At 34.6% G+C, this 72089-nt stretch overlaps 1 protein-coding gene across 1 annotated transcript; it reads left to right on the forward strand.

Moving 5' to 3' along the window:
* The first annotated feature begins 7790 nt into the window (after positions 1–7790).
* LOC149569969 (phytochrome-associated serine/threonine-protein phosphatase-like) lies at positions 7791–41414 on the forward strand. The gene is made up of 10 exons (XM_089822628.1): positions 7791–8074; positions 9001–9147; positions 9282–9349; positions 9894–9951; positions 39772–39882; positions 40142–40192; positions 40297–40440; positions 40563–40658; positions 40825–40896; positions 40987–41414. Exons 1-10 carry the CDS (start codon positions 7994–7996, stop codon positions 41068–41070), a joined length of 912 nt encoding a protein of 303 aa, XP_089678754.1. The 5' UTR covers positions 7791–7993; the 3' UTR covers positions 41071–41414.
* Positions 41415–72089: the final 30675 nt, after the last annotated feature.

Consider the following 72089-nt stretch of genomic DNA (forward strand, 5'->3'; position numbering starts at 1 on the left):
TTCGCTCTCTCCAACTTTATTTTCTTATTTCTACTTCTCTTTATTTTTCTCTCTTTGTCAATCTACACACATCTGCCTATACCTCCTAAAATATTTATTTCTATCACTATATATCACTACACATATGTGTCTTTATCTCTCCTTTTTTATATATATGCATCTCTCGCTATCATTGTTTCTCTCTCTATCCCTCTCCATCTATATATCCATTTCTTTTCCTTTCCTTATCCTCATCTATCTTCATTTTCCCTCTTTTATCTCTAGACATGTCCCCCTCTCTCTACCTATTTACCTCTCTCTTCCAAAACCTATACAGTTATATATATATATATATATATATATATATATATATATATATATCTATTTGCCTCTCTTCTTCCATCTATCTAGATTTCTTCTTCCATTTCTCTCTCTTTCTCCATCTCATTACCATCCCATATCTCCATCGTTACCTCTCTCCATTTCACTTCACATTTTATTTGAGTGTTTTTATCTCTCATCTCCCACCCTCTCCTATCTATATTTATCTCTTCCATAACTATCTAGCTCACTCCTCTCCTCCTTTTACTTGTGACACATGTCTAGGATGAAGAATCCCCATAGGAGATATCCAACCAAACAACAAGAGTAACACGTGGAAGCAATAACACAAAGGAAAATGAACCAACACAATTAAATTTATCTACTTTTAGATTTAATGACAACTAGCTTGTAATATATCGAGAAACAAGGCCTGTCTGGTTGCATCCTTACAACAAATACAAATCCACTAAGCAAACACTATATACATGTGAGCTTGACCTCAAGTTCATTCCACTAAGTTCCTCCACTATTCCTCCCTTTAGATACATCAAATGTATTACATATTTATTCACTTCAGCATACATGTTGACCTAGAAGATTCATACTTCCCTATGGTTAGGAAATGTGTTATAGCTTACAAGCCATTAAACCTCAAAGATAGGATTAGTGGCCAGGGCCATGAACAAATAGGAAGTTGATATCATAGTTATAGGGCTTTAGATATCCCAAGAATACTCACAAAGAGTCTTGAATGATCACATACAAGAATCATAAATCGCTTAATGGGAATTGATGATAGGTTAAAGTAGTGAAAACCTAATTATTGACGAATCCATCAATTGATGAATATCATGATTAGTGTATACACTACCTAAGAGAAAACAAATATTTTTTATTGATAGGGAAACGAAATGACACCTAGTCACATGATAAAAATATAGAATAAGTCCTTGTTGAGCTAGCATAATCGCACAAGCTATAATGCAAGATCAAAAGACTATAGATCATTGATATTGGTAAACAAGAACAAAGAACAAAACAAGAACACATGATTCGAGATTACCAATAACCTTATATTCTCCTACACCAAATACCTAGGTTACATAGTAGTGATTTCCACACCAAGGTTCATATCCAGCTAGAGTGAAACTAGAATGATCCAACTCAGATTGGGAAATCCAAGAACTATCTTCAAGTTTTCTATTCTTCCACTAAACTAAGTACTTTAGATAACTCTTTCCTCCAGTGCTCTTCCCAATCTTGCTATCCAAAATCCTTTCAATCTCATCCATCTACTTCTAAGGATAATCAAATTCTATGAATGAATCATCAACAAGCTCATGATATTCATACAAATTAGAAATATTGAGTATTGTTGAGATTCCCATATCAATGGGTAACTCAAATTTGAAAGTATTACCACCGTTAAATTTCCTTAGAATATTACATGGTCCAAATTTCTTTGTCTTCAACTCACCATATGTTCCAACATAGAATCTTCTTTTCTTTGGATGAACCATAACCTCGTCACCTATTGTAAACTCCTTATGTCTCCTAGTTTTATTAGAAAAATCCTTATACCTTTAATTACTATGCTAGAAGTCAAATTTCACCTCATTGTGCAAACTCTTCATGAGATCTATATAACCTTCTAACTCAACACTTCTCTTATCGTCTTGACAAATATCTTGTAAATTTACTATCCCTCTGGGATGCATGCCAATAACAATCTTTAAAGGTGTTTTACCAGTACTCTTGTTCACTAAATTGTTATAAGAAAAATTAACTTGAACCAAAACTAAATCTTAATTACCTGGTTTATCTCCAACTAGACATTTGAACAAATTGCCCAAGCTTTTGTTCACAACCTTTGTTTGTCCATCAATTTGTGGATGAAATATAGAACTAAACTTTAAATTAGTATTCAACCTCTTCTAAAGTGTTTTCTACAAATAGCCAAAAAACTTAATGTCTTTATATGAAATAATACTCTTTGGTAACCCATGAAACCTTGTAATTTACTTGAAGAATAAGTTAGATATATGCACTACATTTGATGTCTTCCTACAAGGTATGTAGTTTGCCATCTTGGAAAATATGTCCACATCAAAAAAAATAGAATCATTACCCCTTTGAGTTTAGATAACCCAAGGTCAAGGTATACACTAATATCTTCCCAAAGTTTGCAAGGTACAAGTAATGGCATATACAAACCCACATTACAAGTATCTCATTTACCACCTAACAAACTTTAAAACTCTTGACAAATTTTTGAACATCAACTTATATATTCAAGGCCAAAAGTACTTCTCACTAACCAAACTCACATTCTTATCAAAACCAAAGCATCCAACAAGTCCACCACTATGTTCTTTCCTTGATTATGTTCTCTCTCATCAAACATCTTGGTATACACAACTAAAAACCATTAAAAAACATACCTTCCTGAATGAGATAATCAACCCACTTCCCTTTATTACCTATCATTGTTGTTTTACAAGATTTCCAAGGTTCTCCAAAGTTTGTATTGGTTTCATAAAAGGTCTTCAAATTATCAAATCCAAGCACTTCCACTCTCATTTCCATCGACAAATTTATTCTTTAAATCAATGCATCAACAACTCTATTAGACTTTCCACTCCTGCACTTCAACACAAAAGTGAAATTTCACAAATACTCAGCCTACCTCACGTGTATCTAGCTCAACTTACTCTAACTACCTAAATACTATAAATATTTATGATTAGTTTGCAACAAAAATTACTTAGGATTCAATTAATATCTCAATTTCTTCAAAGTCTGGACAATAGCATAAAATTCTTGTTCATAGATTGAATACCTTTTCATAGCATCATTCAACTTTTCACTATAGTGAGCAACAAGTCTACCCTCTTGACTCAATATTTCTCCACCTGCATTCCCACTTACATCACAATCAACTTGAAATACCTTAGTAAATTTAGGTCAAGCCAACACAAGTAATTCATCTACCTTTTGCTTTGAAGTCTCAAAATTCATGTCAACTTCATGTGTCCACTTGAATTAGTTTTTATCACCCCCTATTGTCTCTTCCATAGAATTATAAACTGAATTGAAATTCTCGATAAACTTCCTATAATAACTAGCAAATCCATGGAAAGATCTAACTTCACCAACATTATCAGGTGTAAGTTGCTCTATAATACCCTTAACCTTCCTAGGTTCCATCTTCAAACTATCAACTAAAATAACAAAAATCATATACACAATCTCCTCTTTCATGAAAGAACACTTCTTCAAGTTAATCAACAACTTTTCCTCTTTTAACTTCTGCAATAACATACTTGTCTTGAATCTAACAAATGATTTTCCTTTCTCTTACTGAATATTAAAATATCATCTAGATAAACAATCGCAAACTTATCCAAGAATTTCCTTAAAAATCTATTCATTAACCTCATGAAAGTAATAGGTGCATTAGTCAAACCAAAATGCATAATCAACCATTCATACAAACCTTCACCTTCACCTGTCTTGAAAGAAAACTCCAATCTGCTTCTCTAATTTGAATATGATGATAACCTTTCTTCAGGATAATCTTGATAGAATATCTCACTCCATTGAAACAATCCATAATGTCATCCATTATTATTAAAGGAACCAAGAATTTACTATGATCTTATTTACAGCTCTGGAATTAATACACACATTTCATTCTTCATTCTTCTTAGGTGTCAACATAGCTAGTACCACACAAGGACATAAACTTTCTCTAACCATACCCTTTGGTAGTAGTTCTCAAACTTGCTGAGTCAATTCTTCATTATCTACATGTGTCAATTGGTGTGGTGATTTATTAGGCAAAGTGGCTCCTGGTATTAGGTTCATTCAATGATTCATAATTCTAATCAAAGGTAATCTATTAGGCACAATATCTGCGATACAATCCTTAAACTCTAACAATAACTCTTGAACTTCCTGTGATTGTTTATTCTCAATTCCTCCTTTAGTTTTGCTTGGGATTAAAGCATAACACATATCTCCCTTCCTCAAATCCTTTACAGACTGATTTCCTTCAATCAAGTAGACTCTAACAGTAGTGCAATTCTCACCCTTAGACTCATCTATCAAATGTAACAAAACTTGTCTTTTCCCATTAGCTCAAATAGTATACTAGTCTTATCTACTATCATGAAAGGCTTGTCTATCATACTATCAAGATCTACCTAATAAGATGTGACAACAATACATAAGCATAATATCACGCAAGACTTCATCACAATATGACCCAATATTAAATTTCACAAGGCATTGTTCACTTATTGATAATTGATAGGGCTTATGATGCTTCATTCTAGGCAACTACAATCTAGTAACCAACTCCTTTGATGCCATATTACAAAAAAATCCATTGTCAATGACCACTTTGCAACATTTATCTACAACTTTATATCTAGTCTTAAATAAGCTCTTCCTCAGCACAAGATCCTCAAAAAACTCTTCATTACACAAGGCTCTCCTAAACATCAAGTTTGCTCCCTCTTGTGGACCATTTAAGTATCCTCGCACAAGTGCAATCCTGCTACTGTAACCAACTTTCCTATTCGAATCAATTACCTCAATTATTCTACGATCACCTTCTCCACACTTGAAATGAATCCCCTTAAACCAAGTTATGTCTCCCCTTTTATGGCCATTTCCTCTTGAATAATTTCCTCTACCTCTATAGGAACCTTCTTATTTCCATTCAAGTTTTCCTTTGTTTTGATTAGTCTTTCCTTGATCTGAATAAGTTTTACTACGTTCATCATACAATTTTCTTCTTCCTCTAGGGAATCTACGACCTCTACCTCTCTACCTTTATCCATTCCTCGCATTCAACTTCTCTTCTACCTTTAATGCAAATTGATATGCCTCCTCAATTCTATCCATTTTGACCAAGGTAATTCCATCCTATATAAAAGTCCTTAGTCCATTCACATATCTAGAAATTCTTTTCACTTCATCATCAATGTGTCCAAATTTGATATCTAACCAATAGAATTCCTCCATGTAGTCCTTTATTCTCATATCCTTCTATCTAAGGTTCTACAATTTCTTTACTCGGTTAACTTGATAGTCACTTGGATGGAATTTAGCCTTCAACTCGCTATTCATCTCTACCCAATTCTTAATCTTTTCCTTTCCTCTTCTCTGTCTACCAGTTTGCAAATGTTCCCACGAGAGAGATGCATCTCCTTTCAATTTAGTACTCACAATCTTTACCTTCTTGTCAACATGTGTTTTCTCACATGCAAAGTACTTCTTCATTTTAGAGATCCAATCTAACAATTCTTCGACATCAAGCTTACCACCATACGTAGGAGACTAAAATGTGGCTTTGCATTCACTCTTGTCAAGGCTCTTAAGAATCTTTCATCACCTTTCTCAAGATTGGGAACTCATTCTTCTACTTCCCCAACCTCATTGTCACTAACATCCTCGATAGGCCTTCCTCTTCTTCGGGCTGTCTCAACAACTTCACGTCTCATTGTAATCTACCTCAACCTATCCATGACCACAAGATCTGCATTACCTCATCCATGAGCCATCCCTACAACCATCAACAAGTTATTGGTTAAACATAAGTTTACACCCCTGCAATTAATCAATTGATCTCTACAAGATTACAACCTCTACAAGTTATAGGTTAGATAGAGATCCACTACGCTACAACCAAGTTACTAGGTTTTCACACAATCCCAATTAAATCAACTTCTAAAAGAAACATAAACTAGGCTTTGATACCACCCAACACAAGTGTAGGATGAAGAATCCCCCAATGAGATATCCAACCAAGCACTAAGAGTAACAAATGGAAGCAATACCACAAAGGAATAATGAAATGACATAATTCAACTAATTAATTTCATATTCAATGATAGGTAGCTTGCAATATGTCGGGCAACAACACCTATCGATTACATCCTTAGAACAGATACAAATCCAATAAGCGATCATGATACACACACAAGCTTGATCTCAAGTTCTCCCCACTAACTTTATCCACTTTTCCCCCTTTACATACATCAAACATATTACATATTTATCCACTTCAATGCACAAAATGACCTAGAAGACACACACTTACCTATGGTTAGGAAACACATTACAACTCATAGGTTGAACCCCAAGGATAGGATCAATGGTCAAGACCATGAACACATAAGAAGCTTCTATCATAGATATATATCTTCCCATAACCCAAGAATCACCACAAAGAATCTCTAATGACCACATGCAAGATCACACATCTCTTTACGTGAATCAATGATTGGTCAAAGTAGTGAAAACTTAATGATCGATGAACACATTAATCAATGAACATAGCAATCAATGTACACAATACTTGAGAGAAAACAAAGAATGCTTGTTGATAGGGAAACCACATGACACATGATCATATGAGAACAATCCATAATAAGTCCTCATTAAGCTAGCGTGACTGAACATAGCAATCAATGTACACAATACTCGAGAGAAAACAAAGAATGCTTGTTGATAGGGAAACCAAATGACACATGATCATACGAGAACAATCCATAATAAGTCCTCATTAAGCTAGCATGACTACACAAGATAGAATGTACTATCAAACGACCATACACACAATCATTGATGCAAGTAAACACAAACTTGAAGAATGAAACAAGAGCAAATGATGTAAGATTGCCAAGAACCTTAGATGATCTTGCATCAATCTCCTTCTTTTCTGCACGTCCTTTTCACTCTTCGCCTCGAGATGCATCACCATCACCATCTCCATCCCCTATCTATTTCTTTTATCCTCCCACTCTCACTCTTCCCTCCTCTATCTATACCTCTATCTCTCCCTTTATCCCTACCCCCTCTTGATTTGAAATATAACACAAGCCTATTGATGATGGAGCTTAATTATCTTCCCACTTTAGAGACTTCATTTGTGTCATGTTTGGATCCCTCTAAGTGAATGGATAGTTTGATTCAAAGTGACCAACTTCTCCATTGAGATATTTGTTGCAGGAACACCATTATTTGTTGTGACCTACCAATCAACCTTGTTAGCTACATAATTGTACGAAAGAATAAACTTGAGTCGACTATAATTGATCTTTGACATACATAAATAGATATTACATAAACACATAAAATAAATAAACCACAACTTCTCATAATTGACCTTATCATTAATGAATATTTAAATAATTTACTTTTTAAATAACATATATAAAACCAAATGATCATAAACATAGACTCGCCACAACATAACAAAATTGCATATCAAATCACATTATATATAGAGAACCAAATAATCTAGATAGTAATTTTTTAAATTCGTACCATCGACTATACATTTGATCTGTTCTCTTCTTTGAGAGAAGGGTCCCAACAGCAAATGAGAAAAATAGGAAAAAATCAACAAATACAAAAAAATTCAAATTACCGTGAGCAATTTTAATATATATTATGATCGTCGGAGAAAGAAAAATGTTAAGAGGCAAGAAAATCGGCCCTAGCCCATTTTCACATCCCTTTTGCTTCTACCCACGGGAAGAGCAGTATCAACGCTTCACGGACTGTTCGCAAGTAAATCGAGAAGCCAGGATTCGGATCCTGGCTGGTGTAAAAGTTGTATTTACTTATCTTTACTTCTGTGATCCTCTGGGGCGAGTACATCTGGAAATCCTTAGTAATGGATTTGGATTTATGGATCGAGAAGGTAAAAGGTGGAGATCATCTCTCAGAGGATGAGCTCAAGCTTCTCTGCGAATACGTGAGTTTTAAATATATTCTTTTTTTAGTACAATTCTCAAATGTTCTGTATTTTCGAGGATAAACCCTATTGAGAAAATTTCTGTTTTTATGTAAGCTCGCGAAGTTTCCCTTTGTCAGATAAATATTGCAGTCCGATGGGCATTTTAGCTTTTAAGAGTTGAGATACTGAGGGCGTTTGTTAAGTAGCGCAGGACATCAATTGTCACGAGGGCTTGGACCAGTGCGTCTTTTTTCTTTGTATGATTTCATTGAATATTGAATGCAGAGAGTTTCAGCCCTAGTTTTCTTTGTCTAGTTGGTTGGACTAAATTAACATATGCTTCTCTCTTAGTACTCATCGAGTTAGATGTGGGCTGGGAAGATAATTTTGGGATTGTGAAAGGACTTCGGTCGATGCATTCTTTAGATTGATTTGCTCCGGTCTTATCATTCGTCAAGAGTATTGTGTAATAAACTAAAATAGTTCAGACGAGTATATGTTATCAGAATGTGAAAACTTTATCATCGTAGGACATTGTAGACCGTTTGTTTTCTCTTTATGTCGATAAGATAGATAAGCACAGTCAATTGTTGAAAACATCTCATCTGGGTTGATATGTAAGAAATCATACCGCACAGGAAACTATGCTGGAGACCACAATGCAAAGACACCAAATCCTTTGGGCATTCGAGCCTTAGGGGTGGGATCCTCACTTAATAGATGCATTGCAAATATGGATTTCCTCCGCTGATTTTGTTGGTACCTTAAGCTCCATCTGATACTGAACCCATACATTAGCGGTTGCTTTCAAATAATTGCGTGTGGACCTCTGGAGAAGGCTTACTTCCTCTTTTACTCTACTTCTAAGACTAAACAGAACTAAATCTGGCAAGTGTTATATTTTCTTTTTCTTTTTAAAATTATAGTTTGTTTTCATGTTACAGGTCAAAGAAATATTGGTGGAAGAATCAAATGTACAACCTGTCAATAGTCCAGTGACCGTTTGTGGTGATATACATGGTCAATTCCACGATCTGATGAAACTTTTCCATACGGGAGGCCATGTGCCAGAGACAAATTATATTTTTATGGTGGGTTAGGTTATTAATTTTGATGTATCTATGAACTACTTAAATAGTGTAATAGTTGGCAGACTTTTTCTATATTGTTTTTGGTTTGTCATTTTATCTAGTCTACAAGATTAGTTTGTGTGGAATCTTTGCAGGGAGATTTTGTTGATAGAGGATACAACAGCCTTGAAGTATTTACGATTCTTTTATTATTGAAAGCAAGGTATATATCGATTGTCAAATTATAATTACAAAAATGTGTTGTCTTTTAGTTTTTCTCATTAGATATATGTGAAACTATTCTTTTAAAATATGAAAAATTAGATTTAGCATATGTGTTTTGCTTGGAGCAGGTTGTAAATATCATATCATATCAGATGGGTGAACTTTGAAAATTATCGTAATTGCCCTTTCCATTACACTTCTTCTCCAAGCATTGGACATTGCATAAGTTTGCATGTGCTGAAGTCTTTTGATAATACTTTTGAGACAACAACATGGAGCTGCCAACAAAACAAGTAGAACAAAGTTTTCTTCTTTTATGTTTAGTTCATGATTGTATGGAACCCCTTTGCGGGTGGCCTAGTAGTGTTTCTAAAATTTAAATATTAATTATTGAGGAACCTGCACAGTCAGTTCTAGAAGCAATGTTTTTGCAGGCAATGTACCAGAGGCCTTATATTGTCTTCTTGCCTCTCATTGTATCTGAACAAGATCTTCTTTTTCAGAAGGTTTTGAATTCTCATGATTTTGTTTTATGTTAACAGATACCCAGCCCATATAACACTTTTGCGAGGGAACCACGAAAGTAGGCAGATAACTCAGGTATGCTATTTGCTAACGATTTGTTATCAAATGAAGCTAGGAGTTGCAAGATTTAAGAGTCAGATATGTACCACAAAATGAAACATGCATCTCTAATTTAGATCCAATCAATAAGATTAACTTAAAGATTATGTTGTCACATTTGTATTAGTTCAAAACTAATTTAAAAATAATTAGTTATTTGAGTTTTTCCTGTGTGGAAATTTTGAGGTGCAGCTTTGCAGTTGTATATATGTGGTTCAAAAAGATATTTATTTAGTGTTGGGAGGTTGGTGCCTCCGTCCCCTCTAGGTGAAGGTACTGTTCAGCATAGACTGATGGATTTGTGACATGTCCTTAACCGCCTCCCGTGGATCCTCGTTTTTGGTTGTTGTGACATTTATTGACAACTCGAGCTTTTGGTGCAATGGTAACGCTGATTCCAACAAGTGGTATTAGAGCGTTGGGTTACGGGTTCAAATCCCTCGGGTCATGTTGAGGGGGGGATTGTTGGTAGGTTGGTGGCTCCATCCCCTCCAGGTGAAGGTGCCTTTCAGCATAGACTGATGGATTTGTGACATGTGCTTAACTGCCTCCTGTGGATCCTTGTCTCTAGTTGTTGTGCTGTTCATTGACAGCTCAAGCTTTGGTGCAACAACAATGGTGATTCCAATAGATAGACATTAATTCGAGCTTTTCTAATGCAAGCCAGATGATTTATATTCCGTTTTTCTCAATTAGTGAAGTTTGGAATTCCTAGTTTCTTCTATGCTCTTGCTTCTTGCATTAGTATTTGTTCTTTTATCCTAGTGTTTTCAAGTGGCATTACTAACTAGGATATGGTTATGCAATGATTTGCAAGGTTGATACCCTACAGCTTTAAGAAGAGAATTCTTAGAATCAGAAACCTCTGATGGTTTCATATTAAATGGCATAACTACATGATTTATTAAAGCTACATATCGAGTTGTAGATTGCATCAATCTTGTGTGATGCATGGCCAATTTAAATGCCAGCAGTCTTTGTTAGTCCCTGACCATACGGATTTGAAATAACCTGACCCATTTGCAAGTGTCACACACATTCAACAATTCATACCTCCCTATCATTTATACATGATGGTAGGTCAGACATTTAACCATGGATATTTGTATGTAAAAAATTAAACATGCAAATTCATATTTAATATTTATTAATGAAAATCAGTCATGTCATCTTGATAGCTAAACCGATTTAATATTTGGAGTGGCCATAGTACATTCCAGGTGAATGTCTTCTTGTCAAATGATCCATCCCTCCCTATAAAAAGAGTGTCTTATTTTGCTATCTTAGCACCTCAATAGCTTATTGCCATAACACTTCATTTGATAGTTTATTGTCATCCTTGAAATTGATGAATTGTATAATACGGATGAGGACTGGGGGCCTCAAGTTAGGCAACTGGTCCAGGCAGCGTAACACAAAATATGGACAACAACAGCAATTAAATTACAGTTGCTCAGAGTTTATGACATCAAAATAACATCAATACAAATTCAGACCCAAGCTTACTGTGTCCTAAAACAATTGCTCAGCCCAAGAAGCAACTACAACAAAGTACTTAGAATATTCAAGTCTCAGAATTTCAACTATAACTTTACTTGCAGACACTATTGAAGAGCACACAGGAATACAAAGAGGTGGGGGTGGGGAGGAGGGTAATCAGTATTACAGAACTTTAAATTTCTTGCATAATCCACATAAAAACTTAACAAGAGCAACTGCCAAGACATTAAATTTCTTGCAGAAAGATTAATCAGTATTTCAGAACTTTAAATTTTTTGCATAATCCACATAAAAACTTAACAAGAGCAACCACCAAGACATTAAATTTCTTGCAGAAAGCCCTCTCCGTTAAAACACCAGGGCATACACAACTTATATTAACAAAATGGGCACCAACCCAGATTACAAATGTGGGCACCAAGCCATGGTGCATACTTGTTTTGCAAGAAGGTTATGTGGGCTGCAGCGGTACTCTGTATGTAAATGCTTAACATTAAGATAATTTTCTCAGTTGAAAGGAGACAAGGCAATACGTAGGCTTAATTCACAGGTATGGAAACTGCCTGCCATTCAGGATAAAATGCCTTAGATTTAATTTTAGATGTTCTTTATGAAGTGCTCGTGTATGTGGGTTTCTGCTGGAAGGAGTGAAAATACATGGGCTCCATTAGCAGGTAGGGAAACTGCCTGTCACAAGGGACAAAATGCCATAGGTTAATTTAAAATATTTCTTATGAGGTGCTTGAGGAGTATTTTTTCAATTAATAATGGGGGTGCACTGTAATATCATATTTCAATTAACAGAAGAGAACCGGAGTCTCAATGGGACTCGGTAACAGTTAGGATGGACTCCAGTAGACAAGGGAAACTGAGGATCTTCTACAGGTCAAGTGGATCCCACAATTACAACAAGATAAAGAATACAAGTGTATGCCCTGCATCAGGGTAAGACCATAAACAGGAAAGAGGCAATACACTGAGGAAAAATTTGAAAACCAAACAAGATCTGCAACACGGACAAAATCAGGAAAAAACTAAAATTGTTTGAAATTTTTTTGTCAGTTTTTCATAGATCCTGTTTGACAGTGGGACACAGGACAGGAAAGAGTTTCGGGCATTTTTTTGTTATCAAAAGGTGGCACGGACAGGGATATGGATACAAAAATGGCCATTTTCAAGATCCCTAATATGGATATGATTGGATATGGCCTTCATAAAAAATGCATACACATATACATAACACAATTTTCAAAGCTATTAGTGGAGATATAAATACTTTAGAAGAACACACACATAATTGCTCTGAATTCCAAAATGTTTAAAATTAAATATAGTCCCATCGTCAAAATAAAACTCAAATATAGTGATAGATTCACATTCGATTAAAAGGATCATCACCGTTCTCTTGAAATGGAGTCTGGGATCATCAAAATTCTTCGAGGAGCCAAGATAGTTGGATTAAGTATCAACACCAACTAGGCTCATTAAAAGCAAATGAAGATGAGTTGGAGGATTTTGTCACTAGACATGTCCATTTCTAACCTTCGCTGTCTTGAATTATCAAGAATGGTGACATTTTTGCAACGGAGATCTATGGTCCAATTTGATCCACTTTTTGTTGTTTTGATTCTTGATCAAACAAATGACAATGCCCTGAATAGTATCCTATAAATATCAAAATTTTAATTAAATATAAATAAATTCTAAATCGAGTTAACAATCTAATATTAATAATTTTAAATTTATACTATATATTTTATATTTGTTGTTTTAATTTCTTGAAAAATACAAACTTCTAGAGTGAAATTAAAATTAATATTAAAATAAATAAAGTAATAATAATAATAATTTTTTAAAGTGGTAAACGGCTGAAGCCTTTGATTATATTAAATAAAAATGTTACAGCTTGGGTTTCTCTGTTCAAACGAGCACTGGTAGGAAAGAACGGAGAAGAAAACCTCTAGTCTCGCTCGGGACCTTAGTCCTTTATTATTACATTATAAAAGGGGCATACCCCAGTTTCACAAATGAATAGTTATTACAAACAGAGCAGACAAGAGTCCTAATCTGAATATGACCGCTCTAGAAAACTCTAGATCAGCCAAATGTAATTTGCTCCAAACGAACCATCTGACCAGAGCTTTAGATTCTTAGTGGGCATCCCTTCTTTGCTGTTTTGTAGGAGCTCACGAAACTATTAAATAGAAGACCACTTAAGAAGAAGTCATTAGTATTGTTAGAAATTAATACAAATGACTTACCTGATTAGGTATTAACACTCTATGTTAGCCTCAGTCAGTTCACGCAATGCTAAAAGATAATGAATTTTAATATAAGACCTGCTTGATCTTACTTATCCTAAGAATACAGATATTGAAGCCAAATCCATCTATTAAAAGCAAGTTGTAATATACCATTCTTGGACCAATCTAATTATTAATAACGGATTTAAATCATAAAAGGAGGCTACAATCTAACCCTAACACCAGTAAATACCCGCCTGTCATTAAACTAAGCTCTATAAATTATGATCGGAAAAAATGAGGAAAACATATAAGATTATTTTAAGTCTGTTTAATTTAATTAACTTAATTAACTTTTTGGGCTGGAGATACCACACAGGACACTGTCATATTATGTAAGTTAAATAATACGAAGCATCAGAATGTAATTCTATAGATAAGAAAGAAATACTGGATCCAAACAACATCAATGGAGGGAGAAGGAACAAATTGACAAGCTCTGCATAATGCTTTAATAATTTAACTCGATTCCTTACCCTTAGATAATTTGGATTCTAGATATATACAAACTTGAAATAGTCCAAAGGATCTTAAGAATGAGCGTTGCCTTATAAGGAGATCTTAGCACTCAATATAGAAAGCATTAGGAACAAGTACTATAACAATAGCCTATTGAAGAGCCTACCTTAGAGGATTAATTGTAATAAGATATTATCCAGAGTACTTATTAACCTATTGTTCTGCCCATTAAAAGCTATTGAAAGCTGCTACCTTATATACCATATAATTTGGTCTTAAGATCTGTATCCTTCCGGTCTATGCTCTGAGCCAAACAGAGACCCATTTGATAATTGTTTGCAAAAATAGCTTAAAATGGCACTAAGAGCCAGAGCAGACCTTACTCTGAGAAATCATTCCAAAAATGAAAAGAACTAGTCTAAAAGTTCAAAACCCTAGCATTAATAAGTTTAAATATAGATGGGAACCTGCTTAAGACTAGGTTGAAATGATCAACTGGGAAACCATTGAGCCGAAAAAGCAGAGAAAAATTTAAGCTTTAGCCAAATTCTCATATTAAAACTGATCTCACAAGGAACGAAACAGAGCACCATAAAAATAAGATACAGATCTAGTCCAATTGGGAGGAACAAAGATAAGAGAAGATCTTGGAATAATTGAGGGCCTGACTGCTATTTTAAGCAAAGAGTTTCCCTGCTTAGTAACCAAAGCTACAGCCTACAGGGTATCACTTATGATAATAAATAAAGTAAGTATTAGTAAAATTTTAGAACTAAATTGAATAATAAAATTTACTTCCACATTTAGGTTTTATGCCATTAATTAAACAATGGAATTAACAATAAGAAAAATAAATATTAAATAAAAATAAAAATAATAAATTTGGTCACATATTTGATTTTATAAAATTCAATATAGATATAAATATTTAAATATAGAAAGCTACAATCATGCTTGAAGTTTTTAGAAATCTCCCAACTAGTAGACTACACCTAATTGTTCTAAAAGACAATAGAGTTATATGACACAAACATGACTTCCAGAGGCCCTCACAACCCATGTTCAAAATACCATGTAGTTTGCATGAAAAGAACACAGATCATTCGAAACATGATCAAAGTTGTCTTCATACATTTGGAGATGAACTATCCAAGATATCTTTGTTTGCTCTGCACCTCATCTGATCCATCCACATTTAATCTTTGATACATGGTTCCAACCTGCCATGTTTTGTTTGGAATGTAGGGAGCTTTGCCAGGGGTAAGTGAAATGACAGGACTGCATCACTTAGGGTGTTGGCCTGAATTTTCACTTGCTTGAAATCTTGTTAAAATCTGTGAAAATCAAGAAAAAGTTTTGTTTATCCTTGCTTAGGGTTTTTGAAGTTTGTGTAACCCTCATAGAAGAACCCTAAGGGCGAAATCTTGTTTTGTGTTTCGATGGAGTTCATTCAAAAATTGATTTGAAATCATTAAGTTAGGGATGTGGGAAATTTTCTAGCTTTTATTTTATATCCTTAAGTTTCAAGCTGATATCGTTTCATATTTCATTGACCTTTATATCCTTTAAGTTGTGACATTGCGAAATATCTTCAATCGCAACATTGCGCTGTTTTGCTCACTAACTGTCTTGAAGGTTGCGAGGAAGCAAAATGGCTTATGTTCAGCTTAGCGCGGCTTCGCAGTGGTTACTATCAACATCCATGTTAGAGTTGTGAACAAGTGAAACAAGGAAAAGTGCAAGATCGCAGGCCAATGAAGACTTAAACACTTTTAAGTGGTGATGTTGCGATGAAGGAAACAAGTAGCATTAAAAGGTCATTGCAAGGTCGTAGGTCGGAAAGCAGTGAATACATTTTAAGTTGCGATTTTAAGTTGCGAGTTAAGTGAAAACCCGGGTTAATGCAGTGAGACTGCGAAAGCCTAGGATCGCACCTTCGTAGGGTTAATGGTTGAGTTAAAAGTTTGAGCCGCGAAGCAGCGATAAAGAACAAATAGTCAAGCTGAAAGGTTATCGCATGATTGCACAATTGAGAAAGAATTAGGGGTTATAAGCCGTGAAGCAGCGAAAGACATCAAATAGTCAGAAGAAATGTTCATCGTTGTTTTGCAAATATTTTGAAGCAAAGTGAAATATTAAGTTGTGATGGAGCAATCAAAGAACTCAGAACAGTTAAAATTTTAGACTATCGCAACATTGCTTGAGTTAAAGGTTATCTCGGAACCAAAGCTGCGAGACTATGAAAGCCCATGATCGCATCTTTGTAGGTTAAGACCTGTGGTTAAGAAGTTAGGTTGCAACCTTGTGAATAAAGGAGAATATCACACTTGAAACAAGAAATCACATCTTTGCATGGTTCCATTTCTTGTTAACATCTTAAGCCGCAAAGTAGCGAAAAGACTGTTGATCGCACTTCCACAAGCTGTCAAAGACAATTAGAATATTGAGTTGCAGTGCTGCGAAGGATGAAGTAGAAGACAAAAGAAATGCTTAGCGCAACATCGCACAATTAAAATGTTTGTCATGATTGGCAGTTGCAAGGGAGTGATAAGGGAAAAATATAAAGCATCGTAACGTTGCGAGGATCAAAGGTGTTAGGATCTAAATTGCGGCAAGGATTTGAAATGGTAAATAAGCAGTCATCGTCAAATCACATCGGTCAAAAGGGTAAAGTGAAAACAAGTTGTGAAGCATCAAATAAAGGGAAATCACACCATCGCAAGTGAAACTTAACAGTTAGAGAAATAAGATGCGAAGTTGTGAGATAGTTAAAAATGATCTCGTTCGCACGGTCGTAGCCAAAAACGAGAAAAGAGAAGAAGACATGGTGAAGCAGCGACAAGGTGGTCTTTGCAACATCGCAAATGTCAGTTTTAAGGCATAAAAGCAGTTTTAACGGCCATGTTTGAGCTGGACAAAAGGAACATAAGTTGGAAGTACAAAATGTGAAAAAGCATAGATTTTGCCAACTTTTCAAGAATTGATAGGTTTTCAAGTGTGCTGATCTTAAATGCCAAAAAATAGATAAATTTTGAGGGGCACAAAGATTTCCTTGACTAGTTTCATAATTGTTCGAGTTTTTTGAGCAAATTTGAGTTGCAAAGTGATTTTCAGTAAATTTTCAGCATTCAATATACAAAGTTGATTGAATTGTTTGTAGAAATGGCTTAGAAAGAGGGTGAGTTGATTGCACAAGCAGTAATTGAAGAACCAACATCACCAGCAAAAAGCCCTAGCTCGTTTGTAGAGGAATGGATACACATTCTTCCTGGTTCTAGCAATGCACAAGCTGCAAATGATCACGCTTTTAGGGATTCATATGTCTTTTGTAGAGATGCAGAAGTTCTTGACAGAAATGGATATTAATTGTTCTGGTATTTTTACAAAAATAGAACAAAGAAGGTACCAGTTTGCAATCCTTGGGTGAGAAATTTGGGCAAGTTAATCATGCCAGAGGTTTTTGTTAATGTAGACCTAGTGAAGGCCTTAATTAAATGCTACAATTTGGTCAGCAAATCATTTCATAGGAGAGACAGAAGCATCTTCTTGGTCTTAGACAAAGAGACGTTTATCGAGGCATTTGACCTAGGAGGCCCAATGGCATTGCCTATTAAGGTGGATGAGCTAACTGATAATTTTGAGAAGCATAAGAATTTCTACATGGGTAGAGCACTGACAAGACACATCCCTTCGTGTCATAAAAACAAGGGAGAGATTCCAAAGAAGAAAGAAGTGGAGAGGATCATGCCTCTTGAATTCTTCTAGAGGTATTTTCAGAGTACTGTCTATGGCTTGAACAAGGTCCTAGGTTCAGATGGAACCATGAATGCCTTGGGTGGACATTATGTCATGGCTCTGAATATTCAAGATCCCGACACAAATGTTGGATATGATTATGTAGCATACATAATTGATAGGATACATGAAGAGATCATTGTTGCTTAGCAAGGTCAACTGGAGAATTTTAGATTCCCACATTACTCAACGATCATGAATTTGATCCTATTCAAGAATGTTGATTTGTTTGATCAAAGCTTCTTCGAGTCCACACAGGAATGGGGAGAAAGGTTACCAATGCGAAGGTGGACAAGAGAATAGCAAAGGTTTTATCCATACTCCAATATTATTTCCTTTTATAATGATTTTGTTTATCTTGTCTTAAAAATGATAGGATTAACTAATGAAAGAATCCCTAGGAGTATTAGAAAGGTTGTTAAACCTAAAATGTGTTTTGATGTTGGTAAACAATTAACACATGATTGGGGAAGTGTATTTTTGTTTGAAGAGTATACTGTCATTAGAATCTATGGATGTCCTTAGCCAGCTGCATTTTGCCTAAATTTGTCCCTGAGAGGCTAGGAATTGTAGAAGTTTTCTGGCAGTTAAGTTCATTGAATAGGGAGTATTTAGGGAAATTGGTCAAGAAAGGGACTTTCCTGTGTAGATGCACCAAGGTGGGAGATTTTGAAATAGGTAAGAATGCCATACAGGAAATTGACGCCTATCTGAGAACATACAAATTGCCAATTGGACCAGCTAGAACCTATGACCCTTGCGATGTAAAATTAGACATGCATTAAAAAATATGAGAGGATATCATTTGCCCCCTACAAAACCTATGTGGGAAGAGGATGTCATTGTTGATAGGTTGAATGAAGATGTCTGCAGGGAAAGGTTGATAAAGTATAGAGACATTGTTAGTTTTGAATAGGAGATGAGAAAAGCAGATCCATCCTTCAAGGTATTCTATCCTGAGGAAGATTATTGGTCTAAATTGGACAAGTGTGTAGAGAATTTAGATGAGTTAGCATCACAACTACCTGAAGCAATCAGAAAGAAGATTGACCTTGAGTATTCAGATGATGACATTGTTGTTGAAGTCACTGATGATGAGGATCGGCCTAGAGAAGATCAAAATGAAGACGACATTCCTGAGAGCTCTGAATGGGTTGAGCAAAGAAATAAAAGACAAAAGATGGTGGAAGTGCTACAGAAAGCTCAACAAAAGGCCCTCCAAGTTCTGCCAAGAGGTAGTAAATATTTTGATGATATTAGAAGAAGATTTTTGGTATCTCAAGCATCGAAGGATGAACAAAGGTCCAGGAATTTGTAGTTGCAAGCTCAGATGATTGATGATAGATTCAAAGAAGCAACTGAATTCATGAGTGATGACAACTTCATCAAGATAGAGGAGTTTAAAAGCTTTCTCTTAAAATTGTGGCAAAATGAGCTGTCTTTGCAGATGAAGCCAGGGGACTCTAATGAGGTAGTTGCTGAACTTATTTAGAAATTACAAGAGTATGACCCAGCCTTTGAAACCCTTATTGTAGAAGAAGCAAGGGACTTGGTAAGAAGAAGTGGAATAATTGTTTTCCCTAGATGGGATATAAGCTCTTCTTTCCTATTGGACCAAATGAGAAGACAAGATAAGTCTATCTCATTTGAGGATGAAAACCAATTAGGTGAGCTTAAGAGGCTCTAGATATAATATAGATGCCTAGAAAATGGCAATATGGAGTCTAGCTCCAGAAGACCAGAAGCTACCTCTGATGGAAATCAAGGAATCCCCAAGAGGGGATGTTATTTTCTGGAATGTACACTCTACTTCTAGTGATCAGATCTATGGAATGCATACTTCAGTGGCCCTATTGGTTAAAAACAAAATGGATACTCTAAAAGCACAGCTAGAAGGAACTTATGAAAGATACATAAAAACCAGGAGGAACTATGAAGAGGAAATGAAAAAGACATTTGTCTTGGAACGAAAGACTATCAAGCTGGAAATGGAGGTATCAACATTGAAGAATACTATTAAGACAGCTATAGAGATCCATGACAGGGGTGTCAGACAGAAGACCACACACCTGAAACAGGGGAGGCATCAAGCCATGCTGAAGGAGATTTGGAGGCAAGCAAGGAGACAAAAATCAGAACAATAATAAACCTGCTGGTTCACAAAATAAATGTACTAAAACTAGTCTCTCAGAATGTGCATAGTAGTTATCTTGCATTGTAGGGAGCAAAATATAGATGTTTAGAGGCTATTGCTCTATTATCTTCACTTTTCACTACATGGGGGCCATATGCTCCATTCTTTGATAACTTGGTGCATGGATTGGCACAAAAGAAAGAGTTGCCAAAGATAACCATTGTAAACACTAGAAAAATGATCAATAAAGTGAAGGATCTAAATGGTTTCTTTTGGGGTAAAATGCAGCTGATCCAGAACAATATGAAGACAATTGCTGCAGGTACACCCAATTTTGTGCCCACAATCTTGGATAGTGATGGCAAGATTAAAGATTGGGTAGAATGGTCATCTTCTTTTGATAATATTCTTGATCATCCCAGGTTTTTAGCTTATTGTAATGAAGAAGCAAGTATGACAACAATATATGATATGATTGATATATTCTACAAAATAGAGGTAGATATGTTTAAAATAACTGCTGAGGTGACATAACATATGCTAAATGGAGCAAATGCCTTGATGAGCTAGATACAATTAGAAATGCCACTTGGCCGGATGTTGATACATATATTGCTATCTGGGAGGCCATAGCAAATATAAAGGCCTTACCCTCCAGTGATAGTGATTAAGCAATGCAAACATTGCAGTTAAAGGTAAAAAGGAAAAAGAAAAGGCAAGGACAGCGACAGAAGCTTGAGGACAAAAGGATTTTGTTAAAGACACCTGCTGAGAATGCCACCTGCTAGTTTTGCAACTGCAATCAAGAATTTTGATCAAGTACAGAGAATGTTTTGTATTGTAAACAAATATAAATATCTTTGTATTTACTTTCTTTTAGGATTTTGATATGTGTCCTCCCATCTGAAGCTTGTTGCAATCCTTCCTATAAAAGGACTTCCAAGATGTGGAGTTGAGGTTCGAAATCCATGTAATTTTTAGTGTTATGCTATTTTGCATTCGGTCTGGTCAGTCTTTGTGTTAATTTTTGTGATGTATTCATCTGCAAATCTGAGAATACAAGTGAACATTGAATGGTAAGTTGCCCTGTTTTGAAGTATTTCTGAGTTTATACCAGTATTGTATGATTGTCAAAGAGAATTAATGCAAAAGGAATGTTCTGCCATATTCGATTTCTCTAGATTTTGTCACCATTTTTGTGTGCTTGTTATCTTGGGATTGGATGAGCAAGGTTCATACAATTTAATGCAACTAGGATAGGTTATATATCAAGTTGCTGATGCTGTTAATTCAAGGAATTAAATAAGAGCCTCAACAAATTGATAGGATTTCTAGTCATATAAGAGGGATATTCATAAGAATGAGGTTTAGGGTTTACTGCTGATAATTTGATTGTAAGGCAATTAAATAGGTCAAATTTTGCTGGGTAGACTTTGAATGCCAATGGATAGGGCATTGATCATCAATTCAGCTGCAAACTGTTAGAAATCATATGGTTGCACAAAGCATAAATATAAACCAAAACAACTTTTACTTTTGTGTAAGAAAAAATAATTGTTGGTCAACACTTATTTGCAATAATTTTCTATGTGTGATAGATAGCTGCTGTAATCAAGAGTTATTTGTAAAGTTAAGAAGAATTGTGACCATTTCTGCTTTAGGGGATAGATTTCGAAGAAAAGAATATTAGTGAGTGAATTGTGAAGAGAATATCAAGCATATAGTCATCTCAATCCCTAAGGTGCACCCGCCTAAGCTCTGCAGAGCTTGAAGTGTAGAGAATCTCTGTGATTCTATTAATGTTGGGTCCAGATCTGAAGAATTCTCAGTTTAAGATAGGAGGTAGCTAGCCCTTAGACTGAGATTTGTCTCAACACCTTGGTATCAGGGGTTTTGTTGCCAGGTAGTTTTAAAACACTAACATAGGGCATCTCTAAAATTCTGAAATTGCCGAACTAGCAAAAAATTGTTACACATCACCAGATCAGAATGCTACTTCATCTATCCAGAAAAGAAAGGCATCGATCAACACCTAACACAAATTTATAATCCTTAGCTTTAGAAAAATCTTTTGTCGCTGATAACTAATTTTGTTGCTAATTCCAGCTCTCTTTTAAATTGGTAGTCTTCTATATGATCCATAGAATTCGACTAGATATCAATTACCTGCTCAGGCCTAATTTTTTTGGTGTTTTCTTCTAAGTCTAAGCCCCAGGTTAATCTTAATTTCAAGAATTTTGTTCTATTATATGTTACTATAAAAGTACCAAGTGGTTTTTCAATTAGTCAAAGCAGCTTCAGGGAACCATACTGATAAAGTGAAAATTCATAACAAGCGTAGCATAGTTTTGTAAAGGTTGCTCTATAGGAGGGCCATTTCACGGTTGACATAATTTTTTCAAAATGCTAAAATTCTCTTTGTAATTGTGTTGCAATAGAATAAGAAATGTGCGAACCTTTTACTAAACAATGACAATAAAACTTCATCCACCAATTGGTATGCTATTTATAGCTACTAGTTGCCACATACTATAGAGCAGGCATTGATCTCACAAGAGAGGCCATGCTAGGGTAGCCATGGGATCACAATCCATGCTATAACCTTCATCTTGCTATCATCTATTTTCAAACATGAAGCTACTATGCAAATGGATGGTCAACCTTTATAACAAAATAAACACCAAAATTCCTCTTGTTGCCTTCCATTATTGCTAATTATTATCTTCTCCAATTGATCCACTCACTAAAGAAACTCTTGTTCCATTGGATCCTGGATCCATGCACAACCATTTGTCATGGTTTGGATGAAGCCCAGACCTAAAACATCTTCCACACTTTTCTTCAAGGCACATCTCCACTAAGGTCTTAACAATTGCCTTGGTCATGGAGCAGATTTCATTCTGATCTTCTCTTTGATTGAATAGAATTGTTTGAATCATAAAGGATATATTTGTGTTTACTTGGTGCCTATGCAAGGAAGAGATGAATTAGAATGTGTCACAAATAATCATTTTTATTGCATGTAATGCTACTACAACCTTAGTCATAAAAAACTTCATTAGTCTTAGGTCAACTATTCTTCCAAATGAAGGCAATTTTCCTTTATTTGGCCTTAAGATAAAATTTGGTATCCATGTATGCAACCATAAGTGTACACTTCCTATGTCATCAAGGAGCTACAAAAGCCATAATTGGTCTTGGCAGTTGTTGTACTTCACCTAAGTCCCACCTAAAGTTCATGTATCTCAAATCATTCAAGTTATCTAACCTAAGTCCCACATAAAGTTCATGTATCTCAAATCATTCAAGTTATCTCACATTATTGAATTTATTAACGTCACACAACATGTAGAGGTTTCAAACTCCAAAGCAAAAGTTGTCGTGAGTTGAAATGGAGAGTGCAATTACTCTGCTGCTGCTGCTTCCTGTGTTGGCTGACAACTATGACACATCAGAAGCAACCAATCGAATGAAGAAGGGTTTGAGAACTTGCCTCTGCACCAGCTTCCCAGCTTTGGGAGTATGCCAATATTTCTAGTACATTCTTGTGGGAGAAAACACTACGAATTCATCCATGTAAGTTAACCCAGCTCTTGCCCCTGGCAAAGTGGTAAAGAAGCTGCCAGTCCAGTCTCCTGAGGTGTAATATGAAATGCCATTTTTATACTGCAGAATAAAGTCCGTCTTTCCTGGGGATGGATTCATCTGGACAAAGAATTTCCCAGGCACTGGATTCAAAGAGGTCTTCCAAGAGTATAGATTCATGCCTTTCCAGAGCTTCATGATGGGCACAAAATGATCTGTGGAGTGCGCAAAACTCTTCCACATGGTCTCAGCCTCAAAAGTGTTTTGGACTCCTAGACGAGTCCAATATCTAATCTCCAATTCCACTGCTTGCACACATTCAATGCCAATAGACTTAATAAACACTGCACTAAATTTTAACACTGACCACTGCACAAAAAGTAGCAAATATCTCCTGTCAAGGCACATTGACAGAAGAAACAAATCTTCAGTACAGATCTTTTCTGACCCTTTCAAATTACATGTCCCTATAGTGCACTGTGCTATACGTTGGCATAATAAAGTTCAAAATAAAAACTTCATTGTGTGACCAATCATAAGTTTTGAAAAAAAAGTGAACAATGAATGTTCACAGTACAAATTTATATATTCACAAAGTTTATATAAACAAACATTATATCTGAATAGGAACAGATAAAAATTTTGAAATTTGATTGGCTCAATAAAATTTAAGTAAAACATCTACTGGATGCTATAGTATCCTGCCTGTGGCAGGAACTAAAAATAAGAAACTTACATATATTGGGCACACCTCCATTAATGAAGGCCATAAAGCCAAAACTCTAGTGGCAGTACGAAAACAATAGGCCACTAAGTTTAAGTAGAATGTTAGTCATTTGAAGCTCTTAGTTTACATCAATTATATGTGACATTATAGTCCTATAATAAGAATAGTAGACATTTTTTTCTTACCCATGGGCAAGCTCTTTTGTAGTGACTAATGAGTGTGCTTTCATTATGCTCAGTCAATGCCAGGTGAGGGAGGAGTAACAATAGTGGTAAGTTTTAAAAAATCATTTCCCAATTTGCTTGATATCTTCATTGTGAATGAAGGTTGGAATGATACATGAATTTATTAAATGACAAATTTGAAGTTGATTCACAGCCATGGTCTTGTGCCAAGGTGGAATCAGACAACAAAGGCATCTTCATCTATGATGGCTTTGAGGCCCTTTTGCCCTTGTAGGATCAACACTAACAATGCAGTCCAAATTGCCTTGTTGGGTTTCGTTACCTCCATAAACATGGCAAAACATATAGAGATATTTGTGTTAACCTGATACCTATATAATGTTGTAAGGAACGTGTCTCCTAATATGACCTTGATGACATGGATCATGACTATTGAGTTGGTTTTGACTACCTTCTTAATCTAAGAAAATCTTCGCTAAGGAGATTTATCCCTTTTTAGCTAACAGCCTAATAGTAGTGTCCATTGCATAGGAGAAAAGCCATAAGCAGTGATAAATTAAGGCAAAATGTAACCTTCAATATACCATTAAATTTCATTATACATGACAGATTTTTATGATAACACATGCTAAAGTAGTTTTCCCCACTGCCAATTTCATGAGAACATGTTTGTATCATGATACAAGTTCATTACTGAAAATATTGTGTTTTTTAGCTTTGCCAAGGCTCTAGAGACTCCACAACAAAGTTGGCTAAAGCATTCACATGGGTGTTGATCTCCCTATAAACATGTCTTACTGTGTATTTTGTTACATATTGTAGTAATGGACATACTTTCCTTGGGATCATATTTATTTTTCCAATTCTTGGTCCCTCGCATCTAATGGCATTAACAATAATTGTAGAATCACCTTCAATCGACACTCTTCTTGAAGTATGTGTATGTTTGATGTAATGTCCCTTCTTCGAAATAGAATTTACTAATAAGTAATAATATTGAAAAAATCAAAATATAAAAGAACAAAATAATTTAAATTAAAAAATATAAGAGTAATATTAAAATGCAGCATAATCAAATTTTAGTTAAGTTCGACTAAAATACAACATAATTGAATTTTAGTTTAAGTTCAATTCTTGGTCAGAAGGCATGACATGAAAAGTTGTGACTTCCTCAAACATCCTATATAGAAAGTTGTGACTTCCTCAAACATGAGATATAAAAGGGGGAAGAGAACTTTACTGAAAGAGGGGTGAGAGGAGAGACAAGAAAAGGGACGCTGTGAATCGAAAAAGCATTAATGGAAGAGAAAAAAGAAAGAAATGAGAAGTAAGTGAGCGACTTCTTTAAAAGGTGAAAGTCATAAAGGGTTGTGACCTTCAAAGAGTGACAATTATGGAAGGTTGTTACTTTCAAAGGGGCAGAAATGATGTAGGGTTTTGACTCTTCCAAAGGGCGGTAGTTGTGAAAGGTTGTGACTATTGCAAAGAAAAGACATGATGAATTAGAGTAGTGTGTCTACCTCACATTAGAACATATAAGTGGGAGAAGATTTCATTTTAAGAGGATATCCAAAGGGCGATCAATTTGGGGAATGGTATATTATTCTCAAAGGCAACAAGAAAATGGTGACTCCTTTCTTATGGAAGGTGGTGACTCTTTTATCGCTACAATTGAAAGGAGATTATACTCCAAGCATTTAAGGAGTGCTTAACAACCATCACTCATGAATGCATGCAACAAATCCTTAATCTATCAATCATTGATTCCTCAAGAAATGAAGCAAACAATCAACAAACAAAGATTAAGGCAACAATCATCAAATCCACATCAATCATCACCTCATCTTGGGATTAGGAAATCTTGCGATTTAGTAATCAAGCATCATTTTATCAAATCAACTTTCACTTAGTTATCATCGAACAATATATCAAACTAGTATTTATTATATTGTCACTTCTCAATTATAATCAACAATTATTTAATCAAACTCACCAATACCTTGAATCATCAAATCGAAGGTATACATTCAACTTGTTTAATCATTTAGCAACAATCAAATGATCAATCAACGAGTTTTCTTTCTCTAACAATCTTCAAGTTTGCTCTTCATTTTTCCCTTTCTTGTAAGTAGTTTTAAATCTTGTTTTTCCCATAGGTTAATAGTCCTCGGAATTCCGCGTGTTTCGAGCTATCTTAGGCCTCAAACAAATTTGTCTAGCTCAAGTTATAAAGGAAATAGTGGGGTTTTCAGATTGATAGGCTGTCTTATCTAAAATCCACCAAAAGTGGGTTTTTATTGGTAATTGTTCGAAATAAAATAATTATTCATATGTAAAGTGAACTTCGACCCCCATTTTCAAATTTCAGCTCAATCTTAGTTTGATTTGATGAAAATGGCTTTTTCTGGTTAAATTTCATGTTATTTTATTAAAAACTATAGCTATATATTAAAAATAATTACATAAGACCGATAAAAAAATAATAATTACATAAGACACTTTAAATGCATGAAGGTGGGTTTTTATTACACATTGCATATGATCCACATGCAAATTGCTTTCCCAAACCCCACTACCAATGAGTTCTAAGTTCAAAATGCTTAAAGGTGGACTTTTAAAATGCAACGGCATATTTTTATTCTTCCCTCTATGTAAGTGGGGTTTTTAAATGCATTTGTATATTAAAATCCTATTATTATAAACCTTTAATTACTTAAAGGCTTTATAGTGGGGAATTTGAACCCAATAACACATGTGATCGCATTTACTATGTATTTTAACTTGGGTAATGACTTAAGAGCCTAAAGATGGGGATTTTTAACCCAATAACATATGTTTTATGTGCAGGATTTTTAACCCAATAACATATGTTTTATGTGCATTTGAGTTTTAAAAGGTAAAAACATATGTTATTGACCTCCAAAAATTGTCTTTAACGACTTAAAGAGCTGGGTGCTTTCAACTCCAAAAAAGCTCATTAGTGAGCATTTTAACATGCATTTGACTTTAAGAAGTCATTTGCATATGTTTTCAATACCAAAAAGCTTGTTTTAAATAACCTAAAGGACAAAATGACTTTTTTGAGCCAAAATGCATGTTTTCTCAAATGAAAAAGCTCGTTTTAATGCTTTCATTCAAACAAGAGCACATGGGGTGGTTTTTTTGAGTCACAAAGCCTATGCTTTCATTTCCGAAAAACCCAATTTGGACATTTTTATTACTGAAAAACCTTTTAATACATTTAAATGCAAATATAAAACCCATTTTTGCTTATCTAAGACATTTTAAAAGTGTTATTATCATAGTTACAACAGCCTGGGGGATGTAGGGACAAGATTTTGCGACAGGGGACAAAGGGTCCTCAATTTGGGGACGGCAGGGGGGATACGAGGAGGGGACGGGGTGTATATAGTATATACTATACATATGATACTTAAAATACTAATTATGAAAAGATGTATAACAATATAAGACATGAAGATGTAAATTACTAGTTTACTAAAATAATAAAATTTAAATACTTGAGTCTTGAACATTGCATTGAGCATTGAACATGAAAGTAGAACTTTGAACAATAAATATCAAAATTTTAAATACTCAAAATGAGCAAATGAAAGAGTTCTAGTTTCTATTATATAAATATTAAATAATAAAAGTCATAGATATCAAGGTATGAGTATCTCATCATCGAGATGATTACATCGATCAACATGATAAGATATTCAATATGCCCAATAAAATATTAAAACATGTTTACTTTAGTTATTTTTTGGTTGGATAGGGATCCCCTGGAGGGGTTAGGGTACTTGTTCCTGTCCCCCGGTCCTCACAGGGGACATAGAGACGTCCCCCGGTCCTTGATGAAATGACGACTAGATGGTGGTGCTATTGTGAATGCGTGAATGTCATCCCCCAATCTCAAGTGTGTTGGGGAAAAAGGGAGGGGATGCGTCCTCGTGTTACTATGGTTTTTATGCATTGTGGATACATGTAATGGCCTCTAAAAAGCCACTTTTGGGTGTCTAAGTGAAATATGGCTTGTTTTAACACATGAAAATGCTCTTCAAAAGTCCCTTTTTTGGATGGAAGTGTTGAGAGACTACATGTATTGGATTTTTTTTGGTATTTTAAAACATGTTTTTGCCTTCTAAATGCAAAAACACCTTCCATTCTACATGTATTTTTTATTCTAAAGCTTGTATAGGGCATCCAAGTGCCAAAATGTTCAATTTCTTCATGTATTTGAAGCCAAAAAAACCCATTTTGCCCTCCAAGGGCAATGTCGACTTGATTACTACATGTATTTAGAGTTAAATCTCTCTGTTTTTGTTTCTCTCTTCCGTAGATTTACTTCTCTTTCTCTCTCTTTCGCTGTTTTACTTCTATTTCTAATGGTAACTCCTCTTCTCTATGTTTCCATATTCTCTCTCTATTCAATATGGAAAGTTTCTCTTTCTCTTAAGAATGTTTCTGTTTCTATACATTATTTTACTATAATATGGTATTAGAGCTATTTTTTTCTAAAAAAATAATAATTTCATTATTGAAATTTTCTCAGTTATTTTTTGAAATAGGTTTTGAAAATCTTAAATTTCTTCATGAATTTTTAGACTCGTAAGCTTTTCGAAAACTTCTACCTAGGTGTGTTCCATTTCTTTTGCAGGGTTGTGAGTTTTTTCAAAAAAAATCCATCTAGGGTTTGTATGTATATCTTTTTCTCTAGGTAGGCTTTTCTCTTGCAACTCGTGTGTCATTTGCCTTTCCCTTGCCCGTGTGACTAGCCTACCATAGTCAATGCACTTTAGACCAATATTGCAGAACATACAAAGCGGATTCCGTTGCAATTTTATATGTTTTGAAGTTTATTGACCATTAAGGGAGGGTATTAGAGTTAAATCTCTCTATTTCTATTTATATCTCTTCCTTAGGTTTACTTCTATTTCTAATGGTCTCTCCTCTTCAATGTTTCCATATTCTCTCTTTGTTCAATATGGAAACTTTCTTTCGCTTTAGAATGTTTCTATTATTCTCTCTTTGTTCCTTATACATTTTTATGTATACTTGTATATAGAGATCATTTATGATCTTTGTTTAATAACACATTCATTATTTTACTATAATAGTATTAGGCCCTCTAAATCCCTTTTTTGGCTTTTGATGACAAAACTTCTGATGTGTCATGTAATGGGCATAAAAATCCAGTTTTTGAGCTGTTGCAGAAAAACACCCATTAAAGTGGTTGTATATGTCATTCAAAAGCCCGGTTTTGGGCATTCTTCATCAAGAATACCAAGTTGGGCATTGGTTGCAATTGTCTTACATGCGATTGCAAGGGAAAACCTCATCCGTGTGCAAACATCTACTTTTGCAGGGTTGAATAAGCCTTGTTTGTTGCTATTATCATGCATTTTATCTCTCAACTATATACACTTGTCAAGGAAAGAACCTCGGCCTGAATGAACATTGATTTAGCAAGAAGATTTAGTCAAATTTGTTGTCCATATAGCTTCAAATTTGAGATATTTTGCTTTGTAATTTCTAGGACTTTTAAAAAAAAGTTTTTGTATATACTTTTGTACATGTTTAATGCAAATCTTTCATTTCTTTCCAGATTTGTATATGTATATGATTTTATTATTTTTGATTATTGTGTAGACTTTGAGCTGCCTATTGTATTTAGAGCAATTTGAACTTTTCAGACTTTGTGCTGGAGGACAACTTGTGATAGATATTAGTGGCTGCAATTACTAAGAGTTGAAGACTTTCGGGCTTCAGCTATAAGTATTTTTATTAAATTTGAGTGTCCAGTAAAAAAACTTGTAATTCTGATTGAATCGTCGTTTGAGACAAACGCAAGAGACTTTGGGTTCTTGTGTCAGAGATATTATTGTAGCAATAAGACACTATTGACTTAGTTGGAAAGTTGTAGTTGTCTGCAATCATCCCTAAAAAAGAGAAATTGATTAAGAGAACCACTCTCTTTCTAATTTCAGTTGAGTTCCTGTTGAAGTCACCTATGGTAAGAAGGGAACCTCATGTGCTTTGCCGAGGAGAGAAATCTCATGAGATGTTGTCTTAAGTCACAATTTTGTAAGTTGTGGTCATAGTGACTTACAAAATTTTTAGTCAACAGATGCTCATAAAGAGCAAATCAGTTCACAAGATACCAATGATCAGGCACTTAGATCAGATTAGAAATCACTATTAATTGCAGGCAATATAATTCTTATTCATTTGTTGTCTGCGTGACTATATGTTTGCAGATGATTGTGATATTGCTAACAAGATTCAACTGTTTAGTTTTTGAGTCAAACTCATCGACCCATGTCTCATGCAAAGAACCCGTCCTTCTTGAAAATGAATGGAAGACTTAGCAATCATTGTATCTAGGTGGTGCTCACAGGGGTGAAGCAATGGGCTTTTATGGAACGTCACCCATCACAGTATTGCTCCAACTAAGTGTGCTTAAACATGGAGTTTTCTCCAACATTAAACCCATTTAGCTAATGGCTTTACTCTAGTGTCCATGTACTACACTTCTGTAAAAATAATAAGTAAAAGGGAGATTCAATGTATACAAAGTTCAATCATGTATGATATTTTTCAAAGCAGGATTCTTCAAACTCAAATGATAGGGGCATGGTCAACAGTACAGTTTCCACTCAAGGTAGGTGGAAATGCATAATAAGATTTGTTGTCTCTGATATTTGTATCAGGTATGGTGGTATGTTACCCAGATGTAGTGCATATTTGCAACATTGCATTTATGTAAATAACATCAGTAAAAGAAGCTGCAATATACAAAATTGTAATGTTGTATGATATGTTCCATAAGAATAAAAAATCTTAATATGTGTTCACCCATCTCAAGTGGAAATTTAAATATTGATGAACACTATTGTTGACTATGTAGGACCATCTTTTGCATTGTTTCATGTAATGTTGGTCATGCTCTAAACAGTCTGAACAAATTTTGACACTCTTTTTGCAATAGCTGTTTTCAAAGATGATAAAACCTGTTGCCATTCATCATCTAAAAGAAGATTACTTGTTTCCAGCATTATGCATCAAATGAATGGGTTGTGTAATGGTATGACAGAAGAGCTTTAACATGTTCCCATTAAAGAGACTCACTAGAAACGTGAACTTGACTTGGAGGTCCAAAACAAGTTGCACCACCAATGTACATGCGTGAAATCCAAACATCTTTTTGATCATGATACTTATTTTCTGAATCATTTGACCAAAACCATATAAACATTATTTGAAATTGCAATCGACTTGGCAAAACAAGAGCATAAATGAAATTCAGTTGCTTGGGATTTAATCTGGTGCGGCCTAATACTTGTTTTGTTTTGCTTTTCAAAATAAAAACGGGGATCTCAGTGCAGTGGTTGGAGTCCAGAAGTAACACCTCTTATGGGTTTGCGGCTGGAACCTTGTGTGTGTTACACTTTTGTGATACAGGGTGCAGTTGGGCCCAAAGTGCTTTCTGTCAAGCACAAATCAAAGCTGTTGCACAAAGATGGCCGTGGCACATTCAGATTTTTTTTTAAAATACATTTTAAATGTCAAATTAAAATGACCATATTTTACATTCTGTGAGGGCCAGGTTGTCCAATTTTGTTTTTGGGTGGGAAGCCTTGGTGGGTAGTCTAATGCTTTGGTATCATGTATCAAATCAAAAGGGCAACATTTTTTCTTTGATGAAACAGCTCCATCGATTTCTTGTAAGAATTATGTGCAAAATATTCCCAAAATCACAATATTTTCTATTAATTTTTTGAAGGCTCCTTCCTTGGGTAATGTAATTCATTGCCTGCAGATTCAACCAATTCAAGATCTGACAGATGTGGTGGTTTGAAGTTCAATGACTGGAGTGCCTTGATTTCAATCAGGAAAAACCTCCAATCAAAAGGTGGTTCCTTAAATGCATATAAAATATTTAGAAGAAGAAAAACCTGAAAATGGTTTGTTTGCTCAACAAAAATATGACAAACATGATTAAATATATTTGGATCTAGCTCATATAATTTTGTTTTGGTCTTGCACTCACAACAATCAACTGATAACTCAGATGAGAATCCTAACAGGTGGTTGCTGCTTATGGACACCATTTGAGTGATTGATAAACATAATTGAAAGAGAGATTCGTCTTGAGTATTAGTTTAACTGGGTTCAATATATTGGTCTAATCATGTTATGCATTAGCAATTATTCGTAGAACAGCACATCTAGTGCAACAAATAAAAAGCTTAATATATCTGACGTAAATGGATACCGATAAATATTGATAGAAATTCCATGCAGATCGAAGCATGACTGAAGTCTACAGAGATCAATATTTTTTAATTTATCATTTGTTGTAAGGATGATCTACGACATTTCATTAAGCAAGAGGACAGTTCTAAGGAAAGGTTATTTTATAGGGACATCAAATGGGCAAATGTGCAGTTCAAATAATCAATAATGTGTATTGATGGTGATTTAGGGTTTGAAAATGTGGTGGATAGTTTTTATAAATGAATGCTAATAAAGCAAATCTAACATATGACAATTTGTTGAAATTGAAAAGTAGGTCATAAGGAATACACTGATATCAATGTAGTCAAATATTATAATCTATAACATGTATAATCCAAAATCTAAATTACCATATTCGGTCTTCTAGCAGTGAAATCACTAGTCGATTCGCCAGACATTCATATTCCGTTCTAAGTCGGCTCCAAATTGCTTTTTTCATGACAAATTCAGTCAAAGGAACCCTGGTCGAATTTGTAATCCTCTGCAGTGAATGTGGACCAGTCAATGCGTGCCCAAAATGAATTTGGTGAATTTCAAACAAATTTCGTTAATGATTTTTTTTGTAACTTTTATTATAATGTTTTTATTATTTTAACGGTTTAACCTTATGCGGGCTTTTCTTCTCCTCACACACACAGCATTTTCCTACTCACAGGGGCTTTTCATCTGCTCATGCACATGCAGCGTTTTCTTCTCACAACTCATTAACATCAAGGTTTTTGTGCAGCTCATCAACGTTGTTGTGCAGACGATTCAGATGTTTTTGTGGAGGCGTTTTTCCTTACAGTCATCAGCGTGTTTGCTCCCAGCCATCAGCATTTTGGCTCACACAACTGCAACTGCTTCATAAATAGAGTATTTCCTCTGTATGGCTTGTGAGGGTCCTGAAAACTATTACTTGTCCATTGAGGTTTACCACTTCTATGGACGGGTAGTTCAAGTTATATGCAAGAGGTGTGTTTGGAACACATCTTGTGGCATTGCTTGTCAAGTTTTTAAGCTGAGCAGGTGTGGCTCCATTGCTGCACAGGAAGTTCATAACGTCTTTCACGTTGTAGCCATAAAAGAGCCCTGGGTTTAATGCTGCCACTGGATCAATGTGCCCTGATCCATAGTCGAACGGTCCTGTAGATTTTCCAAATGGGCTTCTCAAAATGGGAATGCTGTTATTGTTGACCACTGATGCTACTCCACAATTAACAAGAATATAATTAATCTATAATTACTTAAAGCATACTATTCATATGTATAAACAATTTGATACTAAAAATTGAAAACATTTAATTTGATAAATAGTGGTGTATTTTGCTAAATTGCATTAATTTTAGCATAGTGGTGTATGAACTTATTTACTGCAGCAAATATATATATATATATATATATATATATATATATATATATATATATATATATATATATATATATATATATATATATAAAATTAAATTAAAAAAAATTCTTGTACAGACGAACCGAAAGGAATCCGAACCCAGACCAATTTTTTTTTGAGTGAATTTTGAACCTGAATGTTGAACCTGCATAGAACCAGAATCCGAACTGTCAACTTAGTCCAGAAACGATAATTGCTCAGATCTATTACAAATGGGGTCCCCCTGAGGTATAAAAATAGGATACCTAGCTTGGTAGAATGCACTTTGGCACTGGTAGAATACCTAAAACATTTCTTTCCACTTTTTCTGGGTAGCTTCGCTTTTAAGCTTTCTTAGTAAAGCTAGATAGAATTTTAAGCTAGTTATCTTCATACTTGAACTCCAACAACCGATCAAAAAATTGTTTGCCTATATGGTAGATGGTGATGTCACAGGACCCTTTTGGCTAAACAAGTATATATAGCATATATGTGCAACTTGTATGACCTTGTGGTAACATTTGAGATTTGAGATCATTCTCCTATCCTCTTATGGGTTATTCTCACTTTAAGCTAGTTATCTTCATACTTGAACTCCAACAACCGATCAAAAAATTGTTTGCCTATATGGTAGATGGTGATGTCACAGGACCCTTATGGCTAAACAAGCATATAGCATATATGTGCAACTTGTATGACTTTGTGGTAACATTTGAGATTTGAGATCATTCTTACTTTGGGTTTCACTTATTCTCACTGTATCCTGGATTTAAATCTTCAGCTCAGTCTATACTAAAAGATAGTGGTTCATCTCTTTTATTTTTAGGATAATTTGGTTCAAAGGTAGTGGTTAACAAATAGGCTGCACCTAGGATACAGAAAATTACAGGGATGGTATTCAGTCAGAGAGAGATGAAGAAATGCTGGAAATATCAGTAAAACCTGGGGACTCATACCGCCCACAAAACCTCGAGGTACCTGTCCATGGTATGACCTGCTTTGGTAATGAAGTATGCAAGTACCCCATCCTCCACCATGTACTCCAAGTACCCCATCCTCCACCATTCTGCAACCACACCACTGCCAGGACGGGTACTTGAATTTTGATTTTTGAATGTTAGTATTGGGTATGTACTATGCTCTAGGTTGAATGTTAATGGTTATGGTTCGTGTTGTAATTTTTCTATGTTCAAGTATTTCAATTTGGTATGTTAGCTAGCATTTACAGTTCTATATGTTTAGTATACAACATCCCCTTGCTTTTGCTGTCGCGAAATTGAGGCCCTTTGCCCCCCCTGTCTCGGAAACTTGTCCCGGTGTCCCAATGTGCCTGAGCACCTGTGTTACAGTGGGATTGTAATGTTCCCATTTTAGCAGTTGACCAAGTGTGTGCGCGTTAGCCTTGTTCTACATGGTCCCGAGGGCTAACGAAGGGTTTAATGGGATCTTGGAGTGTTTTGGCCTAGTCATTTCCAGTTTGGGCCAAAACGAAGTTGATTTACTCAGTTTTAGGCATACTTACTATTTTTAGTAAGTCGGCAGGACACAGTGCAGGTCAATTTTGGTGATTGGATTCGATACTCCTCGGTGAGAGCTTTCCGATGAGCTATCACTCGCATTATTCGGAGTCCGATTGCTAATACATTTTAATGCCTGAAGTTTTATTAAAGTAACGTCTAATTTAATTGTAAAATATTAAAGTGTTACTTTAATATTTATTTTATGGTGATGTGTACCCAAGGGAGACATAAGGGGTATTTTAATATATGTTTTATATTACACATCTTTTATCCCACATTGCCCATATGAGTTGAGGGGACCCGTGGGAATAGAATAAAAGGAAGCATTTGTGGCTTCATTAGACAGGTTGAATATGAGAAGAAATTGGTGTGTGAGTTGCAGCTTTGTTTTTGGCATTTGAGGACGTCTATCCTCTCTTGTAACATTCTAGACGTCATTCCCTTGGGGTTTGGCTTTTGGAATTATTTCTTATTGGCTTCATTATCAGGCAGTTTAGTTGCATTTCCGGCTACAGGCAGATTTGATATTTTGCTCATATCTTCTTCACTACTTGTCCGACGCTTATGCCGCTTGGAGGGAATGGTATTATGAAGGTAGTGGACTGATTGGAGGACAAAGTATTGTAGCAGCAAGTTCGTAAGCATGGGCTGGAGTATTATGACAATATTGCTGAAGTAATTAGTGAGTTGATAAATCTGCTATGTATTTGATTTTATGAATTCTGAAAATAACATTTTATTAGCAGCAGTTCATTTCCACTTTGCATATCATTGTAGTTGCTTTCTTGTTTATGTTGTATGATACCAATTCCATGCACGAAACACAACAAACAATAAACGTTTGATTTCCGGAATTATAAGGGGTTTAAAACATTAAACGGAGAAATAAGAAGTTGAATGCAAACTGTTTGACATAATTCCTTTCAGCAATTTGGTTTAGTTTTTTGGGACATCCAGGGGTGCCCATTACAGGGATCCACGGATTGCATTAGGGATCTTTAGATTTATTATTTTTTAGGCCATGACAAGTAAGCTTTATCAATGAACGAAGTCAAAGTTTGGGTGGTGACAGGGATAAATCATTGATGGAGGAAGCCAAGGAAACATGTGGCAAATGAACATGTATATGAGAGACCAACGTTGAGGTTATGATGAGGGAACATAAGATTGCAAAGTTAACATTTCCAATTCTTGCACCCTTGATGTTGCATTGTTCCTAGCATGCTTGATGTCTCTTCTTCTTTGCATGGCATGTCAAATACAAATAGAACGGCATAATTCATTCTATCTGTTGCAATGTCTTGCTTAATTCTTCCAAATCTTAGCCAAGTTCCTGGCATCCAATTCAATTGTGGTGGTTAACTGGAAAATTCACTAGTGATGTTGGGAAATCTACTCGACTGACCTTGTAATGGAACAGCTATCCAGTGGTGGTTACATAATTATAACTAAGTTATGGCATATCAAATCTTTTATTACCAAGGTGCACTATTTCACACCTTTCACCTAAGCTGTCAAACATTGATGTTCATTGTAAGTAGCTATAAGTTTTAAAACTATTATATTGACTCAATCTGTTTTATGTTCTTGGCATTCTTTGCACCAAACTGCAAAGAAGAACTTCTAGAATACTTAAATCTAATATCCTACAAGTTGTTTATGAGAACTTAAGGATGCGATGAAATGAAACAGAAGGAAAATTGCATCTGTGCAAAAGACAATATATAATGTGGAGCATAGATTTACTATTGGCAAAGTACTCTCCGAGTTGGAAAAACTGGTTGAGCTTTCGGCCCTGGTGAGTTCTTGTGACTTTTATTGACACAAGTAAAACTCGCCAAGTACTTGTGGAGTTTTTGACTCGGCGAGCTTTTGTTAAAAACTATGTTGTAGTTTTATAACATCACTTTAAGGCAAAAACGGGCCAATAATCTCATTATATTTCTTAACTTGTATTTTGCTGAGAGGGGGAAAATAATCTTCCCAACACTTGCCAACTGCTTTCTATCAAAGTGAAGCGGATTTAGGTGGTTTTTGAAGAGGATGACATCAATGATTTGGAGAGGCAGACTGTGGACGAGGGGGGTAGATTTCATTTTACACTAGATGACATTGAGTTGAATGAGTGCCTAGTCATTGCTAGCGCTAGGAGGAGCTAGAGCCAGAGCTACATCCAGGATGGAGGATGAGCCACAAACTGTCAGGCATACTAATCAAGAAGGCATAGTCATGCAAGTGCAGACTACTAGGATTAGACCTTTTAGTTCTACCTCTCTTAGTTTTTGCTAGAGCTGGGAAGAGGAAGATGTAATTGTAATGATGTATTTACTTTCACTTTTATTATTTATGTAAATTATAAAGGCGGTTCAGGCTATGTAGGAGGGGCGTGGATTTGGTTTCACACTAGATGACATCGAGTTGAATGAGCGAGTAGTCATTGCTAGAGCTAGGAGAAGCTAGAGGCAGAGCTACATCTAGGATGGAGGATGAGCCACAAACTGTCAGGCATACTAATCAAGAAGGCATAGTCATGCAAGTACAGCCTTCTAGGACTAGACCTTCTAGTTCTACCTCTCTCTTAGTTTTTGCTAGAGCTGGGAAGAGGAATATGTAATTGTAATGACTTATTCACTTTCTCATTTATATAAATTATAAAGGTGGTTCAGGACGGAGGGATGGAGCCCCTACTATTTTGCTTCTAGCCATCAGCAATTTTCTACCCACGTTGCATTTAAATATATCTAGACTAAGCTTGTTTCTTTTGTGCTCTCATTTATTGATCATTGGATGTATCGTCTCATTGCATTTGGCAAAAAATGCATTTTAAATTAAATTAAAGCAATTTTTTAAGTCCCTGAGTTTTTACCGAAAACTGGCCAATTTTTTTGTGAATTTTATTTTGAAGCCTTGGCGAGTTTTTGGCTTTGGCAAGTTTTTCAACTATGATGTGGAGTATCCTGGCATGGGGACTTGTGAACTCAGTTCAAATGTGATTCCAAATGTGCAATTTTTTTAATGGTGTCTCCTCTCTCACCTTTCAACTTTCTCTACTCATCTGAAAGCACCTTATAAAACATGGAGAATGGGCTTTACCTTGAAAATGCTTTGATAAATAACTCGTGAGATAATGTGGTAGTAATTAATGTCTTGACCGCATTGACCAACTTCTGAATCTCCATATATATATATATATATATATATATATATTTTTTTTTTTTCTTCTATATACTATTAGTATTAGATACATAGTTGACTCCAGTCCTTCCCTTTGTACCTATGATTTGATTATCATACCTGCATATTGGACACCAAGTAGATCAAATATCAATCAATGAAAACATTACATGACCCTGGAAAAAAGTCCTCACTGATTAGCCATTTTCTTTGCCTGTAATGAAGAATCAGTGGAGTGATGGTCTTCTTTACAGAAGTGATACTATCTGAAATTTACTAGAAGATTTCAGTTCAATATGCTACCTAGTATATCTCTATTTTGAATAATATTGAATGGCATCAGATTCTTTGGATTGATGTTAATTCAACTAGCTGCAAATTAGAGAATTCTGGTTTGGTTTGTGTTCTTTTAACAAGACAATAACTATTAAATTCCAAGGTATATGGTAGGGTCTGCTTTGATGCTTTTTAAAATGTTGGATGCATAACTACTGATACAACGTTTAATGTTTATAATGCTTTCAGAGATTCGTATTCAATCCTCTTATTGGACACTGTACAAATTCAGAAGTTAAATCTAAGAAGAATGCTTAGATTACTGTTAATATTATGTTTTTGTTTTTAGAACAGTGCAAGTTGAAGACTATATTAAGGCATAATCTGGTGGAACTTCACTTATTAAGGTTGTCTAGTCTCAGTTCCTACTTTCAAGGTCCCATAAATTCTTCTCTTGTGCCTCAGGTCTATGGATTCTATGATGAGTGCCAACGGAAGTATGGGAACGCAAATGCATGGCGGTTTTGTACCGATGTATTTGATTACCTCACATTATCAGCAATCATTGATAGAAGGGTAAGCTTGCTTCTCTTAAAATTTGCCAGAAATTTAAGTGTCAAGATTGTAGTGTACTGGTATGTGTTGAGAACATATTATTATAATCTATTGGTGGTTTTACAATTATCAATAATATCAGTCTATTATGGTTTATGCAAATGCATAGATTTTGTGTATGTTTGATCTTCCAAGATGACTGGAGGTGGCCTGTATAAATGTGAAGCAGAATAATTGTGTTTCTTGGGCTTAATCTCATTTCATTGGCTATTAAAATTAGGTCCTTTGTGTCCATGGAGGGCTTTCACCTGACATACGAGCAATTGATCAGGTCAGTTGCAAGATTTTTCAGACAAGCAGCTGTGATTTAAAATTTGAAAGATTTGAATTTAAGGTCAGTTTTATGATCTGATATATCTGTATTCTTATATCCAGATTAGAGTCATTGACAGGCATTGTGAAATACCACATGAAGGGCCCTTTTGTGATTTAATGTGGAGTGACCCAGAAGATATTGAGACCTGGGCAGTTAGTCCTCGTGGTGCTGGATGGCTTTTTGGGTCTAGAGTAACTTCTGAGGTAAGCAGAGCCATCATTTTTTCTGATGAGTATAGGATAAGGCTCAAGATATTGGTCTAATTTTGTTGGTGTTATCACTTAAACTGGAAAACGGTCTTTTAAAAACCTTGTTGGATCCACAGTTCAACCACATCAATGACTTGGAGCTTGTCTGTAGAGCACATCAACTGGTGCAAGAAGGTCTGAAGTACATGTTTGAAGACAAAGGTTTAGTAACGGTAGGCAAATGAAAATGCAATAGGTCTTAACACTGCATTTATTTTGCATACTATTAGATCAATGTTTTTTTTCAAATTTTAAATTTCACTATTGCTCGAATGTCATGAAATTGAAATCTCTTGTTTGTGAGGAATCAAGGATCACTAATCATTCACAATTTATCAGGTTTGGTCTGCACCAAATTATTGCTACCGGTGTGGCAATGTAGCTTCAATTTTGAGCTTTAATGAAAACATGGTATGGTTGAGAGCTATTTTATTTTCTGAACTATGCTGTTGAAGCTTTTATTGGTTTGTCAATAGACAGCTGACAGCCATTTAAATACAGGAGCGAGATGTGAAATTCTTTACTGAGACTGAGGAGAATAACTCTATGATGGGAGCTCGAACTGCGGGTTCATATTTTTTGTAGAAATTATTTAAATATGCTTAATGATTCATGACAAGTGTAACTTGTAATATAGATGAATGGAGGTCATGTTTCTGTGTATTGTAATACTTCACGAATTTCATGGATTGTTGGTATGATAATAGAAATATTTGTTAGCCAGATGGTTGTTTGATCATCCATATCTCTAAGCTGGCTTGATTATTCTGTGAAGTAACATTCCAAATGCTGGTTCTAACGCTTGATTCAAAACCAGTATGTGCAATATCGTCTAAATGCAGAATGGCAAATTTGAGATCCATTGTATAAGATAACATGTACGTCATACCAACAGCATTAAAACTCAATTAATCTTTCATTTCTGGAAATCTGGATTATTTGCACCGTTAAACCTTATTTTTATTGATTTTTTTTGGCAGAAGTAACAAGTTTAATTGTCATCTATTTCAGTTTTCTAGGTGATACCTTCTGCCACAAGTGGCAGTTTTTATCCCATCCTTGTGCTGTTTGTATCCATGTACGTCTTTAGACTATTTTGAAGAAAACGTATACTGGGAGTTGCATAAACTCTTTTCTGCACCAACTTAATGCATCAATTAACCATAGTGGATGAAATAATACAATAAAAAATGTACTAAATATGCGGTGAAGGACAAATATACGTGAAACTATGATAACACTAAAATTTGGCGGAAGATATTAAACGTGATTAATTATTTTAAGCAATCAATATAAATGTACGAAATAATATTTTCAATTTTCATTTTTCATTCGAATATTCAACAGATGTTACTTCCAATTTTCATTTTCAATTTTCGTTTTTCTTTCGAGTATTCAACGGATGTTAAGTGATATATATGCCGTCTGTAGGTTTTTTTGATAATCGTGTTGGTAACTTTGGATAAAGTTTGTTGAAGTGTCTCATACAATGCAATATTTTTGTGTGGGATACGTGTTGGTTATAACTATGCTACTATATTGAGTTGTTTATCTATATTTTACATTTGTTATAGAGTAGATGAATTTGTAGTAGGAAGGAAAACAAGTGAGGACACTATTACATTCTACTGTGCAACCCGAAACATCATTATATGGTTTTGTGCAACTTTAAACGGCACTATATTCTTATGGTGCAACCTTGAAGTGGCACATCAATGCCATGTCAGTGTAAAGAACCCACAGTGAAGGCATTTAAGAACGGTACAGGAAAAATAAGTATTAATTTTTTTTTTAATATTTAGAAGAAAACCAAAATTTAAGGATACACAGTCTAAACTTCTAGTTATATTGTAATTTTTTACAGCTTTTAACTTCTGTCCCAAAGTTTTCTAAAATGTATTTTATTTAGACAGTTACAAAAGAAAAGGGTTTCTTCTGCAGGAAATCCGTTCTTCTAATATATATGTTTTTATGCTCGAAAAAATTCAAGCATTGTTCAAAAAATAAAGTAGCATTGTCACTAGTGCTTGAAGTTTTGTCACAGTATTTTTTCAAGTGTTCAGAGGAATAATTTGACTAGATGGAAAAAGGTAAAGAAAATCACAGTTTGAAGACTTATGCTCAATTGTTAATGGTATAATAACTAGACATATGACATGTGTTGACAACCAGGGTCAACAATTACTTGGCTAGGATGATTAAGAAATTCAGGCTGTTAAGAGATTCAAGGTGATTATCACTATGTTTATGTATCGTATGTAGCCAATGTATGAAACAAAGGAGAGCTGGATTTTTCGCTTGTAGAGCCAATTGCATTAACGTTTTAACCTCAGAGGACATGGGAATCTCATGTTTTGGTCACAAACCAGGAGGGCAATAAGCCTTTTTGGTTTAGCAGCATACAGCTCAAGCCGCCACAGCATAACAGAGTACCTCTCATTCTATACAAGGGTTCAATGCCGCTTCTTTTTATTGTGCCATGCAAGTGTGCATGTACTAGAATGTTCTCTAATTTTGTAGACAATACGTTAAATACAATATGTCAAAAGTTCAAAACAAGAGCATATTATTAATGCTGATAGGCATTTTACAATGGCAGAATGTTTTATTTGTCTAGATTAAATTTGACAATTGTCTACATGTCAAAAGTTTAAATCTTATTAAAAATAAAATATATTTTTAAAATAATTTAATAAATACCACATAAAATATCCGTTTAAATTATAATATTTGAAGAATAAATCATCTATTTTTTAAGAAATTAAAATAGAAAAATTAGTAAAAACTTGAATTAATGGAGATAAACGAAATATAAATAATTTTAGATGTAGTAAATTCAATTATAATTATTTTGTAGTGGATATCTATTGGCATTTCTTTAGAGAGATTTATTTAAAATATCTATACTAATTCTTGTTCATATGGAAATTCGTAATTAGACAGCATTGATATTTTCTACTAATAATAGCCTTGTAAAAGAACACTATTATTAAAGTACAAAAGACTAATATTATTAATTTCTGCCATGATAGAGAACTATAGTCAAGTACTTCATCCTTAAATAGTTAATGATCTTGAGCTATGACATCTAATCAAATTGTCTATTTTGTTTGTTCCTATTTTAACATTGTAGCAGCTTAAAAATGATGCTATTTTTTAAACTCGTCAATTTTTTTCTGTGATGTGTATAGGCTAAGATAGGTGGAAAAACTATGTTAGGCAAGCTTTTATATTTTTGCAAATTTCGAGAGGCTCTGCGGATGTTAAGAGGCAAGAGAAGGTGGTAATATTAAGGCTCAAGGGCATTAGTACATGCATTGCTGCAGACCGTCAGGGCTCTTGTGAATGTCACGAGGCAGGGCAAGGTGCAGAAACATGTATAGTTTCGAATAGGTGGCTTTTTTTGTTTTAGAAGTATTGGCTAGAAGATGGAGTTACTACTTTATGCAGGGTCAAGAGATGTTAACCAACTTGCAAAGCGACGTCTTGATTAAAGCCTTAATCACTATTTATTGTAGAGTTTCGGAAAAGAGGTACTCAAGGCCCCTCAAATAGGAATCTTCTTCCTCCGCATCTTCCACTACTACTAACATCAAATAAGAATCTTCTTCCTCCGCATCTTCCACTACTACTAACATCAAATAAGAATCTTCTTCCTCCGCATCTTCCACTACTACTAACATCAAATAAGAATCTTCTTCCTCCGCATCTTCCACTACTACTAACAACAGTGCAAATAATGACAAAGCTGTTAACAAGAAGCTCATCTCTTGCTCATTGTATAAGCCTTTAGGTCTGTTTTTGGTTTTTTTGTTTTCAATGCTTATATTGTTGCTACTGAGTAGTTTTAGTACATCTATTGAGCATTTTGGTATAACAATGCACATGCTGCTAACAAGAAGCTCATCTCTTGCTTATTGTATAAGCCTCTAGATTTGTTTTTTGTTTTTTGGTTTTCAATGCTTATATTGTTGCTGCTGATTAGTTTTAGTACATCTATTGAGCATTTTGGTGTAGCAATGCACACGCTGCTAACAAGAAGCCCATCTCTTGCTCATTGTATAAGCCTCTAGGTTTGTTTTTTGTTTTTTTGTTTTCAATGCTTATATTGTTGCTGCTGATTAGTTTTAGTACATCTATTGAGCATTTTGGTGTAGCAATGCACACGCTGCTAACAAGAAGCCCATCTCTTGCTCATTGTATAAGCCTCTAGGTTTGTTTTTTGTTTTTTTGTTTTCAATGCTTATATTGTTGCTGCTGATTAGTTTTAGTACATCTATTGAGCATTTTGGTTTAGCAATGCACATGTTGAAGTTGAATAGTATACGATCTATAAGCCCCTCTTAGTTCAGTGTATAGGCCTAGACTTCCCCAAGTGGGTCTTCTTTGACACATGATTTTATTATGATTATATATTTTTCTTGGAAGGATTCTCTAAGGCAATCGGCCACAAAAGGTGGTGCCTTTTTCACACGAGCAATGGTTATATTTCTTAGAAATATAGTTTGGATTATTAAAACTTCATATGATAGGTCTTCCTTGTTGCACTTATATACAAGTAACATTGGTTGTAAGCACACACACAAGAACTATGGTTGTAGCAGTCTTGGAACACATTTTATCTTAAAGATAGTACATTAATGCTTTTTCAGTAAGTTTGATAGAAAATCCTTTTTGTTGATCAAGTTCGTTTCATGAGTCTATTTCCTGTCACCTTGATAGAGGTGAACATTTCTTACCTGTTGGATTGCAAACATTCTTGTATGGAATCGTGCTTTTTGTATGTGAACTCTACTTCTCGATTCGATGTTGCTTGGTATAGAGAGTGGTGATTAATGACTAAAAAAGCTTCAAATATGTTCAAAATTTATTGTGCATACCAATTAATATTGTTGTACAAGTTAATTTTCTTTAATGCATCCTTAGAAAGAAGAAAACAAGGAAAAACATAATTCAAATGAGTGGTAAGTGAAATTGAGGGCTCACTCCAATTTGTGACATGTTTGACCTTTTTTAGCTTCATGACTTGAATTGGCTTTATAGTTTGTACTCTTTTCAAAACTGTTTTCTTTCCCACTTTTGCGTGGAACTTTTTATACTTACTCATTTTTGGACTTAAAAAAAATATCACCCTGGTTCATGCTTGTAGTCTCAATATTTTGCTACTGATATTGTGGCACTTTGTATGCTGTTATTTCTATAGAAATATTGTTAAATTTAAATAAGATATATAAATAGAGATCTCAACTTGTCTTTCTTTTCTTGGTTGTTGATATTGAGGTAATGCGATCTTTAGTTGGGAAGAACAACTCCTTTGTCTACAAACTAATTTATGTTTGGAAGCAAATGTTACTTTTTTTGGTGGACATTTTTATTTAGGCTCATCTTTTTTTTTGATTAAGATAAAATAATTGGGAAGAATTTCGACCCAAAAATAAATCAGTAAACGTGAAATAAAACATGGCCAAAGTTAGTTGTCACATAAGAATAGAAATAGAAAACAAAGAGAACAAAAACAAAGGGAATAACGAAAAACAAGTATCCAAAAAATAGGTTTACCTTTTGTCGTGGGGAGACAACCTAAGAATTGTGCTACGAGAAGTTTCTATACTTGAATTGTGGTACAAGAAGTTTCTATACTTGATAAAAAAGTTTCTAGATCATTATGTAGATAGTATAATCATCCATTAGAGTTTGGTATCATTCTATATTTGTAAGATATCATGTTTTTTAAGCATGTGTTAGTCTAATGGCTTTATTTTCTCCTACAACCTTACAAATATCATTGTTCATGAGATCACGAGTGATGGCATGAGGATTACAATGACTATGTTTCAAGTTGCTCAGAAGCACATGAACTCTCTCAATGGAACAAACTTGCTTTTATTAAGTTGTGGGAAAATTCTTAGATCTTCCTTTTGTGCAATAACCAAGTTAATTATAGAGTATCATTATCACCACCAAGACCATTCATTAGCACATAGAAGATTGTGGATTTGATTTCTTTCTAACTATGAAAGGCTCTAGCTTAGGGCCTCAATCTTCATGCTTTTAGTTGATTGATGATTTTTGTTGGTTATGGAATTAAATGATAGTTTTATCAATAGAACAAATAATAGTGAAAAAACTTAAATAGATTTATTTGTGTATTAGTAAATTACAACAAAATAAACAAGTTGTGTGTAGTCTATTGAAAAAAAATAAGATGACACCTCTTAGGAGAAGGTAGGGTACTCCTTAACTTTCATAATTGTCCCATATATAGCTATAAAAATTGAGATATGTTATTGTTTTATTTTAGGAACTATGGTTGCTAATTTTTCTGTCAAATAAACACATTTAGAGTAGAGATCTATCACTTTACTTAGGTCCTATATGTGTTGTTCCTCCATACCCCAAGTAGAAAAGGTTAGTCTTTCTTGGTAGACTTGTTAATGAGAGACAAATAAATGTAAGGGATGATACCTCTATTCTATCCATTTCCACATTATTACTTTGCTTATGCTTTGTAGAAAATGTATTACATGGAACATGTAGTGATTGTGAGCAAGGGGTTGTAATGCAAAGAAATGTTTAGCATAAATTCTTTAGGTTTTTCATGGTCAAGCCTTTGTGTTATTCTTCGCATAACCTTTTCTAACTTCTCCTTTATCTCTTATTTCTCAAAAGTGTCCTGCCAACACTTGGCAGTATCTGTGTTGCCTTACATCCCTTGTTAATGTGACAAGGGAGGTAACGATTATTACGTTTAGAGTTGTAAAGAAAATCTCAATATTTAGTTGTAAACAAATCTCAGATGTTAGTTCTTCACAAATAAGTTATTTAAATATAGATTATAAGGTAAGTTTGATCAATGTTATCCATACAATTTTACATTAGTTCTAAAATTGTAGAAGTCTAAGGATAATATTATGCCCATGAAAGGGCACACACAAATACATTTCTTTGTTACTTATTCAATCTCAATATACTCTCTAAGACCTCCTATATGGTGGTTATCCTAGTTCACCGCTAGACCACAAGTGGTCTCTCTAGCATACTTTTATTAATCATGTAACTTCATATTTTAATTTTTGAAAATTCAAATTACTCTTTTGAGGATTAACTCTAAGATATTATTTTGATTTTGTAATAATTTAAATTTACAATTTCATAGCATATATATATTTTCATTATTTTTTGGGTTTTCATTTGTTTTAATAGATCTTAACATGTTTTGTAGAGTTTTTGGTGCAATAGTAATGTTTCACTCAACATCAAGCATTAACTTAATCAACCAAGCAAGGTGATTTAAAATAAACTCATTTTTATCATGGTGTCAACAACTTACTTGTGCTAATCTTCCATAATTAGGGTCATCCTCCAATCTTTCATGACCCTACCTATGTATCCTCTCATGGGAAGTTAAAGGCTTCATAATTCTTCCTAAGAGAGGGTTTACTCTCGCCTCTTGGTGAAATATCTTATCTATCTTTAAAAGATGACTATTAATTAAGTGTAATAAGTCCAACCACAATGAAAGATATACATTTCCATTAGGTATTGGTTCTATTCCCATCATTAGTAGTGTTAACTAACACACAGGGGTCATGCCACAAATCAAACACATGATTATCTTGAGCATACATGACATGTATGCAAGGACTAGCTCGTTCACATCAAAGGTATAAAATATGGATAAATTTAAAAATCATGATATGTATAGTGTGTAGCTCCAACATACATCACAAAGACAATTGTGACTGACTCATACAAGTAGATACAAATAACACAGTGACTGACTGATACATGAATCTCAAAGATAATCTTTATTGGCTCATATAGTCATCAACAATATAATTGTAAGTGAATCATGAGCAATGGGTAACCATTGCCCATTTACAGTGCATCATAGACAAAAGTAATGTTGGTGCATTGTGCACTACACTATGGGGTCCTATATTTTCTCTAGTCTTTAACACTAGCAAATACTTGGGAAGAGGTTTTAGTGCATTACATATTACACTAGGAATTCATCCTCAAGCCAATAGGGCCAAGTATAACGTTAAATAATTGGAAAGAGGATTCAATGCATACCATACTACAATGCAAGTCCATTCTTGATCCAAAAAATATCTTTATGTCATGAACTATCTAGCCTAGTGGATTCCAACTACAATCATCTATAGGAAACTAGCTACAAGTCTACCAAGTGCGGGAACACTTGACATCAATAATGCCCATGCTATACATGAATGCTAGTGAACCTTCTCAATATAATAATTAGGTTTGATTACAAATACTTACATGGTAAGGAAACTACCCATGCAATTGTTACCGTATCAAATATTGAATAGCCTCTAGTAACCATTCACCTTTGTGAGCCAAGTGAATGTTGGCTAATTCAAAAGGTACAATAATCTTCCAACTACTATCGTATCATATCCAATGTAGCCTTGGAAACTTAACCTCAATGAACTATGTGAATGTTGACTAGTCCCTTGTAGTAGCCTAGAAATCGATCATTGACATGGTCTAATGATCATTTTTCGCTACATAAACACCTCACACTAGTACATTTGCCCTTCATTTTTGACCAAAGGTCATTTTGGCTTGTGATTCTTACTTTTTTTTTTTGTTTATGTCCCGAAAAGGTCAAAATTTTGACGTCAATTAAGTCTTTTTGTAAAAATTTCAACATCACTGAAGTTAAATGTCAACATTTTGACAAAACCAGGATTAAAAAAAAGTGAAAATCACTTCATTTTGTTTTATTTGGATCATAGCAGAAGGAAGAGGTCGAGATGCGACGTGCGTCCAAACAATGGTAAGTTTGATAAGTAGGAGATAATTTCCACAGCAAGTCAAATTATGATATTGCTATCAGGATTTAACTGTGTGATTTTTGAGTCAAACTCATTGACCCATGTTTCATGAGTAGTGATTCAAAATGAATCCATCTCTCATGAGAATAAATGGAACACTTAGCACTCATTGGATCTAGATGATGCTCACAGGGGTGAAGCACCGGGACTTCTCGGGAGGTCACCCATCCCAGTACTACTCCAGCCTGAGCCGATTAACTACAAAGTTTCCTCCATGGTTAAACCCAAAACTTGCAACTCCATTTGCAAAACCTTCACCAAGTGTTGTGCCTTATGAACCATTCAATAGAAAGCCCCTTAAGTTCATCAATTGATAAGTAGGAGATAATTTCCACAATAAGTCAAATTATGATATTGCTATCAAGATTTAACTGTGTGATTTTTGAGTCAAACTCATTGACCCATGTTTCATGAGTAGTGATTCAACATGAATCCATCTCTCATGAGAATAAATCGAACACTTAGCACTCATTGGATCTAGGTGATGCTCACAAGGGTGAAGCACCGGGACTTCCCGGGAGGTCACCCATCCTAGTACTACTCCAGCCTGAGCGTGTTTAACTATGAAGTTTCCTCCATGGTTAAACCCAAAGCTTGCAACCCCGCAAAACCTTCACCAAGTGTTGTGCCTTATGAATCATTCATTAGAAAGCCCCTTAAGCTCATCAATTGATAAGTAGGAGATAATTTCCACAGCAACTCAAAATATGATATTGCTATCAGGATGTAACTGTGTGATTTTTGACTCAAACTCATTGACCCATGTTTCATGAGTAGTGATTCAACATGAATCCATCTCTCATGAGAAAAAATGGAACACTTAGCACTCATTGGATTTAGGTGATGCTCACAGGGGTGAAGCACCGAGACTTCCCGGGAGGTCACCCATCCCAGTACTACTCCAACCTGAGCGCACTTAACTACAAAGTTTTCTCCATGGTTAAACCCAAAGCTTGCAATCCAATTTGCAAAACCTTCACTAAGTGTTGTGCCTTATGAACCATTCATTATAAAGCCCCTTAAGCTCATCAATTGATAAGTAGGAGATAATTTCCATAGCAAGTCAAATTATGATATTGCTATCAAGATTTAACTGTGTGATTTTTGAGTCAAACTCATTGACCCATGTTTCATGAGTAGTATTTCAACATAAATCCATCTCTCATGAGAATAAATGGAATACTTAGCACTCATTGGATCTAGGTGATGCTCACAGGGGTGAAGCATCGAGACTTCTTGGGAGGTCACCCATCCTAGTACTACTCCAACCTGAGTGCGCTTAACTACGAAGTTTCCTCCATGGTTAAACCCAAAGCTTGCAACCCCATTTGCAAAACCTTCACCAAGTGTTGTGCCTTATGAACCATTCATTAGAAATCCCCTTAAGCTTATCAATTGATAAGTAGGATATAATTTCCACAGCAAGTCAAATTATGATATTGCTATCAAGATTTAATTGTGTGATTTTTGAGTCAAACTCATTGACCCATGTTTCATGAGTAGTGATTCAACATGAATCCATCTCTCATGAGAATAAATGGAACACCTAGCACTCATTGGATCTAGGTGATGCTCACAGGGGTGAAGCATTAGGACTTCTCGGGAGGTCACCCATCCTAGTACTACTCCAGCTTGAGCGCACTTAACTACAGAGTTTCCTCCATGGTTAAACCTAAAGCTTGTAACCCCATTTACAAAACCTTCACCAAGTGTTGTGCCTTATGAACCATTCATTAGAAATCCCCTTAAGCTCATCAATTGATAAGTAGGAGATAATTTCCATAGCAAGTCAAATTATGATATTGCTATCAGGATTTAACTATGTGATTTTTGAGTCAAACTCATTGACCCATGTTTCATGAGTAGTGATTCAACATGAATCTATCTCTCATGAGAATAAATGGAAAACTTAGCACTCATTGGATCTAGGTGATGCTCACAGGGGTGAAGCACCGAGACTTCCTAGGAGGTCGCCCATCCCAGTACTACTCTAGCCTGAGTGCGCTTAACTATGGAGTTTCCTCCATGGTTAAACCCATAGCTTGCAACCCCATTTGCAAAACCTTCACCAAGTGTTGTGCCTTATGAACCATTCATTGGTAAGTCTCCCTAATTTTTTTGTTAATCACCGCACGAAGGAAGAGAGTGCTAGTAATGTTAGAAAGTAAGTGAATGTAAAACTAGGGTCATTGGGCTAGAAAAAACCACAAACATAGCTAAGGTCGAATGAGGATAATTTGAATTGCTTGCTACATAATCAATAGAAGATCCTTCCTTTTCCTTTTCCTTTTAATCATTCTCTGTTGAAAAAGATATCTATATATACATGGATGACAAGGACACAACAAGAGACAAAATATATATTTAGTCTTAAATCCTAAATGAATGAATGAATAGCAAAACTAGTGGGGCCATTTCTCATCAGATCCCCCCTAGCTTTATAAATCAAAACCCCACATATTAGGGTCAACGAATATACTAGATGCATATATGAATAACCTTCCAATATTTTAAACTTATTGATTTTCTTGTGTGCTTTAGTGTTGTATCTTGTGCTGATATGATTGCCATGAGAGCAAGGGATGTTGTAAAACTAGTAAGAATTTTGATATATATTTTGAATTTCAATTTTGTTTATATATATTTCAATTATCCTTAAGTTAGCTTGAGTTAGCCTTGTTTAGGCTTGCATATCAATCCTTGGTGACCCATCAACTTCCGCAATTTGATTCTTGGTACAAAGTGCACATCATTTTTATTATCAATGTATTTAATAATGTTTGTCATTAGTATCAAGTTGAATGATAAATTATAAGTGTGTGCTAATATTGTACCAAATAGTTTATTTATTGAGAATATGAGCAAATGACCTTCCATAATTTCTCTGGTAGTAAACAACTAAAGTTTCTTTATATAAATGACACTCCCTTAGAAATAGTTAAGTGTCTTGTTCAAGATTGAAGTGGATTAGTTTCAATTTTATTGAACATAAAAGTTTATGGAATGTTGTCTCTAATGATGCAAAGTTCAGTGGGCTAATCCAAACTAAAATCAATTGACAACTTCTCACATCAAATAGGCTTGCTCATAACACTAACCAACTTCCCACAACATGAATAATATTAGGGTTCCCTCAATCACTCCTACTTCATGCATTCAAAAGACCTTCTATGGTCACTCAATCCTCATATCCACTTTGCTCCACATACTCTAATTCCCAACTCTGCTCAGCAACAAGTGCATATCAACATGATAACATGTTCCTGGTTCACATCCCAATATTTTCATAAATACCCTTCACCATGAATCCTAGACTGTACATCTCAAATTGGACATGATAATACTCTAAATCTAGAGCATTGTTTTTCTTGTAAAACTTTATTTGGTTTCATATTGTAAAAGAAATTGTGTTTTGAACCAAAGCTATCCAAACCCTCCTTTAGGGTAATTAGCCACTATTAAAATCTAATTTTACTTCTTATACATGTAGTACAACCCAAAATTTGGTATAATGATAGGGGATGATGTATTATATGTGTTTCAAATGATGTAGGTCTTCATGCAAGATCAGGCATGTGATTTGACCAAGGAAAGGTGACAATAGGTTGCCTCTATGATGATAAGACAATAATTAGGTAAATTGGTTTGGTCTTTGTCCATACAAGCTGAGTAGGGGTATTGTAATTTTTATGTTAAAGAGAGTGGAAGGCATATAAGATAAGATTATCACCTGGTGGGACATGGTTGTGTGTCTGAGATGGGGTAGTAAGGTGATTATTTAGAGAAATAAATTACTGCCATTTGTGATAGAAAAGGATATTGAACATTGTTAGCATAGATTGGACCTATTAATAGGTATTAGGGAATGGTGTGGACAAAGACCTTGAATTGGAAGAATTGGAGTTTAATAAATTAGATAAGGTTAGTTGGACCCTTCATTACATCAAGGAGAAAGTATGTTGCCATAGATTAAATCAAAGAGAATTGAATCTCATCCTTGGCTTCGTATCATCTTCTTTTCAATGACAAGGGGCACTTGTGATCTTTTGGGCTTTGATGTCCTTTGATCTTAGTCATGTACCTACTACTCAGATCCATCTTGGGAACATCTTCCTTGCATTTGGGCCAACTAGTTCCTAGTCACCTCTCGTCTTGGCTTGAGGTCTCATATTTGGAACTCTTTCAATTCCTTCTTCCATGCTTAGCCCTGTGACAAGAAACAAAATTAGGACTGTATTTTGCCTTAATCAAATTAGCACAAGTCACCAAATTAAAACTTTTTTTTGTTTATATCAGACATAGAAATAGACTAATCTTGACTCCTGATGCCTTTAAAAACTTTAAAAGCTAACTGGTTTAATGCTACGAGTCCTACTGCAAGTAATGTTAACCTTATGTTTTTCCTAAACTTTCTCCTGAAGACTTGATAAAATTGTAAAATCAGGTCTTCTATAGATGATAAAATTAATGAAAACAAGCAGAAACCCCCCCTTTCTAAACATTTAAACCCTTTGATATGATTAGAACAATGTGATGTTAGCCCTAAGCTTGAACTAGGGTTATGTTTGTGTGAAATTTTAATAGTTATTAGATGTGCAACAAAGTTAAATTTACTATTTGAAGGATCTATATGATGTCATATAGAGGAGGTTAAATCTTGATAATAAAGTGTATCATACCTTGATAATCAAAATGCTTTTAAAATGAGATCAAATATGTTGATGCGATAACTTATGAATAAACAAAAAATAAAAATAAAAATAAATGAAATCATGAGAGAAAAACCTCATGGAATAGATGTTGTAACTCACCACAATGACTTATTAAGGAGAAGAGAAAGATTATTTAATGAATATATAGATGGGTTTGGGTACCCTTCCTTGATAGAAAAATCCTTTTCTCAAGCTTTAATGGGGAAAGAAGTTAAATCTATGGAAGAAAACACCTTGATTGCTTGAGATGAATGAGGACTTGAATTACTTGAACTTGATAGATCTTGATTAGATTGGTTTGCTTGCTTTAACTTGAATAATTGGATGTTTGATCACTAGAGAAAATTGACAATAATGGATGCTTGATAATAGATTCATCCTCATGCAAAAACGAGGAGAGATAATAGGGGTTGTATACATCACACACCATTTTGGGGAGTTAAAATTAAACAAACCAATGACAAGATTGGATTTCCCCCAAGACCTTGGCACAAACCCTTGAGCCAATTTTGGAATAAATTCCTAGGGAAGAGGCTACCAATGGTAGCTTGTTCTAGGAAGAGGTTGCTAATGATATCTTGTTCCTAGGGAAACTATCCCAAATTGGAATTGGGCATCAGAGAGATGGGGTATGTGTGTGATTTATGATAGCAACTCAATCCAAGGTCAAGGAAGATCATGAAGGAAAAAAATAGGGCTACATGGCTTTAGTAAAGATATGAATTATGAGATTCAATAAAAAAGGAGGAATGTACCCAAAAATAAGGGCCAACCTCAAGTTAAAGTAAAACTAAAAGAAATGAAGGACCCATATTTGAATTTAGGTACGTTTTAAGTGCCATACGAGGTCCTACAAGAGAAACCCACTAAAAGTGGCCCAAAACAATCCTTAAATTATATACAAATTAGGTGCTTATGATTTGGGATGATACAAAAACATATTGTAGTCATCTACAATCATAACATGGTTATATTTGTATATAAAATTTAAGACAATCTTGAAAACCATTAAGAAGATGGGATCAATATTTTACCTGTGAAATATGAATTTAGTGATGTACAATAGCATATCGTAGTCATATGTAGATGAAACGTGGTTTATAATTATACATAAAGTTTGGGGTGATCTACAAAACTATTGAGATAGGGTGAATATTGTACCTTTTAAAGCTAATGCTAGTATGGAATTTGGTGATGTATAGTAAGATATTTTAGTCATGTATAGATGTAACATGATTGTAATTGTATTTTAAGTTTAGGGAAATCAAATATTTTTTAAGAGATGGGGTAAATATTACACTTATGGAAGCTAAAGTTAGTCACTTTCTTGTTTTATAGATTAAAGAATACCCCCACTCTAATATGAATAGAAAATATTAGCTCATATTCACCCTATAAATTTCAATGAAAAATTATCCAAAGATCAACACAAAATACAAATACACATCTAGAAATAAGAAGGGACTAATAATAATGGACATAAACAAAGTGATTCATAGACTAGTTTTAATGTTGATTTGTTAATAACTTAAACATGCTGTTTTGTTCTTGTTTCCTACACAATATGGAGTCAACCACAAATAAAATTCAACATAATTTTTTTAGGCATATGCTAATATGGTAATCATGATAAAATATGGTCTTGCTTATATACAAATTCAATTTCAACTACAATATAATCTTGCCTATTGTAGTTGTATCTAGGATGGAATGTGGTCTTATCTATACAATGCATAAGAAAAATTTATGATGACAAAGACTATCAATTGGGATTGAGGTTGTACAATTGTCTTCTATAATTTGTGAAGACTTGGAGGATGATGAAAAGGAAAGGAACTAACCTCCTCATTGGTGTTGTAGAAATGCTAAAATGGTTCGTGAGAATAATCAAGTGTTTGTTTCTTGTGGTAAATGGTACCTCCAATGCCTACACATGACTATCATATCACTAGCAACAAGGTTATCAAAAGGTCTTTTTGTTTTGAATACCTCTAATGTAGGCATTTGAAGCTAAATGGAAATGATACTTACCAAGTCCAACTCTTGTCACACTTGTTGGAGAAAGGTAACAACCATATAAATTAGACAATAAAATTTCATTGCTTCCAAAATAGGAATGACCCCTAGCATCAGTATTATAAGGTGTAGTTTGTTCTCGAAGTATTATTTATCATTGGATGAGAGGTTTCTAGATGTGCACAACAAAATTCAACTTCACAGAGATTAAAATTAGAATTTGAATGATTTTAAATGAAGTCTCCTTGATGAAGGTTGTCTGTAGCTTAGTGTTAAAAGAGTGAATTATGTTTGTATGTTGGCCCTCTATTGCAAATGTACGTAGAAATATTGATCTGACCCTTTCTGTAGATGTTAATCACAAAACTTTCCTTTGATTACCACTTGGAATTCAAATGTTAGCTTCTAATTTAGATTTGCTTGTGATGAAAATGATGTCTAAATTACTAAGCAACTCAATTTATACAGGGAATTTTCCATCAAATGGAAGTTACATTAGCATTTAATTCCCAAAAATGATATTAAATTATATTCCTCTTCTCAATTACAAATGATCATTGAATATAAATTCTCTATGGTTAAACTCATGGAAAATTTTGAATTGCCAAGGATCTTACAATAGAGTTTGTGCCATTTAATTGATTACTAAAACAACTTGTCTCAAACTTTAAATTGAGATTTACTAACATTTATTTCACTTTCATTTTACAAACAAAAAATGCATTGAATTTAGTGCCCAGATTTGTATTTTATAACTTCCAATATCATTAAAATAAACATTTATAGTGTCGAGATCAAACTTGGATATTTGACCACCACCCCCCATTTCGAATAAATACAAATGCATACAAAGATTTTCCCTTTCTAGGAACCAATGAAAACTCCCTTAACTACCAATTCAACCAACCCATATCTTCCCTTTATTATGATGACAACAAAATCTGAAAGATTATGCCATAGCATATTTATATAAGTGATACATGCTTAGGTCATTCAATCGAGAAACTATTTGTGGTGTGATATTTCAAGAGTCCATTATTTTGAATAAGAGTGCTTGTGGTATAAAAGTGTGTGGGAATTTCATTGAATAATGCTCTTGGTGCACCCTATGATGCATCATTGTCATGATGATAGTAATATGAATAACTTCTAATGACTAGACATGTGTACCTAATTTCTTAACATCTCTGATGAACTTTGATTAGGGATACTACAACATAATGAAAAGATCCAACAAAAAGGAGTTCAAATTAATACTAAAGAAGGAAGAAAGTTGAAATTGCAAACAATGATTTATTTCTTAAAAATTCATGAAATACTTAGGTCTGAAACTTGCTTACCTTTTAGCGTGCTTTTCGCTTTTTTTCCATGCACTTGCTAATTCCATTTTCTATCATACTTCAAAATAACTAGAAATAAAAGATTTATTATATTGCCCCTATAATTTGAGGGACAGTGTTGATCTTACCACTCTTAAAAAGGAGAATCACAAGACTAATTTTCCAATCTAAGGGAAACCCCTAGTAATTATTGTTGTTGAATTTTTTTGTAAGGTAAGATACAAGAGTCCTTATGCTTTAAATGTGCAAGCAATATTTTATTATTTTTGATCATATGCAAGATACTATTGAAGTTGATAAATGATCAACCCCACAGCTCCCAAGAATCACCTGCATGCAAACACCTATTACAGAAGAGAGAAACAAAAAGCTATGGAAGCTTGAATAGCTAGATCCATAGATGAAACATTCTTGATGAGAAAAAAATGAATTGCTATAAAAATGAATTATCTCAAGTTTTTTTTTACAATGAGAGATTGTCCTTATAAAGGAGATCAAAACCCAAAAAAGTAACGTAAAACTCTTTGGGGTATTTAATAATTACAAGATAATTATTAAATACAAGAAGAGTTGTTAATCTAGGTATTTAATAATTACAAGATAATCATTATATACAGGGAGAGTAATTCATCTAGGTATTTAATAATTACAAGATAATTATTAAATATTGGAAGAGTATTTAATCTAGGTATTTAATAATTACAAGATAATTATTAAATGCAAGAAGTGTATTTAATCTAGGTTGTATCATAATAATTAATAAAAGATATTAATTATTAGATACCTAAAGTTTAGCTTAAGCGAACTAGAGTTAATTAGAAAATATCTAATTACTCTAACACCCCCCCTTAAGATAAACTTAGGGAGTAACTAAAAACCTAGAAACTACTACTGAAAGTAGATTTGGGTCCCGACAAACAAGGCTTGATGAGGTACCCAAGCACGACCAAATCTCTGAAAAGAGGAGAAATAGAGAAAACCATATGGGAGAAACCCTACTCCAAAAAGAGATAGCTGAAAACCTAGTGAAGGACTGAAGAAGCCTCCAACTAGAGGAATGCTCCAGAAGATAGGAACAAAGAGTGATCATGAAGAAAACCACTAAAGCATGAAGAAGCTACAAACTCTATCAAAAGACTACTGATCTATAGAACCTCCTCTGAAATAGAAGGTTGCAACCAAAGTAGGAATGAAAAGAAAAGTGTCTATATGGTAAATGATCCATCTCACTGAAATGCTTAGGTATCCAATCACTACAATCACCTAGTACATAGGATCAAATACTGAATACATAGCTCACTCCATCAAACCAAGGAAGCATTAGAAACAACATAAGAACCCCCCTAATGCAGATAGGTTGAAGTGACAAGTAACTAAGAAAGTGGGCCAAAATTCTCCTGCAAAAAGAACCAAGAACATCGAGAGTGAGGAAGAGGAACAAACACCTATAAAGGCACATTTCATTGACACATCATGGGGCTAATGTCATGGAAGGTACACTCACTTGACAAAGGAAGATGGTACTAAAAGGAAAATAACTATGCCCCCATGGAACTTTATAATGTAGTGCGAGTGCAATAAATCACAATGATGAAAAAGATCCCAAAAAGAAAGGAGTGGCACTTTATCTCAGTGCAATATGCAGAAAAGATTACAAAAGGTCTCTCAAAGATCAAAAAAGCATAAGACTAATACAATAGATAGTACAAGTCATGAAAAATCATCTAAAGCAAAGAAATCGATCCCTGGACCTGAAACAACCAAGTTATCCACCAGAATGCAAAAATATGGAAGACTGAATAAATTGTGCCTGGAGTAGAATCTAGAAAAATAAATAGTATCACTAGAAATAGCATAGAAAGAGCTGTACCACAGTGATAGGCTCAAAACCAAATTTCCAGTGATATCTTGTTTGCAAAAAATAGAGTTCGTATGCTTGAGATATGAGCAAAAAGGTGAAGGTAGGTCCAAACAGATCCGACCAAAAAAAAATGTTGAAAGCTTAGATCTAAAAACCAATGTCAGATCCGATGCCAAATCTCTCACAAACAAAATAGGGGCATGAAGATCTGGAGCTCTGATTCCATGTTGAAGTTGATAAACAATCAACCTCACAACTCCCAAGAATCACCTGCATGCAAACACCTGTTACATAAGAGAGAAACAAAAAGCTATGGAGGCTTGAATAGCTAGATCCATAGATTAGACATTCTTGATGAGCAAAAAAATGAATTGCTATAAAAAATGAATTATCTCAAGTTTATGTTTACAATGAGAGATCGTCCTTATAAAGGAGATCAAAACCCAAAAAGGTAATGTAAAACTCTTTAGGGTATTTAATAATTACAAGATAATCATTAAATACATGAAGATTATTTAATCTATATTATTAATAATGACAAGATAATTATTAAATACATGAAGAATAATTAATCTAGATATTTAATAATTACAAGATAATTATTAAATATAGGAAGAGTATTTAATCTAGGTATTTAATAATTACAAGATAATTATTAAATACAGGAAGAGTATTTAATCTAGGTTGTATCATAATAATTAATAAAAGATATTAATTATTAGATACCTAAAGTTTTACTTAAGCAAACTAGAGTTAATTAGAAAATATATAATTACTCTAACAGTGGTCTTAGTTCAAAAAACAAAAGGTGATGGAAAATGTTATTGTTTTTGGAAAAATTGTAAGGGCTTAAAGAATCTAAGACTTCTAATCACAACAACTGAGAGACATTGTAGGAAACATTGTCACATTGAAGGGGGAAATAATTTTCGTCCATTGGTGAATGTGGATTTTTAACTAGGGGAACATGGAGGTATTGTTCTTATGGAAGAAGATGATCTTGCAAAAGGTAATGCTCCTATGGAAGAAGATGATCCTGTGACAAAGAACCTAATTGAAGATGTTGGTATTGGAGTAGTTGATCACGTGTTAGAGAACACGATTGAAGAAGATGGTATCGACATAGCTAATCCAGATGATGAAGATGATGATACTAGTGCATTTGATCATGATGATGAAGATAACCTTGATATACCTATACTTGAAAAGGCATACGAGCCCCTATACCAAGGCTCCCAATTTTTTTTTTCTCTATTGCATTGTTGTTGTTGAACTTCAAGGTTATGAATGGTTTATGTAGCAATATCATGTATGCTAAGATATGCCATTTTTTTCATCTTCTATGTTAGCGTACTATTAATATTATTTATATTAAAAAAATTATTATTTTTCCATAGGTTGATATACTACAACATTTGGGATCAAATTGCAATGACAATTTATGACAATAGTGTATTTTGTGGTGGTTTTCATATTTATTTTTTGCAATTCTCCTTGATGCTATTGCAATATCGATGTAGGTGTCATAATAGAAATTCTCGTGTAAGTATAAAAAAAAAGAAAAAGAAAACATTACATAAATCATTGTTGGCCTAGTGGTGGAGAACTTGTATTCTTGAAAGAGAGGTCACAAGTTCAAATCCCATTGGGGGGTAGGGTATGTACGCCTCGTTTGTAGCGCCAAGCGCCTCTTGAAAAAGAGTACGAGGTAGTCCCATATCACTGTCACCATATGTAAACCCAAAAACTATGGCATAGTGTCATGGACTATAAAACCCACTTACTTACTTTTTACTTTTATTCTCCATTTTTTTTGATTATGGAGAGTTGTGCGTGAAAGAGGGTGGAGAGATGTAAATGTTGTCGTTCCCTTGTAATCGGTGCATTTTGTTGTTGTGATCTCTGCATTTTGTTGCCATGCCCTTGCTCTATGATTTCGTTGCTGTGTCCTTGTGATTTTTGGCCTTGCTTTGTGATTTCATTGTTGTGCCCTTGTTTTGTGATTTTGTTTCCATGTCGTGCCCTTGCTCTGTGATTTTGTTGCCATTCCCTAGCTTTGTGATTTTCTTCAAGGGCTATACAAATGTTAATTTATTTTCCTTCTAACAAGTATCTCTTTATGTTTCCTTCTAAACATGTACATTTAGAGATGTTTTTGAAGGTTCTTATTACATTTTAGCACAACAAAAAAATTGATCTAGCTGCATAAATATTCTAGAACCCAAATAATAAAACAATAAGACTCGTTCAACCCATGCTAAATGACTTACCTCAAGATCCTCCACAAAAATAATGTAGACCAAGAAAAATGGGCAAAGTTTGCAAGAAATTTTACAAAAATATATCATAGTAGATATTTTTAGAAAGAAACTAGCCATAACCTAGTTAAATGGGTCTAGTAGCTAATTAGCTGGGTTGATTACAAATTCCTATAGAACTATCATTAGATTAGGTACAATAAAATGAACAATCATCTGTTCTAATCTTCCATGCAATATTTTTTTGGTAAAAGTATCACATGATCTTAGCAAATTCTATCACCTCGTCATAGTAAGTTCTGTCGCTCGACTTAAGCAAAAATATCACATAAAAGAAAATTGTTGTACAAGTATATTGAGAAGTATCATACGAGTCTTCCAATAAAAACTATTGCCTAGCTTGAATTTTCTTATTGTTTGAGTGGTTTGGTCAATTTCTCAATTGTTGCTTGCTATTTGTCTAATTTTATAGGGTTGTGACTGTTTGATAGAGGTCTATTTACATATTTGATTATATTTTGGGACTAATTTGTGGGAGTAACGATTGTGTTTGTAGGTTGTCGCCTTGAAACATTTGCATAATTTCCTTGAAAATAATGCATGTCAAAGATTCAAATGCACAAGGGCTACTAATACTTATTTTTAGGGCTGCCCAAAGCATAAAACCAAACTTGCTTGTTTTGTTTTATTCCATGTGTGGTATTATACTAGCTATTTTCATTTCATAGGTACATTAAACTTGTGATTGTGATTCTTTGGTGATAGGAGAGTATGTTCTTAACCCTTGTGGTGAATCAAAAATATTGACTTGCCTTTGGATTTCAAAAGCAAGGAGATAATTGAAGCTTATTGGGATGTTTGGGAGAAATAATCAAACTAGGAGAGTATTCTCTTCACCCTTGTGGTGAATCAAAAATCTTGACTCTTGAAAGTGGATCCAATTTTTTGTAGTTATAATCCTTTAGAGGGTATCCTCTTGGGAAACCAAGAGGAACAACTCAAGTGGGGACAAGAGAACCCAACTATCACAACGCACTATAAACTCAAGGCTATCAAGGACACAACACCTTGGTAGACATATTGTTTGTCTTCGCTTAGTGTGATTACTTGTGGGATTGGGACCATGAGGAAAATGCTAAGCAAGAATTCTTAAGGTGCTCTTTTGGCCTTGAGGTCTGTTACCCACCACAAGGTGGGGTATCCCATCATTGAGTGCAAGAGGAACATTATGAACAAAATCCCTTTCTAAACATTCTAAGTTAGTAACTACCCTTTTTTCTGCTCAACTTCTTGGTGTAAGGATTGATCCTAGTGAGCTATCTAGATCACCCTAAGATTTTACATTCACCATCTATGTTCGCTTGGTTGTGCTTATGGAACTTACATGACAAAGCCAATATCTCTTGTGGAAAACTACTTGGTGTGAGGCGAAGGAGGACTTAGCATGGGCCAAGTTATTGAGTAACGAACTATGAATTTAAGGTAGATTCCTTGAAAAATATTTTCGAATGTGTTAACCTATGTAAATGTTCTCACAAATCAAACATCTCGATAAAATTGGTAGGAAGGTCATTTTGATATCACAAATTCTTATTGACAAGGTTTTTTTGACCCTTGTTCAATTGTTTGAGACATGTTAAAAATACCCTTACTATTTGCAGAACTTGCTGTCCTTTGGAATGAACTAAAATCTCACACTGTCTGATCTAAAATTACATGACTATCAAACTAAAAATGTGAATTCTTGAGTCCAAACTATCCTTTTCATAGTTCACTAGAAAACTATCACACAGTCTCTATAGAAATATTGTGCGATACTTTTTGTCCAAAAACGTATTACTTCAATCCTTCCAGTTATATCACCTGGTCATACTGCATTGTCTCACACTTCTTAAGAAGAACTATCATGTCAAAGAAAAGTATTGCCTTCTTACTGTAAATTATGTTGTACGATACAAATTACTATCCTACTATCACTTGGGTTTTGGAGGAATATTTCCTGGGTCTTTTTGCTATCAAAATAGAGTTTGTAGTATGTTTTAATTGATCTAGGGTTTGGTCACTTGATTCCTTCTTAGGCCTGATCTCAAATCTGTATGTTAGGTGCTATCTTAAGTTGAAAATATGAGTTTAGTTTGTCAGATGTAAGTCTCAAAATTTCATTGATGATCACTTATCAAAATTTGGTTACTATTTTATGCTAGCTATTTCCTATTGAGCTTCTTTCTTGTTTTATCAGCTTGAGTCACTAGTGTTGTAAATTCTTGAACACTCTTGACAATCCATCTATTTTTCTTTTACAAGTGATTATTATTGATTATATGAGCTCCAAATCTAAAACACTTCTGTCATCCTATTAATCAAAGACATGTCCTTACATGATGGTCACAAATAGGTTCCAAGTTGGTAATGGTAGTCATCCCTCTTTTGTATTTGCACAGTTAGAGGCTCCACCTAGGCACCATCATGGACAACCTTGTATAGAAGATCTTGATTCTAATCAAACACAAATAGACAATGTCTAACACAATCCACTTTATCTTTTTGAGAGTCCATTTGGAACACCCTTTCATACACCCACAAGTGAAAACATTTTGATCAACATGCATCCTATAGAAATAAAATGCCACTTAGAAGAACAAGCCCGTGAAAATGAAAGACTTATGGAAGCCATTCATGCTAGAGAAAGATCTGATCAGCAAGTTGAGCCTAACACTCATACACACAATGAGGAAACTAGAAGAGGCTATTATCACAATCTATTTGATCACATTCCCCTTGGTGGAAATGATGCCAATCACTCACCTCCAAGGACTCCTAGATTCAACACAAGAGCATGCCCATCACCACCTAAACAATCACAATCACATCACGAAAGTGATGATGAGATCGCTAGTGAAGATGTCATAATATTTCAACAAGATGATCTCACTCAAAAACTGATGCTTAATGCTTTTGAGAAAAAATAGAACCAACACTTCTAGTCTATGACAACGAAAGGATGGAAACTCCCCCAAGATTTTGATGTAAAATGAATAATAAAAAAAAAGAGCCCACCGAGGCTAAAATCTTGAGAGAAGAAATGCAAGAATTGAGGAAAAAACTTGCACAATTACAAACTTCCAAAGAGTCACTTAAAACTTCATTTGTTGAATCAACATGTGCTCTTCCATTTGATAGGATTTTACACATGCCTCCATTTCCTAAGGATATAGAGGTTCCTAAGTATGAAAAATATGATGGAAATGGTGACCCTCATGATCATGTGAGGCATTTCTATGCTATTAGCATGGATTTCATGCATGAAGACTCTTATCTTATGTGTTTGTTTCCTAGGAGTCTAAGAGGGCAAGCTATGGAGTAGTTCAAAAAATTGACTCCCCCTATCAAAACATTTGACAAGCTTGCAAAATGCTTTATCCAACAATACTCTTATAATATTCAAAATCTCGTAACTATGTTGGACTTGTGCCAAATCAAACAAAAATAGGGAGAACTTTTTGCAACATACCTTTAGAGATGGAGATCCCTTTACTCTAGGTACCCACGACAAGTTCCTGAAGTTGAGAAAATTGACATCTTTGTCAAAAAACTTGTACTAGAGCTATACTTTGACTTAACAATTTTTTTTTCACATCCTTCAAAGTGCATATTGTATATAGGATGTTGCTATCAAGAAGGGTGACATTGTTGTGAACAAAGAGAAAAATGGTAAAGACAAAAGAAAACCTTAGAACAAGAACAAATATGTTGTCAATGATGGAGTAGTGGATGCTCCTAAGACCAAGGAACCTGTGTTTAATCTTTTCAATTCCATCTATGCTATGAAAGAACAAGAAGGTTCAAAACCAAAAACATATGACAAGAACACCAAGTTTACTAAGAAATAACATGTTTATGCACCAATGGTTGAACCTTACAAAGTGGTCTTAAAGACCTTAATTGCGAATAAACTAGTGACATTTCCAGACAATTCCCACCCCTATGAACCCCCCCCATTAAACCTCCTTGGTGGAAAGAGTATCATATCTGTAGTTATGACAAAAGAAAATGTCATAACACTGAATACTATTTTAAACTCAAAGATGTTATTCAAGATTTCATAGAGGCTAGTAAAGTTTTCACGGATGGTCTTGTTAAAAATTCTAACCATAAAAATTTCAAGAAACCCTTGCCTGAATATGAGAAAGGTGAAACTTCCAAGGCTCCTAAGAAGAATCATGATGCTAAGATCAACTATGCATATGCTAACACGAATAACGTTATCAACATGATTGAATCTATTGAGTATCTTTGTATGATAAATTCTAAATCCAAAAATCAACCCAACTATGATTCTGATGATCAAAGACCCAAAGTTTTCCTCAAAATGCACAATTATCTCCAACACCACAAGGACACTAGACCTAAGGTGGTACTTTGAGTGGCCGAATCTTCCTCTTCATAGAGTGAACTGCTTAACACTATCACTAGGAGGAAATCTAAAGTCATTCTAAAATTTTCTCATGATCCTAATAATGCATCATTAGCCAAAGAAGAAATTCCCTCAAAAATATCCAATTATGACCTTGTCAGCTAGCTACAACATACCCCAGCTCAAATCTTTATCTTTGAGTTGTTCAAATTATCCCCTTTGCACAAGGTCATCCTTGAAAAATCTGTACATTCTTCCAACATTCCCATGGATATTGACATGGAATGATTCCAAGATACGACGAACCATATCTCTTCACCTCACTACCTCACCTTTTCTAAAGAAAATGAAAGAGCTCTTAGTCACCCGCATAATCTTTTCCTCCATGTCAAAATTCAAATATTTTGTACTCACGTTTATTGAGTCCTAATAGACAATGTTGCAGGTTTGAAAATCATATCATTTAATGTGATCCAATAGCAAGGCATGTTTGAATTTTACATTGAGCCTAGGTGCAAGATCACTACCAAAGCCTATGATGAGGTCGAAAGACCTTCCAAAGGTCTAATTCGGCTTCCAATTATAGTTGGTCTAGTTGAGAAAGATGTCATTTTCTAAGTCCTAGACATACCACTTGCATATAATTTGTTGTTGGGGTGACCATGAATTCATGACATGCAAGCAATACCTTCCACGTATTATCAGTGTATCAAGTTCCCTTTTAATGTTACTAGGATAGTTGTACCCAATGACAACTCAATGTCTATCAATGCACTATCTACTATAGAAAAAGTGGTTCCACATAGTCACTCTTCTCATGAGTTGACACTGTCCTTTACAAAGTGTGAATAGAAATTGAAAATGATGAGCCTAGGCATGGGTGACTACACTCTGGAATCTATTGCTACTTTACATGTTTCCCCTTAGTTTTATGGGAAACCTTCTGCCAACAAGGAGCCTTCAGCTTCTACAATGACTCTTTTTGGCACCTTTGTTCAATCCTTAGTTCCCCTAGAAGTGGAAAAAGAAGAAGCAATCAAAGATTGGATATATAGGGAAGAGGAAGATGAGGAGGAAGTCACAATTACTACTACCATATCTCCTAAATACTATGGAAATGGATATAAACTTCTCGCAAATATGGGCTATCAGGGCCATGGGTCCTTAACTGGTAAAAAAAAATCTCTCGTTGAAACTTTAAGTCATACTTAGGGTCATGACACTTGAGATACTGCTAGCCTAGGTTTCGGGCTAGAAGATGAAATACCAACATTTGATAGAAGAACACCCATGTCTAGTGAATTAGAGGATGATGATCCTCCCTTTGTTGTTGACACTTTGCAAGATGAGGATTTCATGCCTCTCACATTTCTTCTTTTGGGAGAAGAAACATTAACTACCCACAATGATGCTAAAGCTTTCACTTCTTGACAACAAGAACAAGATGAATCTGACCATGAAGACATAAACAAAAGAAGGATTAGAAAAAATATTGCTTGCTTAATTACTCAAGATCAGAGTATAGACTCTCATGAATATGAATGAGAAAGCATATTAGGCACATCTTGTTAGTTAGGGGTGGGTGTCATTCACACCTATGCAACCCAATCAAATGTAGTCAAAGAGTCTAGTATAGGGTCAAACAAGTTTGGCTCACAAACTACTTTAGTGGATCATGCTGGTCCCTTTAGGTCTATTCCCGATCTAGATTCCTTTGCAACATTCACTATAGGTTCAAATTCAGATGTCACTAGAGATAACTCTTTTTGTATTAACAACCTTGAAGCTTCCACATCTCTCTCCTTGCTTCGTCCTAATCTTATAGATTGGTCAGTTCAACATCAAAGGCTTGAAATACCATTCTTTCAAAATGACTATAAGATCGCTTGCTACCTAAATACCATTGAACCTGTCACTTCTTCCACTAGTGAACGCACTATTAACATGAGGCAATCAAATATCAAGTACCTCAATCATAAAATTAAAAGAAAAACAAGTAGTCAAATGGAAAAAACCACTTTGTGGTGGTATTTGAACCTAAAAAAGAAAAAAAAAAGATGTATCCAATGGTGAAAACCTCCTTGAGGTGCCTATGGATGAGGCACTTGGTAGTCTACCAAGCTATTTTTAGGATAGATCTTTTGTTCTCATCAAACTTACATAGCCTATGAATTTGGAGATAGAGGAATCTCTTAAAATTATCCATGTGGCTCCATCATTGTCAACTGTAGAAAAGGAGAGTTTTTCCAAGTTCTTTCAAGACAAGAAGATTAATTTTGCATGGACGTACTTAGATATGCCAAGACTTGACACATATCTTATCATGCATCATTTATCTTTCTCTCCTAGTGTAAAACCTGTTAAACAAAAATTGAGAAAGATGCATCCACATGTAGCCCTCTTGGTCAAAGTAGAGTTGGAAAAACTCTAGAGTGCAAACTTTATCAGAGCTATTGATTATGCGGAGTGAATTTCCAACATTGTACCTATGTCTAAACATGATAAATCTATTTGAGTCTATATTAATTTCAGAGATCTAAACAAAGCATGCCCTAAGGATGACTTTCCACCACCAAAAATAGACACGATAGTGGATATGAAGGTCGATTAAGAAATGTACTCCCTAATGGATGGATCTTTTTGGGTATAACCAAATTAAGATTTCTCTAGTTGATCAAGAAAAGATGACCTTACATGTACCTAGGGCACCTTCTACTAGACTGTCATGCCTTTTGGGCTAAAAAATGATGGTGCTACATATCAATGATAAATAACCACCATCTTCCATGATATGATGCATAAAAATATGGAAGATTATGTTGATGAAACACTAGAAAAATCTAAAAAATGAGACACACATCTTGATGACCTTAGTTTGATCTTGGACCGTAAGGAACAATTTCAACTTAGGCTAAATCCAAAAAAGTGTGCCTTTGGTGTTACATCGGGAAAATTCTAGACTACATTATACGAATAAAAGGCATTTAGGTTGATCCTAAAAAGGTACAAGCAATCATGGAAATACCTCCTCCAAGAACTATCAGCCAACTCAAAAGTCTACAAGGACATTTGCAATCAATTAGAGGATTCATTTCTCAGTTGGCTGATAAAGCTCAATCTTCTAACAAGAATTTGCATAAAGGATCTACTCATATTTGGAATGAAGATTTCCAACAAAGTCTAGATCAAATAAAAGGGTACTTGGCTAAATCTCCTATAATAATGCCACCCATACCAAGAAAACATTTGATTTTGTACATCTTAGCTACAACTTCCTCTCTAGGAGCATTATTGGCACAAAGTGATGAGGTTGGAAAATAATGTGCCATATACTACATCAACCACACGTTTATGGCTTATGAGATGAACTATAGAAACATTGAAAAATCCTTCCTAACAGTGCTCTTTGCTTCTCAAAAACTCAAACATTACATGTTGGCACATATAGTTCACTTGATTGCTAAAATTGATCCCTTGAAATACTTGTTGAGCAAAGCTATGCTTACCATCCATCTAGCTAAATGGATGATGATTCTTTTAGAATTTGACATTCAATATGTCAAATGTAAAGCTATCAAGGGGCAGACCATAGCTGACCAATTGGCTGATTTTCCAATAGAGGATACAACACCTATGCAAATTGAATTTCTAGATGCCTCAATTATGCACATCACTGAGAGAACTTGGAAAATGTTCTTTGACAATTCTCATACATAGAATGTGTTAAATTGTGGTGACTAATCAGGGAAGTACTGTACATACTCCATAATTCCTCAGTAGGGTTCGGTGCTAGGTCGGGTCTCGAGCAGGGGTTTGGGGGTAGATCCCCAAGAAATATTTTCTGGGGCTACTTTATCAACATTTAATGGCTGACATATTGTAACTAATTTTAACCCTAAAGTTGCAAAATACTTGTATAAAAGGGCTTAGGGTTAGGGATTGTTTCATAAGGTGTGATGAAAAAATTGCTCCATGTGATGGTATTGAGCTGTAAAGGATTACATATTGTAATCAGGTTGTAATCACTAGATCATAATAATATTGGACTTGTTGTTTGGTGGACGTAGCTTAGGGATTGGTTGAACCGTGTTAAATCTTGGTGTCTTGTGTTTTCTTCTGTGCGATTCAATATTTTTTGATATTGTTTATATTTGCATGTAATTTTTATTTCTATCTATGGGTTAATCCTATCAAGTGGTATCAGAGCAAGGTTGTTGTTTTAGTTATCCTTTGTAGGAAAGTCTCATGGTTGAGTGGGAGCGATGAAAAATGAGGGTAAGTTGAGGGTTGACAAGTTTAATGGGTAGAACTTTTAGTTATGGAAGATGAAAATGGAGGACTATCTTTATTAGAAACATTTATGGAAGCTGTTGGAAGGAAAAACTAAGAACCAGGGAACTATGAAAAATAAGGACTGGGATATTTTAGATAGAAAGGCACTTGGAAGCATTTGATTATGCTTCGCACCATTAGTGACCTTTGACATTACAAAAGAAAAGATGACAAAAGAGTTGATGGAAACCCTAGAAAAATTATATGAAAAGCCCTCTGCAGCAAATTAGGTACTTCTCATGAAGCATTTATTTAATATGAAGATGGTAGAAGCTAGATATGTTGTAGTGTTGGTAAACAGATTTTTTCTTTCCAGTCTTGACTCACAAATGCCCTAATCAATGAAAAATTCTATTTACAATAGTTTGGAAAGTGACCTCTTGAAGATTTACTTTCCTCTAAATTGTTAGGTACAACTCCCTATTATGAATTTGTAATGAATTTTGTCTGTTCCTAAATCTTAAACAGGGTATGTTCTTAACCAGAGAATAGGAGAGGGAAAACTGTTGGAAATGATTGAAATGATCATAAGAAAAGTTGTTGGAATAATATATGGAACTGGTAAAGAATGTCCTCAATCATTGTTTTGTCATTGATGTCAAACTTGCTACTTGCAGGAACGCCAATTGCTTTAGTGATCCAAATACTATCAATTAGTTGATTGTCAAGGAGGAAGCAATCAATAAGATGTAACTAGAACACCTAGAGAAAGGTTGAAGTTATGATGTTGTAATGAAGTACAAGGATCAGCTAAACCATTGATGAAAAACTATATTTGATGACATACTACAAAGAATGGGCACATTGAAACATATCAAAGATTTAAGGTTTTAGCTAAGACTTTTGTAAAGCTTAAACTAAGTTCATTAGAGAGAAGGAGCCGCGCAAGCTAGTAAGAGCCGAGAAAATTCCTAGTTAATGCTGAGCAGAACCAAGTGCCGAGCAGAATCAAGTGCCGAGCGAAACCAAGTGCCGAGCAGAATCAAGTGCCGAGCGGAACCAAGTGCCGAGCAGAATCAAGTGTTGAGTGGAACCAAATGCCAAGAAGAATCAAGTGCCGAGAAGAATCAAGTGCCAAGAAGAACCAAGTGCCGAGCAGAACCAAGTGCCGAGTAGGTATAGGTTCCGAGTAACACAGAGGTGCCGAGCACCAGTAACTCAATAATGCCGAGTTGTTGCATTATTTTGGAAATCGAAGATTCGCCAGATCTAAGCCGATAAGGTTGTTATATAGAAGTTTGTGAATTGAAAGGAAGATAAGAATGATGAGTTGGTGGCACTAACACCATGTAGAACATTTTTCTTTTAGAGAAACAACTGGCAAAGTTTTTAAGAAAAATAAGATATGGGGTAGATACATTGTATCCTACCTAATCCATTTTGAAACCCTAAAATTGGAAAGGAAGAATTGAGCGACAAAAGGAAAATTAGAATTCTATATAAGAAGACATAAGTTAATAAAAAAAAAAAAATAAGAATAAGGAGAGAGAGGTGGTCAAGCATAAAAGAATGAAGTGCTGTAGAATGTGCTAAGGAGAAGAAAGCACAGGAACTCTGTTTGAATAGACAACCACAAGAATGATTGCATTGGCGGAATGAGTAAGAAGACTCAAGGAGATGAAGCTTGAAAGGGAGACAAGTAGTCAAAGCTGAAGTGATTGAAGCCAAGCATAAGGATTGAATTGAAAGTGTGATATGAAATCTGCAAAGTATGTTGTAAGTTATATCAGATCAAAAGACCATTATCGTTACTTTCTAGCAATTGTAACAGTAAGTCTAAATCCTATGGACTTAGGTTGGTTTAATA

Source organism: Cupressus sempervirens, chromosome 3, assembly GCF_028749045.1.
Source record: "Cupressus sempervirens isolate cs-2001-9-10 chromosome 3, ASM2874904v1, whole genome shotgun sequence".
NCBI classification, from domain to species: domain Eukaryota; kingdom Viridiplantae; phylum Streptophyta; class Pinopsida; order Cupressales; family Cupressaceae; genus Cupressus; species Cupressus sempervirens.

Excerpts from the sequence above, each read along its gene's own strand:
- LOC149569969 (XM_089822628.1), top strand. The coding sequence starts at position 7,994 with ATGGATTTGGATTTATGGATCGAGAAGGTAAAAGGTGGAGATCATCTC. Across the intron at positions 40,659-40,824 it reads AAGACAAAGGTTTAGTAACG|GTTTGGTCTGCACCAAATTA; the intron begins GTAGGCAAATGA and ends ACAATTTATCAG. Across the intron at positions 40,897-40,986 it reads TGAGCTTTAATGAAAACATG|GAGCGAGATGTGAAATTCTT; the intron begins GTATGGTTGAGA and ends ATTTAAATACAG.